Here is a 72,089-nt window from a genome sequence, read left to right as displayed (position 1 = left end):
TTGACCAGAGCTGAAAAAGGTCCTTGGTTGGACAAAAAAAAAACAACCTCAATAAAAATGTAGCTAAAAGAAAACTGAAAATCACCATGTTACAACAACAACAACAAAGATAGAACACATCGCAATTTGAGGTTGTCGAATGGACCACACAAAAAAGGACGAAGTAGCAGGAGGAGAAAAAATCAAAATGAAAGCACAATAAAAATAAGAGGAAAATAAAAACTCATACTCATGCAGATACCAACGCTACCACATGGCATATATAAATTTATTGTTTGTTATAAAAATAAGGTAGACCGGCGATAGTTACAGAAACTGTAGAAGATAAAACGTACAAAGCAACAAAATATCTAGAGATTTATATAAGGAAGCAAAGGGAACAGATAAAGCAAAAAACACTCACACTACTTACATCTCAATTGGTAGTGCAAAAAATTAACAACAACAAATGCTCAAAGTGCTCACGAGCTGGGGAAAAAAGGAAAATGAAATTAAATCAAATATTTTTATAACCAATAATGCATAGTGGTTTTTAGGAAATATTCGAAAGTAAAAAAAGTTGAGTTGTCCAGCCAAAAAAGAAAAAACTAGTAAGAGCGTGCTAATTTCGGCCGGGCCGAATCTTATATACCCTCCACCATGGATCGCATCTGTCGAGTTCTTTGCGCAGTATCTTTTTTTAGGCAAACAAAGAATAATGAATATAGACGCAGAAGGAGGAGGAGGAGCTATATCAAGTTCTAGTCCGATTCGGGGCTTAAGAAGCAAAATCGGGAGATCGGTTTATATCGGAGCTGTGTCAAGCTATAGATCGATTCAGACCATATTGCACACGTATGTTGAAGGCCATGGAAGAATCCTTTCTACAAAATTTGGACCATGCTTCGCAAAGTTGTTGGAAGTGATATCAAAACACTATGTGCAAAATTTCAATTAAATCGGATAAGAATTCCGCCTTCTAAAAGCTCAAGAAGTCAAAAGCCAAGATCGGTTTCTATGGCAGCTGTATCAGGTTATGGACCGATTTGAACCATACTTCGCACAATTGTTGGAAGTGATATCAAAACACTATGTGCAAAATTTCAAATTTTCGATAAACAAATTATTTTGTGATATTTAGTCTGCCTTTTTCATTGAAAGTCACAACTTGCCCATTGTATGCAAAATTGGATAGAAATTGTGCTCATTAAGATATTCAATCCGATATATTTCATTTTTTACAATTCTAATCATTAAGGTCTTGTGAACAAAATACCTTCTCTAAGGCGTCTTTTCGAAATCTGTACCATCGTCAATGTAACACAATGTTACTTTGTCATTATTCACATAGCACCAGTCGAACACAATTGGATCTAGGGTGCGTATGAATAACGTCGTCGAGGCAAGGGAGTAACCATACGCACCACTGTACTGAATTTGTTGTAGCTGCAACTTAATGGCTGGTCCTATGTTCAATTTCGCTGTTGAAAATCCACGTTTTTCGCGATTACTTTGTGAAACACTACACAAATAACAATGATGAAATAACAATTTTATTAAAATTTTAACATAAGTAATGAGGGAATCTCCTAATGAATGAAATTAGAAAGTTTATTTCCTTTAAAATATTTTGTCTAAAAAATGTAATCGGCGAAAAATATAGAGTAAAGCGAATTTTAAATGGGAATCATAATTCCTTTTCGGATAATGATTACTTCTACGGGACAACGGCGGTTCATATGGTTGAGAACATACATCCTTTAAGTTTTGTTCTCATTCTGGAAAAATTTAAGTGTCTGATTAATGTAATGATACCGAAAGGAAGTTAGCCTGGGCGGTAAATTCGGAACCGCATGGCTTTGCTGCAAAGCCCATGACTCTATACCACATGACCCCATGAAAGGTTAACTGAATGGTTATGGTGATAGTGGCGGATGGTGATTATGACTGAATCAGACTCACTTAGTCATTTTAGCCCAATGTGATACAACAGGCACAGAAGAAGGAAAATGCCATATATTCCCATCGTTGAAATAGCCTGATCGCTTTAAAAACCTTGCGAATTGCGAATTGCGAAAACTTGCGAATGTCCATATCTGCTAATTATGGCAAGTCCTCAACGAAATAAGAACCTCAAGTGGGACTTCATCTTTTTCCAAGTGCAGTACAAGCGCACAACAAATGTCTTCTTGTTTCCTCTTGCTCGTCGTCCATGTAGTTCTGAAGAAACCGCTACATGCACCCTTTAGTTTATTTGCATGTTTTCAAATCAGATAATGAGTTGTTAAGACGCGGTGAGTAGCACTTCTGTTCTAGCCAACGACAGCAAAGCTGTAGACCTCTTCATGTTTTGATTGGTTTACATAATCGTGGAGCGTTCAAATGCAAATGCAAATTTTGCGCATGAACATTCCACTAATGAACATGGGCAAACTTCTCACGTATCAATGAGAGCAGTCCGATTCAAGTTTAAGCTCAATGATAAGGCGTGCTGCAGTGCGACACCTCTTTGGAGAGGAGTTTTACATGGCTTAGTACCTCACAAATGTTGCCAGCATTGGGAGGGGAAAACCACCGCTGAAAAATTTTCTGATGGTTTCGCCAGGATTCGAACCCAGCGTTCGTTCAGCGTCATAGGCGGACATGCTAACCTCTCCGTTAGGGTGGCCTCGTGGAGCGTCCACAACTTCCAATTCGTAGGCAACTGGCATTCGTTGCCCTTTGGGCCCTATCTCGATGAATTCGTCTTGGACATAGAAAGAGCTTTTAAAGTGAACATGGAGTCCATAGATAGTCATATCTGGTTAATATGTAGATCCCGCTCTCTCACGATGTTCTCGCAGAGAGATTAGGAAGATTGAAATTATCGAAACTATGCAATGAGGAGTTCTATGTTCTCATTTGTGGCTTTGGGTTACCAGTAGGACTCTCAAATTCTTCGAGGAAGAGGTGTTGAAAGTCGCTACATAAGCGGATAATGCTGCCATCTAGCATATACTCCGAAAGCATGGTAGGAAGTCAGGCTAGTATTTTTACATAAGCGGATCGTGCCGTCATCTAGCATATACTCCGAAAGCATGGTAGGAAGTCAGGCTAGTATTTTTACCCAAGCCCGACAAGACAAGTAATGCGACACCAAAGGCCTACATACCTATAAGCCTTACGTGCTTTCTACTCAAAGCCATGGAACGTATTGTGGATACCATGAAAAGAGTAGGACATCCAACGAACTGCTCAAATGCAAATAGCATGTATATGTCAAGAGAAGATCGGTGGAGACTGCCCTGCACGAGGTCGTACATAAAATACAAGAGTCCTTCTATGCCAGGACGTACATATTGGCAGTATGCATTGACATCGAGGAGGCTTTTAAAAAGTGCGGACCTACACTGATTCAATCCTTAGACCAGTACCGGGTGGACCGAAACAATTTGCAAAGGTGGTGGATATATTGTGGATCCCGTGACATAAATATTAGGGAGAAAGTGACACAGAGTACATCACAGGGTGCATTTTATTCTCACTCCTATGAGGTGCTACCATAAATAATCTATTACAGATGCTGACTGAGGAGGGATTTAAACCCGTCAGCTACGCAAACGATGTTTTAATACTTCTTAGGATAGGATACAAGTCAGCCAAGTAGAAGTGCGCGAAAGGGTCTTGAATATGGTATACGACAGGCCTAGACCTAGGGGTCTCAATATTATCTCAGATAACACTGAAATCTGCCTAAAAGACGAATGTGGGCCAATTCGAAGCAACAGGTTTCTTTAATAGAACGATTTCTATATCTGACAAGATCAAATACCTAGGAGTGATCCTGGACAGGAAACTGAATTGGAAATGTCACATTCAGGAGCGTGCTGATAGGGCTCACAGATGTTGGGCACTGTGTAGATGGGTCGTAAGCTCGAAATGGGGCTTGCATCCGAGGATAATCCACAGACCGATACTTTCTTACGCCTCAGTTGTTTGGTGGACTGCTATGGAGAAAAATGGCAACGTAAGTATAATATAATCGATTCAGAGAACATATGGTCTAGGCCTAGGCGGGGCGATTAAGACCACGCGCACGAGGGCAATGAAGAATATTCTAGATATCCGAACTGTAGACATACAGATTTAGTATGAGGCAGCCACTGCGGCTATGGTTAGAGCATAGGAGCAGGTCATACCATCGCGGTATAATCGAGGCAACGATAGGAAACCTGGAAGGAATGAATGAGGTTTCCGATCGGATACCTGAGACGATACTTGATTAACGGAACCCTAGTATTACCATCTGAAATATCATGTTACACGGATGGATCAAAGCTGGAGGACAGAGTGGACCTGGAGGTCTACATTGAGAATCCAGGGATCTCAGTCTGCCTGTCCATAATACGGTCCTGCTGGCGGAGATCCGGGTTATCACGGAATTCGTGATGTCTTGTGGTAATAACGCGAGGACGTCGATTGTGAACAACTTTACGGACGGTAAACTGGCCACAGAGCAATAACAACCAGTATAGGAAGGTCACGAACAGTTTTAGAGTGTAAAAAAGAGTTTAACACCTTCTCTAAGGATGACACAGAGAGTCTTAAGGTCTTGATATGGAAAACAACTATGGATTTTGTAAGTACCAAGGAATATCTGACTTAGATTTTCTTTTTAGATTTTACTTTATAGTACCTAAGGCGCACAACAAGCCGATTACTGGATACCCTCTTTTTAACACAAAATTAACCTAACCTACCCCGATAGGTTCATAAATAGAAATAGGCCCCTTTAAACCAATACCCCGATATGACTACTTGAGACTATAGAAGCCTCAGTCAATACCCAAATTTGCCCATGAACATTCCATTAAGGAACAGGAGCAAACTTCTCACATATCAATGACTGCTGTCCGATTTATGTTTTAAGCTCACTGATAAGGGGCCTCATGCCGCAGTGCGAAATCTATTTTTGGAGAAGTTTTTACATGGCTGCCATACCAAATGGTGGATGCCACCGTAGCGCAGAGGTTAGCATGTCCGTCTATTACGCTGAACGCCTGGTTTCGAATCCAGGCGAGACCATCACAACGAAATTTTCAGCGGTGGTTTTCCCCTCCTAATGCTGGCAACATTTGTGAGGTACTATGACATGTAAATCTTCTCTCCAAAGAGGTGTCGCACTGCGGCACGCCGTGCGGACTCGGCTATAAATAGGAGGCCCCTTATCATTGAGCTTAGACCTGAATCGGACTGCACTCATTGATATGTGAGAAGTTTGCCCCTGTTCCTTAGTGGAATGTTCATGGGCAAAAAATTTGCATTTTGCATAAATGCATTAGTATTTCATTAAGGAACAGGGGTACTTCTCTCATATCAATGAGTGCAATCCGATTAAATTTTTAGCTCAATAATAATGTTCCCCTATTTTATGCCGAGTGCGAACGGCGTGCCACATCAGCGACATCACTTGTTAGAGCAATTTTAACATGACAAGACATATCTCAAATGTAGTCATCGTAAGTAAGGGGATAACCACCACTGAAAAAATTCAGATGTTCTCGCTGTGATTTTAACACACCCGTTCGACGAACATGTTAACCTCTGTGCCTCGATGGCCTCCCTAAGTTATAAACTCTATATAAAATTCCACTCAACCCGAAGTTAGGATTATCATTCACTAAACACCACTGTTTGGGGTGGAACATATTTTTCCCTCCATATTTTTCTCAGACAAAACAGACAGACAGTAAGAAAACAAAATGGCTTTTCACCCATTGATAAAGAATACCTGTGGCTGAAGTCAAAGCAATGAAGATAAATGACAGGTAAAAACGTATTGTGGAGGGATATGTATATTTTATATAACTACAAAAAATAACTCTTATATATACCTTTTACATATATACAGCTACATAAATCCTCAGGAGAGAGAGAGCAGACAATCAAAATGAAAAAGGCAGAACAAAAATAAAATATAAAAAAAAAACGAAAATCGTCATGAGCAAATATGAAACGTATGGAGGATGGCAAAGGACAAATTACATTTGTGCATGTTTTTGTGCCAGCTTAAGTATATGTGTGTACGTGTGATTTTTATATGTATATAAAAATGAAAGAATATCATAAAATGAAGGAGGAAAAAAATCCCTAAATATATATGAACACACGTATGTATCCACAATATATACAAAACAAAGTTTGTTTTTATGAAATAAATCATGATAAATGGCCAAACACCCCAAGAGGTGGCGTAGCAAAAGGATAAGGTGTATATGCTGCAACTACTATAACATCCAACTCTAGAGGTATTGCATATCATATCCTCCATACATAGCACATCTATAAAATGTCCGTATGTGTGTATGTTGCAAGGCAGTCGAATACGTTGAATATACGGTTATAAAAATGGTTATAAAAAATACAATGTGTTCTCGTCCTTTTCAAAAGGAATTTTATAGATTGTATACCCCCCCCCCCCACCTCTCCGGAGGGCAAATGGGACACACGTGCGTAACAATAATATCTTAAGTCGAAAAAAAAATATTCCTCGTAAACACTAAGGGAGAACCAATAAGAAATGTTTATGAACAACAAATGAAACAAAAAAAATCAAAATATTTTTATAACGAAACTCAAAAACAAGAGCAAAATGTTGCCTTTTCTTTCTAAGCATGTTAACCAAGTTATTTGGTTAGGTTTTCTTCTTACAACCTTTATCTCTATCACCTTCTCCCTCATGTTGTGTAAATTTCCTACTTGTCATCTTTTAACAATGAAATCATCTAGATTTTATGCATTTATATCATACCTTATTTTGTTCTCTTCCTTATATGCTTCCATTCGTTGATTGCTCTGTATGGGTGATGTGACCATTTGAGGTCACCTCATATCTACACTCCTACCACAAAAGTTAGACAACGGTCATAGTTGCCGCTGACCGCAATGCAATCTCGCCGAATCAATTCTTTTCAAGATTTCCTTTTTTTTTGTCTCTCCACCATTAATGCTCTGAACCAATAGCAGTTTACCTTGGCCGTTGCCACCTGGTGTGGCCTTTGGTTATTGGTTCACGTCAATATCATCTTTTGAAAATTGCAGCGACAGCCCCAGCAGTTGCTGCAAAAACAAAAAAACATACTTTTGCTCTTAAGAAAAAAAATATGTAAACCAAATTATATGATATTTCACTCAGCATTTTGTGGCATACACACGTTTGTGGCAGAGGTGCCATTTTAAAACAATCTTGTTACTGGAATGACATGTAGAATTAAAATATAAAAACGATGACAATCATGCTCAGCTGAAAAGCAAAAACAAAAGTAGCTAAAATTTTATAATTTTTTTAAGTTATTAAAAATTCAAATTTCATTCCATTTTTTTTTTTTTTTGATTCGATGTGCAATACGATGAACAACGATAGCACAATGAGAATAATATAATTCATATATTGGGTTGCCCAAAAAGTAATTGCGGATTTTTCATATAGTCGGCGTTGACAAATTTTTTCACAGCTTGTGACTCTGTAATTGCATTCTTTCTTCTGTCAGTTATCAGCTGTTACTTTTAGCTTGCTTTAGAAAAAAAGTGTAAAAAAAGTATATTCGATTAAAGTTCATTCTAAGTTTTATTAAAAATGCATTTACTTTCTTTTAAAAAATCCGCAATTACTTTTTGGGCAACCCAATAGTTTAGCCCTAGTGGATTATGGAATGTAATTCAAAGTACATATAAAGAATTAAACAACAAGTAAAAGCGTGCTAAGTTCGGCCGGGCCGAATCTTGGGAACCCACCCAAATATTGGGTTGCCCAAAAAGTAATTGCGGATTTTTTAAAAGAAAGTAAATGCATTTTTAATAAAACTTAGAATGAACTTTAATCAAATATATAATTGCCATTTTGTTCGATAACCTTTTGCCATCTTCCTGGCAAATTTAGTATTCCACGCTCATAGAACTTCTGCCCTTTATCTGCAAAAAACTGAACCAAGTGCGATTTTATAGCCTCATCATTGCCGAAAGTTTTACCATTTAAGGAGTTCTGCAAAGATCGAAAGAAATGGTAGTCTGATGGTGCAAGGTCAGGGCTATATGGTGGATGCATCAAAAGTTCCCAGCCAAGCTTACTCAGTTTTTGGCGAGTGACCAAAAATGTGTGCGGTCTAGCGTTGTCCTGGTGGAATATGACACCTTTACGATTGACCAATTCTGGTCGCTTCTCCTTGATGGCTGTATTCAATTTGTCCAATTGTTGACAGTACACATCCGAATTAATCATTTGGTTCCTTGGAAGCAGCTCAAAATATTTATATACTTTATGGGGTCTTAGACAAATATTTCAATGTGTTACAAACAGAATAACTAGATTAGTACACCCCCATCCTGTGGTGGGGGATATAAAAAGGATAAAAAAAAATCACAAAATAAAGAACATATGATTAAAACTTATGCTAAACAGACAGACTGAACTTTTCAACAGGTTTTAGACCTATCGCCTCAAAATGGATCTTAATTAAAAGGTAAAGGGTGATTTTTTAGCTTTTATCTTTTTGGCAACACTGAACAACTCTTGCAAATTAATGAATTTTATTATCAAAATACGTACTCTGTTAAGGTTCATCATGCGTTTCTTTCATGAGCGACGAAGCTCATTTTTAGCTCAATGGGTACGTAAATAAGCAGAATTGCGATTTTGGAGTGAAGATCAGCCAGAAGCATTGCAAGAGCTTCCAATGCATCCAGAAACAAGTAAAAAGGTGTTAAGTTCGGCCGGGCCGAACTTTGGATACCCATCACCTCGCGTACAAAAATAAACTACCTTTCTTCAGAATCCGGTGAAAATTGCAAAATGTATGCCCCCATAGCAGCTTTTTCGAAATATCGTCCGATTTGGACCAAATTCGACAAGGATATTGAGTGGTCTAATAAGTACAAATCATTGCTCAATTTTGCAGAACGAAATATGGTCTTTTTGGTAACCATATCCAAATATAGACCGATTTGAACCATATACGACGGGGATGTCAAAAAGCCATTGTGTAAAATTTGAGCGAAATCGGAATATAAATGTGCCTTTTATGGGGCCAAGACCTTAAATCGAGAGATCGGTCTTGGGCCGATCTCAGCCAAATTGAAGAAAGATGTGGAAGGGCCTAACACAGCTGACTGTCCCAAATTTCATCAAAATCCGATAATAAATGTGGCTTTTATGGGCCTTAGATCCTAAATCGGCGAATCGGTCTATATGGGGCTATATCAAGATATAGTCTGTTAAAGCCCATATGTGAACTTAACCTGCTTAAGGACAAAAAAGCAATCTGCGCAAAGTTTTAGATCCCAAATCGGCGGATCGGTCTATATGGGGGCTATATCAAGATATAATCCGATAAAGCCCATATGCGAACTTAACCTGCTTATGGACAAAAAAGGAATCTGTGCAAAGTTTTAACTCAATATCTCTATTTTTAAAGACTGTAGCGTGATTTCAACAGACAGACGAACAAACATTGCTAAATGGTCTTAGATTTTTACGCTGATCAAGAATATATATACTTTATAGGGTCGGAAATGGATATTTCAATATGTTGCAAACGGAATGACAAAAGAAATATACCCCCATCCTTTGGTGGTGTGTATAAAAATCATAGTTTGGTGCGGTTTATGGGCTGGGGGCATCATTAGACCGTACTTCTTCAAAGATGATGCAATTCGTAAAGTAACTGTGAATGGTGAGTGCTCTCGTGAGATGATATCCAATTTTTTTTCCAAAACGAAAGAGCTTGACTTGCATGACATGTGGTTTCAACAAGAAGGTGCCACATGCTACACAGCACGCTTAAAAATTTACTTATTGAGAGGCGGGTTTGGTGAACATTTTATTTCACATTCGGAACCGGTCAATTGGCCGCCTAGATCTATACATTAAGGCGCAGCCACGGTCAACATTTGCATGAAATAGTGTTCAAACATTAAATTATAAATAAAATTTTTCTGAATTTAATTTTTTTTTTACTTTCCTATAGCTCTTAAAAAATTAACCTTTATATAACAATAGAGCACGCAACTGCTAACTTGTTTAGTTGAATCTAATTAGGTACCCCAAAAATCCTAACTGAAAGATATACGGGAGTATAGTATGAAAAAACTTGTCATGCCAATAGGAACAATTAGGTTAGGTTGAAAAGAGTGTGCAGCTAATAATCCGTCCCATGCCACTATGGTCATATGCCTAGACCAGTCAATCCCATAGCAGTCGGTTATACGCACCGGATTGACCCGATGGAATCCTTCATAGGCAAGGGCTGCCGCCTCAGTGTACGTGTTCGTCCTTTTTTTCGTCATGGGAGAGGCACATCCCGGAGTCCCATCTCCCCGGGGTTTAAAAAGAATCCCGGGCCCTGGTTCTGTTCGATTTGCCAGAACCGACTTCATCTTCGGTCGGTGTTGGTGAGGTGTAACCGATGCATGGACCGGGGGCATTTCCGATCTTGCTCAGCCCTTACGTCACTACAGGAGTATAGTCGCACTGAATATGTTGCAAATATCTGTTCGAACATAGAAAGCAATGGGTTACAAGCGTCGCCGTCGTCGAATTTTGGGTCCTCGTCGTCAGACGATGTGGTCTAATGTTAAGTCACTCTCAAACCCCGGTAGACGGGCGACAGGATCTCAGTCTCTTTTGGAGACGTAACTATTACTGTTCAATCGTCAATTTATTGTGCATTCCGAGAGTGACAAGGCTAGGGGCAGAGCCATTCGTAGTACTTGTGGTCTCGAAGTGGTCTCGGTTGACGAAGTTACGAATGCCATCCATGGCCCAACAGAATCTCTACACTGATGTATAAGAATCTGAAGCTTCCTGGTGTCAAGTGCCTTACAACTGTCTGAACCTGTCATTGAACATTCTTAAGTACCCGATGTCTGGAAGATGGGCAGAGTTATTCTGCAACTGAAGCCTAGAAAGGACCCGAGTAAGGCCATGTGATAGGACGGTCCTCGTGGCACTGGACCTATCGAAGGCATTTGACACGGTCAGCCGTTCCTCCAGCCCAGCCTGAAACGCTGGGTCGCGAATTATCTGTGTGGTCGCCAGTCATTTGTGGAATTTAGGGATAAGAAATCGAAACACAGTAGAGTGAAACAGGGAGTTCCTCAAAGCGGGATGATATCACCGACACTGTTTTACCTCTACCAATCCTCCATACCACCTAGACGGCATAGAGATCGTATCATATGCGGACGATTATACAATCATGGCATCAGGCCTCCCGCCCATTGATAACATCTGCAATAGGTTAAACGTCTAACCTCAACGAACTTGCCTAATATTTCGCTGCAAGAAATCTGAAGATGAACGGCATCGAGATCGTATCATATGCGGACGATTGTACAATCATTGATGACATCTGCGACAGATTGAACGTCTACCTCAACGAACTTGCCTCATATTTCGCTGCAAGAAATCTGAAGACATCTGCCACCAAATCTTCAGAGGCGCTAACAAAGCAATTGGCCGGTAAGTTTTGTGATTAAGTGGGATGTTATGCAGCGCCAGGATGGTCTCGCCAGCTCTGTAACACGCAGTGGCCGCTCTTACAACTGCGCCGAGCTGTCTCCTCAGCTTTCACGTAGACCACCTCCACAAGGATCCTGCCCGTGCGATGACATAACTACAGGCTGTCCAAGCAATACCTTATGGGCTGTTATCGCAAGGACCATCCATATCATAATCTTGTGGATAGGTATCCACCACCCAGAAGCCTTAAGATGCATCCGGAGCGAAAGGTTCAGAAACAGGAAAGAACCTCTAGAACAAGCGGGTCTAGACAACATTCATGCAGACACTGTGAATAGCTACCAGGTCAATGTGGTCGTTGGAGAACAACCGCGACCTACTGCACCGGCAAACTAGAGTTCTGGCTCAATTACGATCCCGCAGAAGCAGCCGCTTTGATTCCTATAGAGCAAAAGAATTGATGCCAACGTGCAGAATGTGTCCCGATTGTAAACTGTGACCACAGAACACACGTCAACTGTTTAACTGCCCAGCCAGACCCACTATACTCAGACCCAGCTACCTCTAGTCGCAAAGTCCCTGGACCTTGATCAACAGAATCAAGCCGACGAAAGATAGAACACAACACAATGCTACATCAACAACATTGCCTTAGTCATGTTTTGAGAGCGAAAGAAAGAGTTCTAGCCAGAAAGCGATTTTAAAATACAACAAAAACATCAAAAGAAAGATATAAAGGAAGAAGCATCTGGAACTAGTGTTAGAAATCGGAGAAGAATTATGCTTTACTCAATCAGACTTTTTTATACAGTTTAGTATGTTGTGGCGAAAACATCAGAAAAGATTGTGGGCGGTGGTTATCCCCTCCTAATGCTGGTAATATTTGTGAGGACCTTTGCCTTTTGAAAAATGGTGTGGCAGCCATGTAGAAACTTCTCGCCAAAGAGGTGTCGCACTGCGGCATGTAGCTCAGACTTCGGAGCTCGGACAGCACTCAGCGGTGAGAAGTTTGCCCCCGTTCCTTAATGGAATATTTATGGGCAAATTGCCATTTGCAGTGTGTTTTGGTATCACAAGAACGCCACCTAATGGTCAACCAACTAGGTCACTATTGAAGGCCGAAGTTGAAGAGTATTGTATTAATCAACGTAACTGTGTTTTATGACAACGAAGACGCAGATTTCAGCGGTGGTTATCCCCTGGCTTAATTTTTGAGGTATCCTGCCATGTTAAAACTTTTCTACCAAGTAGTGTCACTATGCGGCACGCTGTGCGGAGTAGGTATAAACAAATAAAAGTGTTCTAAGTTCGGCCAGGCCAAATCTTGGGAACCCACCACCATGGATTCTCCTAAAAATTTATACAAAATAAATTTAGTTGTAGGGCATAATTTTATTCTATATAACAAACCATCAAAAATTAAAGCTTCTAGGAACCGAACAAGGATGGTCGAGAGATTGGTTTAAATGGGAGCTATATTAGGTTATGGAACGTATTTGGCACAGTTGTTGGAAGTCGTAACAGAACACCGCATGCAAGATCGGGGCAAGATCGGGAGATCGGGGTATATGGGAGCTATATCAGGTTATAGATCGATTTGAACCGTACTTGGCAGAGTGGTTACAAGTCATAACAGAACATGCAAAAATTCAACTAAATCGTACAAAAAGTCAAATCGGGAGATCCATTTATATGGAAAGTTTATCTAAATCTGAACCAACATGGTCCATTTGCAATAACCAACGATTAGATTAAGTATCTTTGCAAAATTTTAAGCGGCTAGCTTTACGCGTTCGAAGGGCGGGTTGACGGACGGACATGGCTATATCAACTCAGAACGTCGAGACGATCTAGAATATATATACTTTATAAGGTCTTGGATGAATATATCGAGGTGTTACAAACGGAATGACTATATAAGTATACCCCCATCCTATGGTGGTGGTTACAAAAATGAGGGCCTTATCATTGAGCTTAAACTTAAACGTATAAAATCTGTGCTTTAAGAACTTCGTTATATGGAAAAGTCTTCTCAATCTTTAATCTACCAGTGTGCTTGTCCTACTTGCCCCCATACTCCCTTTTCGCTTATTTCAGTTTGACCCCCACAATGTTGGTATGCAAAATTGCTGCCGCAAGTTGAAGTGTGAGTACTTCTTTTCTTCTTGCGCCTAAAAATAGGAAATAAAGTCAAATTCTGATATGAAACGCCCCATAATGAAAAATGGAAAGCAAACTTGCTAAAAAAATGATGCTATTCAGTGAATTGGTTAACATTAAAATCGAGGTACGAAGTAAAATTTTTTGAAACATCATACCTCAAGGTTGAGATGTCCAAATAAAGACAAATCTAACAATCCCTTGTAAAACCTTGAACAAAAACCCTATAAACCATATAAACCATATAACTATCGGGGTTTTCAAAATTTCCAAAATTTTTTTTTAATAATAAAAAAGAAAAACGGTGGTGGATATCAATGAAATTCTTTATTTCTGTGAAAGTACGTTCGATGCGATTATGTATGGAACCCGATTTCTTTTGCATAGCCACCATGGACACGCTTGCAGAAGTCCAGACTCTGAACCCAATTTTCGACGGTTTTCAAGCATAAATCGCCCGATACTGCTGCAATTTCGCGTTCAATATTCGTACGAAGTTCATCAATCATCGCTGGCTTGTTGGCATAGACCATAGACTTGACGTAGCCCCACAGGATATAGTCTAACGGCGTCAACTCAAATTGGCCACGGCGACCAATCGACTGGACAATTTCGTGAGATAACGCATTCTCCAAACTTGGTTTCCAAACTTCTGATTGGCTTGTGGTGCCGTCCTGTTAGAACCACATGTTCTCCCAGGCCATATCATCCAATTGGGGACAAAAATTTTCTGTTATCATAAAACGGTAGCGATTGACATTCCCAGTAACGTGCCGGTCTGGATCATCACGGAAGAAGTACGGCCCAATGACGTGAGCGGCCCATAAACCGCACCAAACCGCACGAGAGGTTAGTAAGTCCGCCTATGACGCTGAACACCTGGGTTCGAATCCTGACGAGACCATCAGAAAAATTTTCAGCTGTGGTTTTCCCCTCCTAAGCGGTGGTTTTCCCCTCCTAATGCTGGCGACATTTGTGAGGTACTATGCCATATAAAACTTCTTACCAAAGAGGTGTCGCACTGCGGCTCCCCGTTCGGACTCGGCAATAAAAAGGAGGCCCCTTATCATTGAGCTCAAACTTAAACCGGACTGCTCTCATTAATATGTGAGAAGTTTGCCCCTTTTCCTTAGTGGAATGTTCATGGGCAAAATTTGCAATTTGATTACTCATTACACACATACTCCATGCACGCATATTTTGCTTATTGACGAAGCCATTCAGCCAGAAATGAGCCTCGTTACTGAAGATGATTTTTCGCTCTTAACGTTGAGGCCACTGACTCCGAATTTCGGCAATAAATTTTAATAATTTCGACTCGTTGGCTCTTTCCATCATGAAATGGCAAACCTTATTGAAGAGAAATGTCAAAAGTGCAGCAAAAAATAAGTCGTTGTTCGCTGTCCCTATCGGTCTACTTTTGTAGCGCCCCTGTTCAGAAACCCTTTATATGCTTAGACCTAATTGTAATAACCTCCCTCGGTTCTTGTAAGTTTAACAGGTACCAAAGATATACTTATCTTGTGACGATACATTGTGCTTTCTTTCCTTCCGTTGGCAAATTTAATATTCATGCATTCAATATATAAGAGCAGATACCGTGCGTGCTATGAAAAGTTTCCCAAGAATGTGCTGCAGGGATTTCATTCATTGTTATCCATTATATTATCTTCCTCAAGTTTGTTCTCATGCTTTCCCTGGGTTTTTTTTATTCAATCACCGGCACAAGACATTCAAAATATAACATAAGTAATGCTCATTTCATATGGGAAACCCGCACAAGGACGAGTATGAATATGTAAATTGACACAAACAAATCACTTTGGCATTTTACTTCGGCATTTCTTTTTTTGGTTCTTTTCCCAAATCAATATCGTATGTGAGAATTATCCTTGGGGGAGTTTAAATAGAATTTGGGTGTGCCATCGAAAGGATAAAGTTTGAGAACATTTTGAATTTAGCTATTACTTTGCAGCTACTCGTGCACACTTTTTTATTTAGCTTATAGCCCAAAGCGATTTGTTTGTATATTTGCATATATATTCCCCCCTCCTCTATCTCTTTATGGGAAAAAGTCATTGATACATTAGAAATATTTTGAAAATAGAAAGAAATTTGACATCAAGTAAAGGGAGGCGAAAAATAAATCTTCAAAGTAATTTCATTACTGTATAGCACAGTGATTAGGACACTGCTTTCAAGGCATGCAGAAATAGGTTCGAGGAATATGAACTGCTCCAAGGAAACGCTTTATTTTAGCACAAATTGTTATACAATAGGTTAAGTTAAAACAAGTAAAAGCGTGCTAAGTTCGGCCGGGCCGAATCTTATATACCCTCCACCATGGATCGCATTTGTCGAGTTCTTTTCCCGGCATCTCCTCTTAGGCAAAAAAGGATATAAGAAAAGAGTTGCTCTGCTATTAAAAAGATATCAAGATATGGTCCGGTTCGGACCACAATTTAAATTATATGTTGGAGACCTGTGTAAATTTTCAGCCAATTCATATAAGAATTGCGCCCATTGGGGCTCATGAAGTAAAATAGAGAGAACGATTTATATGGGATCTGTATCGGGCTATAGACCGATTCAGACCATAATAAACACGTTTGTTGATGGTCATGAGAGGATCCGTCGTACAAAATTTCAGGCAAATCGGATAATAATTGCGACCTCTAGGGGTCAAAAAGTCAAGATCCCAGATCGGTTTATATGGCAGCTATATCAGGTTATGAACCGATTTAAACCTTATTTGACACAGTTGTTGAAAGTAAAAATAAAATACGTCATGCAAAATTTCAACCAAATCGGATAGGAATTGCGCCCTCTAGAAGCTCAAGAAGTCAAATCCCCAGATCTGTTTATATGACAGCTATATCAGGTTATAGACCGATTTCAACCATACTTGGCACAGTTGTTGAATATCATAACGAAATACCTCGTGCAAAAATTCATTCAAATCGGATAAGAATTGTGCACTCTAGAGGCTCAAGAAGTCAAGACCCATGATCGGTTTATATGGCAGCTATATCAGGTTATGGACCGATTTAAACCATACTTGGCATAGTTGTTGGGTATCATAACAAAACACGTCGTGCGAAATTCCATTCCATTCGGATAAGAATTGCGCCCTCTAGAGGCTCAAGAAGTCAAGACCCAAGATCAATTTATATGGCAGCTATATCAGGTTATGGACCGATTTGAACCATACTTGGCACAGTTGTTGGATATAATAACAAAACACGTCGTGCAAAATTTCATTTCAATCGGATAAGAATTGCGCACTCTAGACGCTCAAGAAGTCAAGACCCAATATTGGTTTATATGGCAGCTATATCAGGTTACAAACCGATTTAAACTATACTTGGCATAGTTGTTGGATATCATAGCAAAACACGTCGTGCAAAATTTCATTCGAATCGGATAAGAATTGCGCACTCTAGAGGCTCAAGAAGTCAAGACCCAAGATCGGTTTATATGGCAACTATATCAAAACTTGGACCGATATGGCCCATTTACAATACCAACCCACCTACACTATTAAGAAGTATTTGTGCAAAATTTCAAGCGGCTAGCTTTACTCCTTCGGAAGTTAGCGTGCTTTCGACAGACAGACGGACGGACAGACGGACGGACATGGCTAGATCGACATAAAATGTCACGACGATCAAGAATATATATACTTTATGGGGTCTCAGACGAATATTTCGAGTAGTTACAAACAGAATGACGAAATTAGTATACCCCCATCTTATGGTGGAGGGTATAAAAAGAGGGTGCGGATATTAATCCGCCCCATGCCACTATGGACTAACTCCTAAGCCAGTAATCGGCTTATTGAGTGCTCTAAATTCCAAAAAGTAACCTCGAACAAGCTATAGATCGATTCTGACCATATTGCACACGTATGTTGAAGGCCATGGGAGGAGCCGTTGAACAAAAATTGTGCCAAATCGGATGAGAATTGCGCTCTCTAGAGGCTCAAGATGTCAAGACCCAAGATCGGTTTATATGGCAGCTATATCAGGTTATGGACCGATTTGGCCCATTTACAATCCCAGCCGACCTACACTAATAAGAAGTATTTGTATAAAATTTCAAGCGGTTAGCTCTACTCCTTCAGAAGTTAGCGTGCTTTCGACAGACAGACGGACGTCACTTTCTTTCAGTACCAACCTCGTCTTCTCACGATCGGTACCTCCCTATAGGATTTTCATCGTCCTACCACAGTGTTAAATGCGCTTTCGTCCCCCACGCCATTAACTCGGACTGCGACGACCCGAAAGGCTTCGGGTAAACTAAGTTTATTGACGGCAGTCCTCTGGCCTTCACTGCCGAATCGTATGCCTTTCCATTATCCATACTCCGCTATGGCCCGGCATCCATATGATATGGGTCATGCCTTCCTCAGAGAAGGCTTTAATCTCTTTCTTACACTCCAAGACTGTTCGTAACCTTATCGTCCTGCTTGTTATTGCTCTGATTATCAATTTACTATCCGTAAAGAAATTCACACTCGACGTCCTCGCACCACCTAGGCAGTCCGTGATCGCTCGGATCTCCGCCCGCAGAACCGTATTTTTTTGAGTTTACTTTTTAGAATTCAGAGATCACAACACAAATACAAGTAAAAAGGCATTAAGTTCGGCCGGGCCGAACTTTGAATACCCACCATCTAGAGAGTATATGTAAGCCAGCATTCTTCATACTCCGGTTAAAAATGCATAATTTATGCACCCATAGCAGCTATATCGAAATATGGTCCGAATTGAACCAAATTCGGCACGGACATTTATAAATATTCGGTCTAATAAATAGAAGATTATGCACAATTTTGTAAAACAAAATATCGGTCCATTTGGCAGCTATATACAAATATAGACCGATCTGAATCATATAGGAGACGGATGTCCAAATTGCCTAACATAAGTCACTGTGTCAAATTTCAGCGAAATCGGACAATAAATGCGACTTTTATGAGCCAAAGACTTTAAAAAGGATGTCGAGTGGCCTAACAAAACTCAATGTCCCAAATTTCGGAGAAATCGGATTAAATGCACTATTTATGGGCCCAAGACTTTAAATAGTGAGATCGGTCTCTATGGCAGCTATATCCAAATCTGAACCGAACTGGGCCAAATTGAAGAAGGATGTCGAGGGGCTTAACTTAACTCACTATCCCGAATTTCGGCGACTTCGGACAATAATTACGCCTTTTATAGGCCCAAAACCTTAAATCGGCTGATCGGTCTATATGGCAGCTATATCAAAATCTGAACCGATCTGGACCAAATTGAAAAATTATGTCAAAGGGCCTAACTTAACACACTGTTCCGAATTTCGGCGACATCGGGCAATAAATGCGCCTTTTAAGGGCCCAAAACCTTAAATCGAAAGATCGGTCTATATGGCAGCTATGTCTAAATCTGGACCAATCTGAGCCAAATTTAAGAAGGATGTCGACTAGCCTAACACCACTCACTGCCCTAAATTTCTGCTAAATCGGAAAATAAATGTGGCTTTTATGGACCTAAGGCCTTAAATCGGCGGACCGGTCCATATAGGGGGTATACCAAGATATAGTCCGATGTAGCCCATCTTCGAATACAACCTGCCTATAGATAAAAAACAGAATCTGTGCAAAGTTTGAGCTCAATATCTATATTTTTAGAAACTGTAGCGTGATTTCAACAGACAGACGGACGGACATGGCAATATCAAGAATATATACACTTCATAGGATCGGAAAAGGACATTTCGATGCGTTGCCAACGGAATGACAACATAAATATACCCTCATACTTCCTGTACCACCATAGTGGTACAGGGTATTATAACTGAAGGAGAAGAGCTAGACCCATCGATAAGTATACCTATCGGCTTAGAATCGCTTCCTGATTCGATAAAGCTTTATCCGTCTGCCCATCTGTCTACCTGTCAGTCCAAGTATTCTTGTGATCAAGGTACAGGTCGCATTTACTGTCTAATTTTCACATGTCATCCCTTTGGTCCAAGGACGAACGATATTGAATTTGAACAAAAAAGGTTTAGATTTAGATATAGCTCCCATATATATCTTTCATCCGATAGGTCTAATTTTGTGAGTTGTGTTAGCCTTTTCGACATTTTTTTTCAATTTGGCCCAGATCCGTTCAGATGTGAATATAGCTGTCATATAGACCGATCTCTCGATTTTAGGTTTTGAGCCCATAAAAGGTGCATTTATTATCCCATGTCGCAGAAATTTCGGACAGTGAGTTACGTTAAGCCCCTCGACATATTTCTGTAATATAGCACAGATCGGTCCAGATTTGAATATAGCTGCCATATGGACCGATCTCTCGATTTAAGGTTTTGGGCCCATAAAAGGTGCATCTATTGTCCGATGCCGCCGAATTTCGGACAGTGAGTTGTGTTAGGCCCTTCGACATCGTTCTTCAATTTGGTCCAGATAAATCCTGATTTTAATATAGCTGTCATATAGACCGATCTAACGATTTAAGGTTTTGTTATACACAAACAATGACTTGTACTTATTATTGAACAAAGACTTATACTTATTAGTATTTGGTCTAAAACGGAACATATTTCGATATGCATTTTTCACCGAATTTTGATGAAAGGTAGTTTATATAAATATCCGAAGTGGTGGGTATCCAAAGTTCGTCGGTCAGTTTGTTTTTGAGAGATAATAAGTAAAAACGTGCTAAGTTCAGCCGGGCCGAATCTTGGGAACCTACCACCATGGATTCTGCTAAAATATGGGAGCTATATTTAGTTATAGACCGAATAGGACCGTACTTGACGCAGTTGTTGAGGGTCATAACAGAAAAATAGACAAAACAAAAGAGAACACCGCATGCAAAATTTCATCCAAATCGGACAAAAATTGTGGCTTCCGGTGGCTTAGGAAGTTAAACCGGGAGATCGATTTATATGAGAGCTATATCAGGTTATTGGCCGATTTGGACCGTACTTGGCACAGTTGTTGGAAGTTATTACAGAACACGATAAGCGAAATTTCAGCCAAATCGGAGAAAAATTGTGGCTTCCATTAGCTCAAGAAGTCAAATCGGGAGATCGGTTTATATGGGAGCTATATCAGGTTCTTGACCGATTTGGACCGTACTTGGCACAGTTGTTGGAAGTCATTACAGAACACAATTTACAAAATTGCAGCCAAATCGGACAAAAGTTGTGGCTTCAAGGGGCTCAAGAAATCAAATCGCCGGATCGGTATATATGGGAGCTATATCAGGTTCTTGACCAATTTGGACCGTACTTGGCACAGTTGTTGGAAATCATTACAGAAAATTTAAAAAAAAATTGCCAAATTTCAGCCAAATCGTTCAAAAATTGTGGCTTCCATGGGCTTAAGAAGTTAAATCGGGAGATCGGTTTCTATAGGATCTATATCAGGTTCTTGACCGATTTGGACCGTACTTGGCACAGTTATTTGAAATCATTACAGAACACAATATACAAAATTTCAGCTAAATCAGACAAAAATGTTGGCTTTCAGGAGCTCAAGAAGTCAAATCGGGAAATCGGTTTATATGGGATCTTCTTCCAAATCTGAACCGATATGGCCCATTTGCAATCCCTACAAGACCTACATCACTCTTAAGTATCTATACAAAATTTCAAGCGGCTAACTCTACGCGTTCCACCGCTATCGTGATTTCGACAGACGGACGGACGGACATGGCTAGTTCGAATCAGAATTTCAAGACGATAACGAAGATATATACTTTATGGGATCCTAGATCATGTTTCGAAGTGTTATAAACAGAATGACTAGATTAGTGTACCCCCATCCTATGGTGGTGGGTAAAAAAACATTAGTTGTGTTTTGGTGTGCTCTTCGATTTTTTACTATTCGAAAAAATGGATCAAAGAAAGAGTAGTAAGTTTTGTGTCACCAAAAAGCGCGGCTCAGAAGTGTTTCGAGGATTGGAAAAAACGGAAAAAATTGGAATAAATATCTGAGGGGGACTACTTTCAAAGGGAAAAGATTGTAATTGATAAATAAATACTTTTTGAAAAATTAATAATAACGGTTTTTTTTTTTTTTTGATCATACCTCATATACTTTGTTGGGTCTCAGAACATCACTTCGATGAGTTACAAACGGAAGGACTATGTTAGTATTACTTTGAAGGCGACAAGATAGTTAGTTTTTGATCAGACCTAGTATGTCTATAGTGGCATGTGCACATTAATAACAACGCACACTCTTTTCAGCCTAGCCTATTACCCCGAATATCCAGGTAAAATATAATCTGAATTGGTCTGTAACCCGAACTTCTTCATATTCGGAATGTTTCTGTGGGTTACATACATCAACATAACCCACTTTTATATATTTCTACCATTATACTTTTTATAAATCTAAACCGCATTGTTTACTTACTAAATTTCCCATGAACATTCCATTAGGGAACAGGGGATACTTTACTCACATCCATTAGCGCAGTCCGATTAAAGTTTAAGGGCAATGATAAGGGGCCTCCCTTTTTTGTGCCGAGTCCGAACGGCATGCAGTATAGCGACACCACTCGATAGTGAAGTTTTATCATGGCAGGATACCTCACAAATGCAGCCAGCATTAGTAAGGTCATAACCACCGCTGAAAAATGTTCTAATGTTTACGCCGGGGTTTGAATCCAGGCGTTCGGAGTCATGTTAACCTCTGCACCACGGTGTCCTCCAAAAACACAGTGCAAAAGGCGAAATTTTATGATTTTAAACATATATTTTGAATAACACTATCACAAAAGCTTTATTCCTGCATGTCATATAATGGATTACGTTTTCTACTTTGCTTGTGCCATTTTTCGTTGAACGGAAGCAAAAACTTTTGAATGTCTTTCATTTTGAACATTATGCCATTATTGATAGACTTCGAAATTGCCCATAGAGACTAACTGTCGTAATTTGATTGTCATCTTTCTATTGAGGGTGGTATGCGTTAAATTGTTACGATGACGCCTTCAGGATATGACATGTGAACCACCCAATTTCCTTGTTCTTACTTTTCATACTTGAACATATCATTCAAAGGCCAAGGATATGCACTTGAGCTTAATGCTGGAGGAAATGCTTTTGGCAAATGATATCCTTATACATGATAATGTTGTGACTTTAAAGAGTCAATGAAGCGTTCATTTAGCGTTCTACTCTTGATAGCTCTTAGTGACTTTGGGAACAGTTGTTAAAGAACTTTGTTCAATTAAAGCCAAGAAGTAACACAAGCAAGGCGAATTCTTGTTCATGTAAAGTCACGAATTGGTGTTAAGTTCTAGGGCAACATCGGTTAAAGGTAAAAGAGCTTTGAGCTATAACAAGTAAAAGTGTGTAGAGTTCTGTTGAGCCGAATCTTATATGCCCTCCACCATGCATCTCAGAATCTAATAAAGGATAATGGGATGTCATAACAAGAAATCCACAATCCCTCCTCCCAATAAAAATAACGCCAAAAGTGTCATGTAGGATGACCGAGAATATATTGTACTCTACTGAAAGGATGTGTCAGAGGGCAATCCCCCTCCCTCTCCCCCTATCCTACTCACAAAAAAGGAATTAAAAATAATATATGAAGGCCGATCAGGATAGAATAGAACAGAAATAAAAGGTCTTTGGAATTGGAGTACACTTTTTGCCCTCAAATTGGGATAGATTCATGAGGACCCTAGGATGGTATCCCAAGTGGTAGCTTTGAAATATGATTTCTAATGTAGATAATCAATACAAAAAAAATCAAACTCAAATACAACAAGGACAAAAAAAATTAATTAGTGTGAATCTGAACAAGACCCATAGCCCTGAATATCTTGATAGCCACCTTCAAAATGCTTAACATTGTTGGGCTCAAACAAAATCGTGCATGATGCAGATATTATTTCAAGGTCTGCCCTCTAAATTTCCTTCGAACCCGTCATGATTTCCTTTCCAATTTTAAGGCCAAGTGTTTGGTGGTCGTCTCACCCCATAAACTCCCCCTTATTCAATGGCAATTGGAGCTCAAATAAATGAAATTTTAGAGTAGAGCTCGAGTGAATGGCCGACCCACCCTACATACCACTCAAACTGACATATTTCAGGGACGGCTCACATCATAAACTCCCCGTTAACCACACATATATATCGACTATAGTAATCTGGTATACACTTTCCTAGCAAAGAGTTTGTCTACTCCAATCTGCCACCAAACCAAGAGAATGAAGTAGATCTAACATCCAAACTTTAGTATGTGGACCCTCCCCTTACTCTATTTTCAAAAACGCCTGATCTCGGGGATAGGTGCGGCGATTTTTAGTTTGTTTCTAATAACTCAAAAACAGAAGTTTGGTATCCTTATTTAGGGTGAGATATTAAGAGGGCCACAACCCCTCCAAAACCAGCCAAATGGAATATAAATCAAGAATGACAATTTGGGCTTAAATCAATGGTATTTGAGACCAAAGCACAAATCTGATATATGGGGATCAGCCTCAGGCCCATAACCACCCCCATACCGGACATTTACCGACCATAGCAATATAAGACTAAAATGAAAGGTATTTGGGAGTAGAGCCCCAATATGATATACACATTGGAGCGAAAGGCCGTACAAACACCCCAAACAGGACTTAGGAGTAGAGTACGAATATTATATTAAATATGTGATGTTTACCTCTTTGCTGTCAATGGCTAGAACAGACATCTCAGTCACTGTGGCCGTTATGGTCACAGGTCACTGTCTGATCGGAAAACATGCTGACATACTAGAGGTTGTCAGTAACGACTTTTGCAGAAGCTGTGAGCATGTCGAAGAAGTAGAGACATCTGCTGTGTGTGTGTCCCGCACTGGCAGTCAGAAAGTATTCCACTTTTGGTTCTGATTTTTTTATGCCCACCACCAAAGGATGGGGGTATATTCATTTTGTCATTCCGTTTGCAACACCTCGAAATATCCATTTCCGACCCTATTAAGTATATATATTCTTGATCAGCGTAAAAATCTCTAGCCATGTCCGTCTGTCTGTTGAAATCACGCTACAGTCTTTAAAAATAGAGATATTCAGCTGAAATTTTGCACAGATTCTTTTTTTGTCCATAAGCAGGTTAAGTTCGAAGATGGGCTATATCGGACTATATAGCCCCCATATAGACCGATCCGCCAATTTAAGGTCTTAGGTCCATAAAAGCCACATTTATTATCCGATTTTGCTAAAATTGTGATAGGCCCTTCGACATTCTTCGTCAATTTGGCTCAGATCGGTTCAGATCCTCCGATTTATGGTGTTAGGCCCATAAAAGCCACATTTATTATCCGATTTTGCTGAAATTTGGAACAGTGAGTTGTGTTAGGCCCTTCGACATCATTCTTCAATTTGGCCCAGATCGGTTCAGATTTGAATATACCTGCCATATAGACCGATTTCTTGATTTAAGGTTTAAGGCCCATAAAATGCTCATTTATTGTCCGATGTCGCCGAAATTTGGGACAGTGAGTTAAGTTAAGCCCCTTGACATTCTTCTGCAATATCGCACAGAATGGTCCAGATTTGGATATAGCTGCCATATAGACCGATATCCAGGTTTTAGGTTTTGGGGCCATAAATGACGCATTTGTGAGTGAGTTTAGTAAATTTAGTAGTGAGTTTAGTAAGGCTCTTCGACGTCCTTCTTCAACTTTGCCCAGATCGGTCCAGATTTGAATATAACTGCCATGAAGACCGATCTCTCGATTTAAGGTTTTGGGCCCATAAAAGAGGCATTTATTGTCCGATTTCGCCGAAATTTGGGACAGTGCTTTGTGTTAGGCTCTTCGACATTTTTATGCTACTTGGCCCAAATCGGTCCAGATTTGGATATAGCTGCCATGTAGACCGATATCTCGATTTAAAGTCTTGGCCCCATAAAAGGCGCATTTATAATCCGATTTCACTGAAATTTGACACAGTGACTTATGTTAGGCTTTTCGACATGTGTGTCGTATATGGTTCAGTTCGGTTTATTTTTAGATATAGCTACTGTACTTATTAGTATTTGGTCCAAATCCGAACATATTGGGTTGCCCAAAAAGTAATTGCGGATTTTTTAAAAGAAAGTAAATGCATTTTTAATAAAACTTAGAATGAACTTTAATCAAATATACTTTTTTACACTTTTTTTCCAAAGCAAGCTAAAAGTAACAGCTGATAACTGACAGAAGAAAGAATGCAATTACAGAGTCACAAGCTGTGACAAAATTTGTCAACGCCGACTATATGAAAAATCCGCAATTACTTTTTGGGCAACCCAATATTTTGATATAACTGATATGGGGCATAAGGTATGAAATTTTCACCAAATTTTGATGAAAGGTGGTTTACATATATACCTGAGGTGGTAGGTATCCAAAGTTCGGCCCGGCCGAACTTAACGCCTTTTTGCTTGTTGAGATTTAGTCTGATTTAGCGGATGTAAACCTTGTTGGGTTTTTTAAGCGATCTTAATGGTTCAACGGTAGGAACTAAATAGAAGGCACTTACCTTCTCCTATCTATTCCTTTGGTATCGCAATGGACGAAAACGTTTAAATGAGTCTAATGGCAGACTGCCACTTAAACCTAACCTAATCATGTACAGATTTAAGCGTAACTCATATTGTATAGCTCTCATATACCGAAATGTATTGTTGGACAACAAATACATTTTCCCAATCAAAAGAGTAGAACCATTTACATTAGCCAATAAGTTGTAATCGATATTTAAGTATGAGTGTCACAGATGATGTAGGCATACATTTGCTCTATCCTTACTTATTTTGGAATGATATTTAAAAAACCACCATTATTTATTCAATTAGAAAACTTAATGGACTTAATTGATTTCTGGAAACTAAAACAAAAAATCAAATGTTACTACAGATTTGTGACTAGCTGATTGATATCAAAAATTCATTGTCATCTACCCTCGATTCGTTCTCAGCCATTCGTCCAGAACCAATGAAAACAACTATTCACTGTGTATTCCAAATCAATTGATTTAAAACAAACAATGGAAGTGGTCCATTGGTAAACAACTATTGTATCAACTATGCGAGTTCACTAAATCTAATTTAAATTATAATGCGAGTTATAAGAAAATTCTAAATAATTAATATTTCAATTTACTTGGCTCCTATTATTTTTTTGCTCCTATTATTTTTTTGCTACGATTTTCTAATGTCCATGGCCAGTAACAACACAACATATGACCGTAATGGATACGGATGCAGCGTTCTGTTTTTACCCACACTAGCTGCACAATCCATTACTGAACTCTTTCACTTCCGTTGGCGTTTGGCCATTTGTTAACCGAGTTTCATCATCTGAAATCCGAAAGCAAAAGAGTTGCACATTTTTTTTTTTTCGTTTTCGGTTCTCCGTAGCTAGTCTTCTCAATGCGATACGGATTGCAGTGAATTGAAAATGGTTAAATAAACAAAATGGAGTGTACTTTTTGTTTTATTGTGTGTTCTGTGGTGCATTGTATACAAATACAATAAATGAATGCGTTTGTTATCCTAAATCCAAGTTATACCGGCTCTTTAGGGGTATTGATCTGTGGGGAGGTATGGGTAGCAAGAGGGTTGTAGTTTACATGAACTAAGCTGATATGAGAATGATGGTGTTGTAATGTCTATGAACCAACAACTGGTCTTCGTAGTCATCATCATTGTCAACAATCTAACACTATTTACTATTTACCATACAATAGAAGAACAACCCATAATGGAAAAGCTGTGCAAGCCTCCCAACCATGAGCCCCACAGCTATAAAAACCTAAATATACGAAAGGAATTTGATGGGCAAAGAACACACACACACAGAACACAGACTCATATAGGCTTTAGTGTTTTATATTCTATCGGTAAGGGTGATATGATGATTTTGGGAAACAACTGGATTAAGAACATTTGAAAATCTTAAAAAAAAGACATTGGATAGCAGACCAATGACTGATAGGGATATAATAAAGCTTTAAATAAACACCCATATTTCAGAGGACACGACGAGACCCATAGAGATACATGAACTAATAAACAGTGAGACTAATCAAGGCACAATGGCCTGAAAGGTGAACAAAACATCTCTCCTTTTCAGTTACCAGTTGAAATATTTCCAGCATTACTACAGAATGAGATGAGCTATATTTAATGCTCGAGCGAACTGACATATTTACAACACTCCCAAGACCAGTATTTACACCCAATCCCGGAAAGCCGAGTTATAGAATTTTCCAATTCAGAAAGTGCAAAATAACTTCGTATTTTACTGGACACAAAATTGGACTTCAAATCCAACATTATGGGAAAGGTAAAAAATAAACATTCCCCTTATACACCCGCAAGAAAGCTATTTGACTTCATGTCATTCAATAGTTGTGCTCGTATACTGCAGGGGTCACACCTACAATGCCATAAGGTACCGTAATTTGGTGGACGGCAACTCAAAGATCAATAGATTGCCTTATGTGTGTATCGCAATCGAACTGCAGATGATTCCTGTGGTGAACAAGGCTGGTATATATATTTGTATTTCATTTGGCATATTTTTGTGACCGATGACTGCCTATCGTTTACCCAGGTACCGAGAGTCACACTTTATGTTTGCTGGAACAGCACTGTTTCTAGTTTGGATTTGCACATACTTACAATTCCGATTGCAAATATTAATGGCCGTTGAGTATCTGTTACAGTGTAACAGATGATGGGTTAGAATTGCCGATAAAAATCCTCTGTGTTATCGACGTGGCATGGCCTAGAGAGAATGTGCTCGCTTTGCATATCAACTACCCAAGTTCGAATCACGTTTCGGGTATTGTGTTTTGAGTTGTTTTTATACCCTCCACCATAGGATGGGGGTATACTAATTTCGTCATTCTGCTGGTAACACCTCGAAAAGTATATATATTCTTTATCGTCGTGACATTTTAAGTCGAACTAGCCATGTTCGCCCGTCTGTCCGTCTATTCGTCCGTCCGTCCGTCTGTCTGTCGAAAGCACGCTAACTTTTGAAGGAGTAGAGCTAGCCGCTTGAAATTTTGCACAAATACTTCTTATTGGTGTAGGTCGGTTGGGATTGTAAATGGGTCAAATCGGTCCATAACCTGATATAGCTGCCATATAAACCGATCTTGGGTCTTGACTTCTTGAGCCTCTAGAAGGCGCAATTCTCGTCCGATTTGACTGCACATAGTGTTTTGATATCACTTCTAACAACTGTGCTAAGTATGGTTCAAATCGATCAATAACCTGGTATAGCTGCCACATAAACCGATCTTGGGTCTTGACTTCTTGAGCTTTTAGATGGCGGAATTCTTATCCGATTTGGCCAAAATTGTGTACATAGTCTTTTAATATCACTTCTAACAATTGTGCTAAGTATTGTTTAAGTCGGTCCATAACCTGGTATAGCTGCCATATAAACCGATCTTGGGTCTTGATTTCTCGAGCTTTTAGATGACTGAATTCTTATCCGATTTTGCACATAGTGTTTTGATATCACTTCAAACAACTGTGCGAAGTATGGTTCAAATCCGTCCATAACCTGATATAGCTGCTATATAAACCGATTTTGGGGCTTGAATCGCAATTCCTATCCGATTTGGCCGTAACTTTGCACGTGGTATTTTGGTATCACTTCCAACATTTATTTGCTTCTTGAGCCCCGAATCGGACTATAACTTGATAGAGCTCCTCCTCCGTTCATACTCGTTATTCTTTGTTTGCCTAAAAATACGAGATACTGCGCAAAGAACTCGACAGATGCGATCCATGTTGGAGGGTATATAAGATTCGGCCCGGCCGAAATTAGTACGTTCTTACTTGTTTATATTTTTTTATACCCACCACCAAAGGATGGGGGTTTACTAATCTGGTCATTCAATTTGTAACACTTCGTAATATTCATCTAAGACCCCATAAAGTATATATATTCATAATCATCTCGATGTCCGTCCCTCCGTAGACATTACGATAGCGGTCGAACGCGTAAAGCTAGCCTCATGAAATTTTGCACAGATTCTTAACTTTGGTGTAGATTGTTAGAGATGGCAAATGGTTTATAACGTAATATAGCTCGCATAAAAACCGATCTCCCGATTTGACATCTTGATCCCCTGGAAACCGCAATTTTTGGTGTAGGTCATTGGAGATTGGCAATGGGCCATATCGGTTCAGGTTTAGATATAGCTTGCATAAAAAACGATCTCCCGGTTCGACTTCTTGAGCCACTGGAAGCCGCAATATTTGTCCGATTTGGCTAAAATTTTGCACATAGTGCTCTGGTATGACTCAATAACTGTGTCAAGTACGGTCCAAATCGGTCTTAAACCCGATATATCTCCCATATATCGCGATCTCCCAATTTTACTTCTTGAGCCCCTGGAAGCCTTAATATTTGTCCGATTTGATTGAAATTTTGCACGTGGTGTTCTGTTATGACTTCCAACAGCTGTGCCAATAATGGTCCGAATCGGTCCATAACCTGATATAGCTCCCATATTAACCGATCTCTCGATTTGACTTCTTTAGCCCCCGGAAGCTACAATTTTTGTCTGATTTGGCTGAAATTTTGTATGTGGTGATACCTTAGGACTTCCAACAACTGTTCCTAGTACACTCCAAATTGGTCCATAACCTGACATAGCTCCCATGCAAACCGATCGCCTGATTTGACTTCTTGAGCCCTTACAAGCCGCAATTTCTATCCGATTTGGCTAAAATTTTGCAAGGTCTAAATCGGTCTATAACCTGATATAGCTCCCATCCAAACCGATCTCCCGATTTAGTTTCTTGAGTCCTTACAAGCCGCAATTTTTGTCCGATTTGGCTGAAATTTTCCATGCGGTGTTCTATTACAACTTTTAACAACTGTGACAAATACGGCCCAAATCAGTCTATAACCTGATATAACAGCCATATAAACCGATCTCCCGATTTGACACCTTTATCCCCTGAAAGCGGCAATTTTCGTCCGATTCATTGGTTGCCCAAAAAAGTAATTGCGGATTTTTTAAAAGAAAGTAAATGCATTTTTAATAAAACTTAGAATGAACTTTAATCAAATATACTTTTTTACACTTTTTGTCTAAAGCAAGCTAAAAGTAACAGCTGATAACTGACAGAAGAAAGAATGCAATTACAGAGTCACAAGCTGTGAAAAATTTGTCAACGCCGACTATATGAAAAATCCGCAATTACTTTTTGGGCAACCCAATAGAATGATCATGGACAAATTTGCAATTTGCACTTTTATGCCCCGATACGATCTAAGATTGCTTCTTTATCCATCAGGATATTCCAGAAAGACCACAACTCGGTTACATTTGCACATAAAGCTGATGCCTCGATGCGATCTAAAACTGCTTCATAGACCATCAGGCTATGCGGGTGAGATGTCAACCCGTCTATGCCAGGCGACCTAACATTCTAGAGCCGGCAGACACTATTTACTATCTCGTCTCTTTTAAAAATTGGAAAAGGCAGAATCATCTTCACACCGGCAGCCTGTTCATGCTCATCTACATTAGGAAAGACCATTCCCGCTAACAACATTAGTCACTCATTCTGAATGCATTGTCCCCCAATATAAAACCACCCAAGTCACCCTGGCTACTACGCAGTTGCCCACCACGTCAGCAAGCGAAGTGATTTATTTCTATTGTCTTCTGCGAATCTTCTGAAGTTATATTCCGTATCCCTAATCAAAAGACGCTTGATCCTTTGCAGATTGCTATGTTAGACATTTTGGTGTGAGAGAAGACCCTCCGTATTGCAAATTCCGTTTTTTGGTACTGTGACAAAAACATCGACTAGGGCGCGGAAGATGATTCAGAACGTTAGCTTCATATCCATATGACTTCAAAAATTGCAATTTTGCCTATTTACACTTCATTAAGGAACAAGAGCAAACTTCTCGCATATCAATGAGTGCTGTCCTATTCATGTTTAAGCTCAATGATAAGGGGCCTCTTTTTATAGCCGAGTTCTAAAAGCGTGCCGCAGTGCACAACAACAACAACACCTCTTTGGGAAGAAATTTTTACATGGCAAAGTACCACACAAATGTCGCCAGCAGTAGGAGAAGATAACCACCACTGAAAAAATTTTCTGATTTTCTCGACAGGACTCGAACCCGGGCGTTCAGCGTCACAGATGGACATTCTAACCTCTGCGCTGCGGTGGTTTCCTTCAGAATATGACTTCAGAAGATGGCTATTATACCATTGAAGGTGGGAGTATTTCATATTATAGTCGGATAATCGAGGTGATGATAGAGAGGGAAAGAACGGGAAGCAATGGGAAATGTTTCGCACCGGATACCTGAGATTGCGACCAGTGTTGCCACTCAAGAAAACTATTTCCTACCAAAATTTAGGAAAAATTCTACCAAACCCGACCGAAACCTACCAAATGTTCTACAAACCAAAAATACCCTATATGTTTTTAAAGTCACACCAAAAAATTTACATTTTTATACCCTACACCATAGGACGGGGGTATACTTATTTCGTCAATCTGTTTGTAACTCCTCGAAATATTCCTCTGAGACCCCATAAAGTATATATATTCTTGATCCTCATGTCATCCGTCCGGCCGTCGATCGAAAGCACGATAACTTTCGAAGGAGTAAAGCTAGCCGCTTGAAATTTTGGACGAATACTTCTTATTAGTGTAGGTCAATTGGGATTGTTGGGATTGGGATATAGCTGTCATATAAACCGATCTGGGGTCTTGACTTCCTCAGCCCTTAGAGGACGCAATTCTTATCCGATTTGGCTGAAATTTTGCATGAGGTGTTTTGTTATGACTTCCAACAACTATGCTAAGTATGGTTCAAATCGGTTCATAACCTAATATAGCTGTTGTATAAACCTATCTGGGGTCTTGACTTCCTCAGCCTCTAGAGGGCGCAATTCCTATCTGATTTAGCTGAAATTTTGCATGAGGTGTTTTGTTAGGACTACCAATTATGCCAAGTATAGCTTAAATCGATCCATAAGCTGATATGGCTGCCATATAAACCGATTTTGAATCTTGACTTCTTGAGCCACTAGAGAGCGTAATTCTTATCCTATTTGGCTGAAATTTTTCAAGAATTCTTTTGTTATGACTTCCAACAACTGTGTCAAATATGGGATATTGACTTTTTGAGCCTCAAGAGGTCGCAGTAATTATCCGATTTGGCTGAAGTTTTGTACAACTACTTCTCTAATAACCATCAACATACGTGTCAATTATGATCTGAATCGGTTTACAGCCAGATACAGCTCCCATATAAACCGATCTTCCTATTTTACTTATTGAGCTCCTAAAGAACGCAATTTTTATTCAAATTGGCTGAAATTGTACACAACGACTTCTACTAAAGTCTCCAACATTCAGTTCAATTATGGTCCGAATTGGACGATGGCTTGATATTATAGCTCCAATATCATAGCAATTATTTTCTTTTATCATATCTTTGCCTAAAAAGAGAAAAAGAACTCGACAAATGCGATCTATGGTGAAGGATATAAAGATTCGGCTCGGCCGAACTTAGCACGCTTTCACCTGTTTCATTCTATTTGCAACACATCAAATTATATATTTTCAACTCTAGATGGCAGTATACGTATATGTCCGTCTGTCTGTTTATTGGAATAATACTACAGCCTTAAGTTCAAAGTTGGCCTATATATTGATTGATCTCCCGCTAAGAAATCTTGACTTTATAAAAGTCGTGTTTTTGTCCCGATTGCAACGAACAACCGGGCCGAGTTTGCATGAGGCGATGTCCTGATAGAAGAAGATGAGGTCATAAATACGCTTTACTACCCACATTCGACATTTTAGTTAGTTACATGAACCCGGTAACATCTGAGTATGGACCAGATCTGACCATATTTGTAAACAGCTGCTATAATACCTGTTTTCCGATTAAAGGATCGCAAAAAAAACCACAATTCTTACCCAGCATTTGCGAAATTTGGAAGAGATCCCCTCTCAATACTCATACCAGTTACAATCAATTTCAATCCTTATTTAAATTCCCGATCCCATGGCGGCCGGTTGTACGTACCAGATTGACCCGATGAAGCCCTTTATCGGCAAGGGTTGCCGCCTCAGTTACAAAACACTGCTACAATAATTTCAGAACAATTTTAGAGAAGCAGTGAAACCCCTTGTAACAGTTTTTGTTGTTGTTGTTGTAACCACATTTTCATGTGTAGGTGCCGATCCTCGACAAGCTCCTATAGGTGAGCAAGCTCGTTCCGGTCCAAAGAACCGATTGCCGCGGGAACAATGTGGCTATTGGTTATTTAAAGGCGCCAATAGCTCGCCTTGTCATATCGAGCATCATAGGCACTCTGTATTTGTGCAAGAGGCGGAGCCACCCGACCTTTCAGTGAGACTCTCCAGTCGATACCGCTGATTGTCCGCGACAGCCACTGCATCTACTCCATATGGAGCATTTCACTATCCGCGAACCACTATCCGAACACCACACAGATCGGACCTCAAAGTTCCAGCTTGTGTGGTGCACGCAGCTTTCCCGTGCCCTCGTATCCATGGTTCATTTTGCACTCTTAATAGAAAAACCTACCAAAATTTGAGGTCAGCCAACCAAGAGAATAAAAAACTAACAATTTTGATAGGAACCTATCGAAAACGGCACCAATGATTACGAGTAATATCAAGCGTGTAAAACAAATACCGAGGATCACAGTCTTCCTTGACATTATCTCGGCCCGGCAGGATACTATCTGACTTCTACCTTGCAACGTATCTTTTAATAGAACTTGAAAACGAGGATACTATCTGGCTTCTAGGGAGGCCACCGTAGCGCAGAGGTTAGCATGTCCGCCTAAGACGATGAACGCCTGGGTTCGAATCCTGGCGAGAACATCAGAAAAAAATTTTACAGCGGTGGTTTTCCCCTCCTAATGCCGGCAACATTTGTGAGATACTATGCCATGTAAAACTTCTCTCCAAAGAGGTGTCGCACTTCAGTACGCCGTTCGGACTCGGCTATAAAAAGGAGGCCGCTTATCATTGAGCTTAAACTTGAATCGGACGCACTCATTGATATGTGGGAAGTTTGCCCCTGTTCCTTAGTGGAATGTTCATGGGCAAAATTTGCAAAAATCTGGCTTCTGCCTTGCAACGGAGAATTACTCGACCTTCTAATAAAACTTGAAAACAGGAAGTTCTGCTCTTACCATCTTCCCCAAAAGTCGTTCGATTATCAGGAGCATCCTGCACGTTCACAGATGGACCTACCGGTACACCTGCTTCAGTTTTCTTATGGCCAGGTAGCTTTTTCGGTTTTGTTGTGAGCTCAACAAACTTATAGCTCACTTCCGCTTTTATTCCGTTGATCTTCTCTTTCCATTAAGCTGTTATGATTCACATTGTCGTTGTCTAAATAGGAAACACCAGATGTATTTAAGGTTTAGCAGTTCAGAGCATTCACATGGTTTTTCCATCTCTTTCCAAAACCAACCATCCGGCGATTGGTTGTGCACTTGATAACATCACTCTCGACCACAGGAGCCAAGGAGCACACACATCTGCAGAAGTGAGACATTACATTGTAAATCTATCCAGTTACATCTGTCCATTATATCTTTCTCAGAATCAAGCCTTATGAATATCATTACATATTTCCTACATTTACCACACCTCACACATAACAGAAAGGTGAAAACATTCGTCTTTTTCTTTCAAATTTAAAGGTACGAGTATTTGCGTAAATCAGCTTTTGCGGGTTAACAAAATCAAATTTGTATCCAAATTAAACCTGTACGAATGGACATTCAAACAAAAAACCAAAAAGGACTCGTTTTGTCTATTGAAGAAATTCCTGCACCTACACATTGCCCAAAAAAAAATCATACGTTCATACAGAGGAACACAAGCACACACACACACACACACACATAGCAATGCCAATGAACAATCAATGCTTGCGTCAAATGAGTTCAGTGCAGTTCAGTTCAGTAGAGTCCAGTTTGTCAGGTCATTCTCTATGGCTAAGGTTTATAAATAAAACAGAAAATTTGTGTAGAGTAACAAAGAAAACTAAAACCCCAAAAAAACAGTAGCAACAACAACATCAATACCGGGCCTACTCTAAAAACTCAATCAATCAAACTAAAGGGAACCTCTATCTAAGCTCATGAACACACATTTACACCCACACACCATCACCATGCTCACCGCTTTAGTCCCGTTTATACTGAGGGAGATGAGGGGCTAGATCTGAAGCGAATGGATAAGCGCGTACGCAATGCAATTTTCAAAAGAAAGAACCAAAAAATAGTGCGAATTGCATTCAAAGTTCCGTCTATCACATGAATGTATGCAAGGAAAAGAGCGATCCTTTATGCCCATGCAATTTTCCCTGTGTACATAAAGCAATGTTTAGACATGAAGCCGAAACGAGGTATCAGTGAGAGGTTTTACCACCAAATCGACAACAATGATTAGTTCCAATGTGGTACCTAAATTAGCAAGCCCAGAAAAAAATCTCTGAATGCCAGGGTTAAAACACCGATTTTCGCGGTAGCCATTCCCTTACTACTCCTGCCAAAATTTTAAAGACAGAAAAATGGTAAACTAAATTAGGGGAAACGGTTATTTGTTTTCTTTCTCTTGTAGTAAAAATTGTTCAGAAGTTGAGCAAGCGCCTATCCCAAAACATTCCCTAGATAAACACCGATTCACCCCCCTAAATTTCTAATTGGTGCATTCCAGCCATTGTACCTAAGCATGATATATGACCGCGTGTAGCACGGCTTTCCCTGCCGTCCCATCTCATTCTTTAAACGGGTTTTAAAAATCTTCTCAAACATACAATTGCAAGATAACCTAGATCGGAGAAAAAACACTTCCCTGAGATGAAAGCATAAACACTGGTGTAGGGGAGTTTAGTATGGAAAAAAAATCTTAACGGGCGATTCGCGTTGCTGATTCTTGGGAGTGTACTAAGCACAAAAGTCCACTAGACCATACATCTAAGGTAAAATCGATCCAGATTTAGACTTGCTGTTTTTTCTTCGACTTTTGTTACTTTTTGTTTTCGTTGATATTTTGGCCTATAACAGACAAACCATTGACATTTTCGATCCAATGCTAAGACAAAGATTGAGATTGAGCTAAGAACTCCTTCCCACTTCGCAAAAGCATCTGAACACTCCCTCAAGCAGTTTTGGCATTGTTAAAGTGCAAATTTTTCGTGAAAATATTGATAAATTACCATTTTCAGTTATCCATAGCGCAAAATCTGGAAGCTGCATGTTCACCGCAGACGTTTGGTCTAGTGGACTTTTTTTGCTTAGTACAATCTAAAGAATCAGAAACGCGAAGTGATCCTTAAGATGTTCAAATCGCTCCACCCTAATGTACACCTTTAGTACCGGACATGAACAAAGCAAGTACTCACCGTCTACTTCTCATCCTCATTAATGCGAGTTCTACAGTTATTATTATGTGGTTGCCATCTACGCCGCCATACGGCCTATCACACAGTGTCCTGTTGTAGTGCTTATGAACTCGTAAGCCAGCAACTCCTCGGTCTTCCTTAGGTCAACGGTCCAAAATGTCACGGCCGTCCGGCATCCAACAGACATACCAAAAAAGGAGTCAGAAGCCGTACGGACGTGATGATTCAAGTGTGCCATAATGTATCAATTTTCATACTGAGTGTCCTTGTGCCTCCTGGCATTAAGCTATGTATGAGATTGTGCCTTCTTGCCACTCATATGCCACCACGCCCGAATCTTAGTATATGTCATCAGAGTCCCCTTTGCTTCCTCGTACTGTTATCGCAAGTAAACGAAAATAGTGCCCTGTATGGGGCTATGCCCTCCAGCCATCGTGCCCGAGTCTAAGTGCATGTCAAGGCAGTGCCCTCTCGCCTCGCCTCGTGCTGTCATCACGAGTGAACCCTTAAGCGTTGTGTATTAGAGTTTTCCTCTTGCCTCTTATTTTCAATGCAAATTTGCCCATAAACATTCTATTAAGAAAGAGAGGCATTAAGAAACTCCTTTATCAATGAGTACTGTCCGTTTCATGTTTAAACTTAATGATAAGGGACCTCCTTTTTATAGCCGAGTCCGAACGTCGTGCCGCAGTGCGACACCTCTTTTGGGAGAAGTTTTAACATGACTGCCATACCATACTCAGAAATGTCGCCGGGGATAACCACCGATGAAATATTTTTCTGGCGTTCTCGCCAGGATTCGAACCGGCGAAAACGGCGAGATGAGGAGGCCACCATCTCTTCACTATGGTGGCCTCCTCATTTTCTAACTCGAAAAGAAGGCGACATACATTGAGATGTCAGCGGAGTGCTCTGTCACTTTCTGGGACATCATCGGGAGTGAGCCGGAAAGGTGCGATTTCTTGGAGAATGTCTCCTAGATACTCATTTTCTACCGCCACCCCAAATTTTAGTGTATGTCGCCTCGTCGTGCTGTAATGGCGAGTGAACCGGAACAGGACTAGAATTAGGATGTCCCTCCTGCCTTAAATAAGGGTTTGCCTCCTTGTCGCCTACCCCTTCTTAAAGATCACATTTAATAGCGAAGTGGCACTAGCCTCTCAAATTTGCCGAATCCCTGCACGTAACTGCGGATTAGGGTGTGCCCTCTCGTCAATACGTCCAACTGTATCTCTCCGAATAACTTCCAGGGAAGCAGACATGTCCCTCGAACGATCGAATCGAAACACCAGTGTACCCGCCTAGTTTTAGATTCCTCCTAAATAAATACAAGATATATAAAGCAAACTCGTCACCGACTCCGCTCTGGTCATCTCCTTTACTACATTTGGTAGCTCGACAAATGGCATGTATGCTAGATCGGCGACTAGCTTACTTACCGCGGACGAGCCATTCTTGGCATATTCATGCGCCTTCTAATTTCTCACATTACCCCCATATCCATAATCAGGGATTCAAAATCGAATCTTCCTCGTATCGAATACCTTGAGCGCTACCTTTCATTTTTTGAGGGCGGCAAATCCCTAAGCAGGCTTTCACTTGCGACTATCGGAATGACACAAAGCTCTGCCTGAAAGACCGTACAATATGAGTAGACCCCAATCCGTCCATGACTCAATCTTGAAGCTATCAGGAAAACCGAGCTCTTATGGTTCTCAAACATAACATCCGTGTCCCAATCCTCTCCTTCATAAAACGAATCCTTAAAAGTTTATCCAGAATCAGTCTCAGCGCCAGGTTGTGGGCCACATCCATTGTGGCCGCACTAATCCTCCTTCAGTATGCCGAGCTCCAACAAGACGCAGTTCCGAATATATAACTAAATATAACATCCCTTCCAAACCTCCCGGCGATGCAGATCTTGGTGATTTCGTTCATCCGACGAAGGCCAGTCTTTATTCCCTCTCTTGTACCAGGGAGTACAATTCCTGCAATCCACATCCTTCCACCTTACCAGTACATCATATGACAGCACTGGTCTCGCGATGAACGTGTTCATACTGTAAATCATGTTCGGTTAAACTACCTACTTTCTACAGAAAATCTAACTGCGGGAGTAGAAAGCTTACAGTGCCATACGCCTCCAAGAAATGGAGTAGGTTCGGGTGTTTTCTCAAAGGAAGCGAGCATATCAAACTCTGCAAAGCTTCCTAAGTATTGCGGTGTTTCCCAGGCGGAGCTAATAGCCATAAAGAAAACTTGTATCACACTTCAGCAACGCACAGTGGGATAGAATCGAAAAAAACTAGTAAAAAATGTGCCATTTGAGAACGAATTGAGACAACTCTTTGAAAATTGTAAGGGCTGGAGTGTTACCGAGATCATGTGCAAAATTTCAAGGCCCTAGATGGTTCGGGAGGAGACCACCGTAGCGCAGAGGTCAGAATGACTTCCTATGACGCTGAATGCCTGGGTTCGAATCTTGGCGAGAATATCAGAAAACATCTTTTCAGCGCTGGTTATCCCCACGTAAAAACGTCTCCCCAAACAGGTGTCGTACTGCGACACGCCGTTCGGACTCGGCTATAAACAGAAGGCCCCTAATCATTGAACTTAAACATGAACCGGACAGAACTCATTGATATTTGTAAAGTTTACCTCTGTTTCATAATTGAATGTTCATGGGCAAATTTGCATTTGCAGGTGGTCCGGGCGGTCTTGGCAGGGCCCTAAAGTTGATCACCTCGGCAGTTCGAAAAATTGCTCGAGCTGCCAAGTCTTTAGTTGGGGTTCGATTTTCAAAATTCTTTCCGATTTTGCTGGATAGATCTCAAAAATCCCTACAAAACGTCCACTTAAGGTGCACAATATCGTCCCTGGTTTCGGGGATATTCGACTTTTAATTATTATTGTTTGAAATTTGGGCCGAGATTGGCTTCGTATTTTGCGATTAACGATAACATTAATGGTTTGATTTTGTTGCATAATTTGAATTGGTGAAATTTACAATAGCCTTGCCGCAGTACATATCAACATCTGATAATTCAGTTAAAAGTTATACAGTTTGAAAGTAAAACATGTAAAACGTACTAAGTTCCGCTGGGCCGTATCTTTTTGGGTTGCCCAAAAAGTAATTGCGGATTTTTCATATAGTCGGCCTTGACAATTTTTTTCACAGCTTGTGACTCTGTAATTGCATTCTTTCTTCTGTCAGTTATCAGCTTTTTCTTTTAGCTTGCTTTAGAAAAAAAGTGTAAAAAAAGTATATTTGATTAAAGCTCATTTTAAGTTTTATTAAAAATGCATTTACTTTCTTTTAAAAAATCCGCAATTACTTTTTGGGCAACCCAATATATACCCTCCACCATGGATGGCATTTGTCAAGTTATTTTCCGGAATTAAACAAATGATAAAGGATAACAACTAAAAAGGCATTAAGTTCGGCCGGTCCGAACTTTGGATACCTACCACCTGGGATATATATATTTCGTCATAACACGGTTAAAAATTCATCATTTCTGAACCCATAACAGCTATGTCCAAATAAAGTTCGATCTACACCATATTCAGGAAGGCTATGTAAGGGTCTAACATAAATTATTGTACTAAATTTATCGGTGTAAAGATGCACCTTTTATGGGCCTAAGGACAGCTATATCCAAATATAGACCGATCTGAATCAAATTAAACACCAATATCAAAAAGCCTAACAAAGCCCACTGTGTCAAATATCGGCGAAATCGAGTTATAAAGTGCTTTTATAAGTCCCATCGGTATATATGGCTGTTATATCCAAATATAGCCCCATCTTGACCTGGTAGAAATGTCGAAGGGTCTAACAGAATGCATTGTGCTAAGTTCTGGCGAAATCGGTTAATAAATTCACCTTTTTTGGGTCTAAAACTTTAAATCCAAATGTGCACAGATCTGTGCCGTATTGAACAGGAATGTTAAGGAGCCTAACGCAACACGTTATACCAAAATTCAGCGAAATCGGCCTATTATGGGCCCAACACCCTAAATTGAAAAATTGGTCTATATGGCAGCTATATCTAAATATAGTCCATTCTTGACCATTCCACGGTACGAATGCCAAAGGGTCTAATACAATTCATGCTAAGTTCCAGCGACATCAGTTAATAAATATAGCAGCTATATCCAAATCTGGACCAATCTGGGCCGTATTGAACTGTGAAATCGGACGATAAATGCGCCTATTATGGTTCTGAGACTATAAATCGAGAGATCGGTCTATATGAAAGCTATACCCAAACTTGGACCGATCTGAGCGAATTTAAAAACTAATATCGAGGGGCCTTACTTAACTAACTGTCCCAAATTTTAGTGAAATCTGACGCCTTTTATGGACTCAAGACCTTACATAGAGAGATCGTTCTATGGGTTGCCCAAAAAGTAATTGCGGATTTTTCATATAGTCGGCGTTGACAAATTTTGTCAACGGCTTGTGACTCTGTAATTGCATTCTTTCTTCTGTCAGTTATCAGCTGTTACTTTTAGCTTGCTTTAGAAAAAAAAGTGCGCGAAATTTTGTTTACATTTGTTTGTTTGGCGTCAATTTTAATATGGAGCCCACAAAGGAGCATTTTCGTCATATTTTACTTTATTATTTCCGTAAAGGAAAAAACGCGGAGCGTTAATGATAAAGCCTTAAAAGGAAGACAGTGTCAAAATTGGTTTCGCTAATTCCGTTCTGGAGATTTTTCACTTAAAGATGAGCCACGTTCAGGTCGGCCAAATGAAGTTGATGATGACCAAATCAAAGCATTAATCGAATTGGATCGTCATGTAACTGAGCGTGAGATAGGAGAGAAGTTAAATATACCAAAATCAACCGTTCATTATCACATAAAAAGTCTTGTACTGGTGAAAAAGCTTGATATTTGGGTACCACATGTATTGAAAGAAATTCATTTAACAAACCGAATCAACGCTTGTGCACCTTATGCACCTTAAACGCAATGAATTCGATCCGTTTTTAAACGAATCATAACTGGAGATGAAAAATGGATTGTTTACAACAACGTTAGTCGAAAACGATCATGGTCCAAGCATGGTGAATCAGCTCAAACCACTTCAAAGGCTGGTATTCACCAAAAGAAGGTTATGCTGTCTGTTTGGTGGGATTGGAAGGGTGTGGTATATTTTGAGCTGCTTCCAAGGAACCAAACGATAAATTCGGATGTTTACTGTCAACAATTGGACAAATTGAATACAGCCATCAAGGAGAAGCGACCAGAATTGGTCAATCGTAAAGGTGTCATATTCCACCAGGACAACGCTACACCGCACACATCTTTGGTCACTCGCCAAAAACTGACTGAGCTTGGCTGGGAACTTTTGATGCATCCACCATATAGCCCTGACCTTGCACCATCAGACTACCATTTCTTTCGATCTTTGCAGAACTCCTTAAATGGTAAAACTTTCGGCAATGATGAGGCTATAAAATCGCACTTGGTTCAGTTTTTTGCAGATAAAGGCCAGAAGTTCTATGAGCGTGGAATACTAAATTTGCCAGGAAGATGGCAAAAGGTTATCGAACAAAATGGCAATTATATATTTGATTAAAGTTCATTCTAAGTTTTATTAAAAATGCATTTACTTTCTTTTAAAAAATCCGCAATACCCAATATATCAGGTTATGCACCGATTCGGACCATACTTGACATAAGACTTCTTGCTAAATTTCTGCCAAATCGGCTAAGAATTGCGTCTAGAGGCTCAAGAAGTCAAGATCCAAGATCGGTGTAAATGGCAGCTATAACAAAACATGAACCGATATGGCCCATTAACAATCTCAACAGACCTACACTAATAGGAAGTATTTGTGAAAAATTTTCACTTTATTACTGCGAAAGTTTGCGTGCTTTCGACAAACGGACAGACGGACCGACATGACTAGGGTAAGTTAGGTTGAAAAAGAGGGTGCGGATGTTAATCCACCCCATGCCACTATGGACATACACCTAAGCCAGTAATCGGCTTGTTGTGCGCTCTAAAAACTATAAAGTAACCTCTAAAAAGAAAATTTTAAGTTAGGAATTCCGTGCTACTTACAAAATACTTAATTGTTTTCCATACCACTCCCCTAAGTTGGTTTATGTCTGGTATTGTGTCCCTAAGTGCCGGTATCTGTTAGACGCTAGAGCCGGGAAATTACAAAGGAAATGCATGACTAGGTTAGGTAAGGTTAAAAAAGAGGGTGCGGATATTAATCCGTCCCATGCCACCATGGACATACACCTAAGCCAACTATCGGTTTGTTGTGCGCTCTAAATACCAAAAAGTAACCTCGAAAAAGAAAATGAATGTTTGGAATTCCGTCTTACTTACAAAATCCTTAATGGTTTTCCATACCACTGCCCTAAGTTGGTTCATGATACCAGACATGAAGGTGTCACCACCTAAGTATCGGTGTCTGTTGGCCGCGAAAGCCGGGAAATGACATAGGAAATGCTCCAACGTTTCATAATCTTACCCACATGCCCTACACAAGCTCGTAGTCGTATGTGTCCCGTTATGACACCAAAAGCTGTACTGCCCTCCAAACCGATGGCTTTGGTGCAGGCACATCCTCCTGCAGAGACAAAGAAGGAAATCTGGTAACTGACACAGACAACATGCTGAGGATATGGAAAGAACATTTTACCAAACTGCAAACCTCCTAGTCAGAATGAGGTCCAAGTAGCAGTAACCCGACTAAAGAACAACAAGGGAGCAGGAGCCGACGGGTTACCCGCTGAACTATTTAAGACCGGAGGCGACACGCTGATAAGGCGTATGCATCAGCTTATCTGCGCAATCTGGCTAGAAGAACGCATACCCGATGATTGGACCTCAGCATACTATGTCCCGTACACAAGAAAGGAGACAAGACGGAATGTGCCAACTACAGAGGAATAAGTCTCCTCCCCATCGCATAGAAGATACTCTTGAGCGTACTGTGTGAAAGATTAAAACCTAAAGTCAATGAGATAATTGGGCGCTATCAATGCGGCTTTAGACCTGGTAAATCCACCCTAGACCAGATATTCACACTGCGCCATATCCTGGAAAAGACCCGAGAAGGACAAATCAACACCTACCACCTCTTTGTTGACTACAAAGCCGCCTTCGATACACCTTTACGTTCAAAGGTATTTCAAGCCTACAAAATTAATAAAACTCTGCAGGATGACACTTGCTGATACGCGTTCCTCAGTAAGAATAGGAAAGAATCTCTCCGAACCATTTAATACCAAACGAGGTTTCAGACAAGGAGACAGCCTCTCGTGTGATCTGTTTAATATCCTTCTGGAGAAGATTATACGAGATGGAGATGTGGATAGATATGGCACACTAATCACAAGAGAGCACATGCTACTTGGCAATGCCGACGATATCGAAAGAATCGAAAGAGAGTCAGTGAAAAAAAAAAATGGAGATAAGACGAAATGGATGGTCTCCACTCCCAAAAAGCCTTGTACAACCGAGCAGATAAAGAACATGGAGAAAGATGGGAACCACAACTTTGAGATAGTCAGTAACTTTATCTACCTCGGCACCGCCGTAACCGAAACGAATGACACCAGTTTTGAGATAAAGCGAAGAATAATACTGGCAAACAGATGCTACTTTGGACTAAGCAAGCAGTTTAGAAACAAGGCCATCTCTCGACAGACGAAGACTACACTTTACAAGACACTGATACTACACGTGGTGTTATATGGTTCTGAAGCATGGGTACTTGTGAAAGCAGATGAGGCAGTGCTTGGAGTATTTGAGAGAAAGATTGTTCGTAAAATATATGGACCAGTTTGCGTTAACGGAGAATATAGGCGACGTATGAACCACGAGCTGTATGAGCTGTATGACGACGATAGCATAGTTACACGCATCAAAATACAACGGCTGCGTTGGCTAGGTCATGTTTGTCAGAATGGATGAAAAAGCTCCGGCAAAGAAGTCTTTTGAAGGCAAACACGGTGGTACACGCAAACCGGGAAGACCAAAAGCCCGATGGAAAGATAAAGTTGTGGGAGACACCTCAAACTTGGTGTCAGAGATTTTAGAATGAGCGCAGAAGATCGAGGCGCTTGGAACGCTATTCTACATTCGGCTAGAGGAAGAAATATTCCGTCATAGCCAATTAAAGTAAAGTAAGTCCTCTAGCCGTCACTGCCGTTAGGCTCGGCACCCAAACGATGCGGATTGTGCCATTCTCAGAGAACGCGTTAATCTCCTTCTTACATTCCAAGATTGTTCGTGATCTTACCGTCCCGGTTGTTATTGCCTTAATGGCCAATTTACTGTCCGTAAATTGGGGCGATCACGAAATCCGGGCGAAGATCCGGGCGATCACGAAATTCGTGATGCTAACGCATTTCGTGATCGCCCGGATCTTCGCCTGCAGGTCAGGCAGTCTAAAATAGATCTTAGTCCCGACATGACTAAGTCGTCACGTCTCAGACATATATTTCGATGTGTTAGAAACGGTATGACGAAATTAGTATATGTAGGAGGAGGAGGAGATAGTCGATCACCTTCTTTGTTTCTAAGAATGAGCTGTTCCTTCATGGCCATGGCGAGACAGCTGAGTTCGGTTTTGGTGTGCTGGTAAAATTTCTCGAACCTTCGGACTGGATATAACAGAAATTGGAGTAAGGCAGAATAGCAGCCATCACATGGTTAGTGTGTTTTCAAGACTGTATTTATATAGCCACTAAGTGAACCAATAATACACCTGCCTTCAACTGTATTCCTTTTGCAGGACATTTTGGATAGGACGTAGAAGCCCCATTTGGTATTGAAACAACAACTATTGAAATAAAATAACACCGGTATCAAGGAACAACCATACCGATTCCTTCCATACACTTCGGCTGGACTAAATCTTAAGCATACAACTTTTCACCAAACCCACCGATCAGCATACTTTTGCCTCAAAGACTCAAAATGGTAACAAATGCATACATTCTCGGCTACACAGCATACAATCAAGCGTTCCAAACCACAAAATCTATACGTTTCCATACATACTACATACTACTCGTTCGGCTGTCTGTCCGTACACAATCAAAATCCTAAATTCCATTTGAATTAAAGTTGAGTTAGTTTTGTAAACCCCATTCACTGAGTAACAGAGCATTTGTTTGTGCCAACATTCGTCCTGCCTGCGACCATCCGTCCGTCCGTCCGGCAAGCGGTGCAATTTCAAACGAGTGTATTGGAGAAAACCCCAACCCAAAAAAAAAAAAAAACAAATTCTAGATGGATGTATGGATTGGCAATTTTTTGTGTTGTTGCCCCAACCTGAGCCCTCTCCTACACAAAAAGAGGCCGATTTTGATTTTATGCGAAATTTTCAGTAAATATGTCGTTAGTTGCCATAAAAGCGGCTCGTATTCGACCAATAGCGGAACCATGGGCACCAAAGCGCCGACACAATGGCAAAATGTTTGCATGTCCTCCATCACATAGGGCTCACAGAGATTTTGGTGGTGGGGTGTTGCGTTTGTGCTCTTGCTGCCTTGCTGAGTGTGCACCATGGCATGCGGTGGCTTATGGATGTGGGTGTGCAACCCAAGGCAGGAGCAGTGTGCATTGGACTTAAATGCACCAAACAGTAGCTGGAACGAACTCAATCGTTATCGGGACTGATGGTACACCGACCGAGTGGGCTAGTTGGGTTCGTGTGTGTGTGTGTGTGTGCTGCAGGGTGGAATGAATCCATAGAGCCTATTGTAAATTCAGCTTGAGTGCTTTCGTTTGTATTTAGTGGTAGACTTAAAAGCATTCAAAATCCACCTACCAATTTGTAATATTATTTATAAAGGACTCGGGCTCCCTAGCCCCTACCCCCAATCACTCAACATTTGAAATGAAATTTGCAAGCGTGTGATGATAGAGTATATGTACCCTAAAAAAAAAAACCCCAATTTGAAGCTCCCTTTTAAATCATGCATTTTGTAACCGCAAAAGAAAAATAATGGAACTTGTGCCAGTTCGGGTCATGGGTTGGGACATTGGCTAGGCTACTTGCTATAGCCCGGGGGAAGGGGCTAAAGTGTTTTTCGCGCGAATTTTTCCGCTGTTAAAATGTACAAACATACGCACACACCCATTCGCTCACTATTTTTTGCGGTTGGCTCCCTTTGAATCTTAACAAAATGCGAGTTGGACGAATTGTATCTTCTGGTAACAAGACCTCAACGTCATGTGCAAATGTCGATATGCTGAACAGCGTAAACGTGAATTTGGAATGGGAGATTATTGTATTGTCAATCATTTGTAAATCCACAAAACCTCAAATTTCACACGTTTTTAAATGATTGAGCTGAACTGTGAAGTGAAAAGTTAAAATCATAGAGCGGAAATGCTTGCCGGTCCACATACAAAAGGTCTTACAAAAAAGGTCAAGTACACTTCAAAAGCACTTAATTCAAATTTGTACAGAAGTGTTTAAATTGCCTAACATTAATTGATGATTGCTATTAGTAGAGGGGTTTATCTTCTCAGCCAGACTAGAAGGATATGCACAATTTGAGATATGCCCATACCAGAACGGAGTGCGCCTATCAGATCTAACGCATAGGTTCAAATTTTGGCATGGCCTTTATCTGATTTGTGATGGCTATACTTTTGTGGATATTACTCTATGGCTAGGCCCGTATTAACGCGCTCTCTTTTTTTTTTTGAGAATTATGCCGAAAACGATAACGAGGGAGAATCCACCCATTCTTTTGTCCAGGAAACACACCTTTTTATACCCTCCACCATAGGATAGGGGTATACTAATTTCGTTATTCTGTTTGTAACACCTCGAAATATGCGTCTAAGACCCCATAAAGTATATATATTCTTGATCGTCATGGCATTTTAAGTCGATCTAGCCATGTCCGCCCGGCTGTCCATCCGTCCGCCTGTCTATCCATCCCTCCGCCTGTCTGTCGAAAGCACGCTTACTTTCGAAGGAGTAAAGCTAGGCACAATATTTTTAATTCGTGTAAGTCGGTTGAGATTGTAAATAAGCCAAATCGGTCCATGTTTTGCTATAGCTGCCATAAAAACCGTTCTTGGGTTTTGGCTTCTTGAGCCTCTAGAGGGCGCAATTCTCATCCAATTTGGCAGAAATTTTGTACAACGTCTTCTCCCATGACCTTCAATATACGTGTCCAATATTGCCTGAATCGATATTGATAATCGATAATCGATAGCTTGATACAGCTCCCATATAAACCGATCTATCGATTTTGCTTCTTGAGCCCCTACAAGGCGCAATTCTTATCCGAATGAACTGAAATATTACACAATGACTTCTACAATGTTCAGCATTCAATTCATTTATGGTCCGAATCAGACTATAAATTGATATAGCTCCAATAGCTTAACAGTTCGCATTCATTATTTTTTGTTTTCTCTAAAAAGAGATACCGCGCAAGGAACTCGACAAATATTATCCATGGTGGAGGGTATATAAGATTCGTCCCGGCCGAACTTAGCACGCCCTTACTTGTTATTATTTCCAATCCGGTTCAAACTCAAATTTTAGACTCCCAAAAAAATATCTTTGCTGATATCAGCACACACTGTTTGCTGATTTTAAACTAAAACTTTTTATACCCTCCACCATAGGATGGGGGTATACTAATTTCGTCATTCCGTTTGTAACACATCGAAATATGTGTCTAAATCCCATAAAGTATATATATTCTTGGTCGCCATGACAAGAAATATGCGTTTAAACCCCCATAAAGTATATATTGGGTTGCCCAAAAAGTAATTGCCCAAATTGGATTTTTTAAAAGAAAGTAAATGCATTTTTAATAAAACTTAGAATGAGCTTTAATCAAATATACTTTATTTACACTTTTTTTCTAAAGCAAGCTAAAAGTAACAGCTGATAACTGACAGAAGAAGGAATGGAATTGCAGAGTCACAAGCTGTGAAAAAATTTGTCAACGCCGACTATATGAAAAATCCGCAATTACTTTTTGGGCAACCCAATATATTCTTGGTCGCCATGACATTTTGAGTCGATCTAGCCATGTCCGTCCGTCTGTCTGTCGAAAGCAATGAAATTTTGCCAAAATACTTTTTATTAGTGTAGGCCAGTTGGGATTGTAAATGGGCCAAATCGGTCCATGTTGTGATATAGCTGCCATACAAACCGATCTTGGGCCTTGTTTTCTTGAGCTTCTAGAAGCCGCAATTTTTATCCGATCTGTGTGAAGTATGTCTTGGTCTATAACCTGATATCGGAGATAGGTTTATATGGCAGCTACATATAAACCGATCTTCCGTTTTGACTCATTGAGCCTCTAAAAAGAGCATTTACAGCCGGTTAATTGAAATTTAGCACAGTGACCTTTTCTCTGACCCTACACATAGTGCTAAATATGGTCTGAATTGGTTTAAAACCTCATATAGCTCGCATATAAACCAATTTTCTAATTTTACATCTTGCGCGTCTAGAGGGCGCAATTATAATCCGGTTTGGCTGAAATTATGTGCTATGTCTTCTGGTTTGAATCGGTTTATAAACTGAGTTAGCTTCCAAATAAACCGATCTACCGATTATACTTCTTGAGCCTTTAGAGGACCTAATTCTTACCCGATCTGACAGAAATTTCTAACAGTGACTTTTTCTTTTGACCTTAAACACATGTGCAAAGTATGGTCCTAATCGGTTAAAAATCTGATATAGCTCCCATATAAACCGCTCTCTCGATTATACTTCTTGACCCCCTAGAAGGCGTAAGTCTAATCGGATTAGTCTGAAATTTTGCACAGAGACTTTTTCTATTATCTTAAACATAGGTGCTAAAAGTCCGCTTGAGGTGCACAATATCTTCCCTGGTTTCGGAGATATGCGACAAGTAAAAGCGTAAGCTAAGTTCCGCTGGGTCGTATCTAATATACCCCCCTACCATGGACGGCATTTGGCAAGTTCTTTGCCCGGTATCTCTTTATAGGCAAACCAATGATAATGGATATTTAGGAAAAAGGCATCAAGTTCAGCCAGACCGAACTTTGGATAGCTACCACCTCGGGTATATATATTAACCACCTTTCGTCATAATACAAAACAAGTAAAAGCGTGCTAAGTTCGGCCGGGCCGAATCTTATATACCCTCCACCATGGATCGCATTTGTCGAGTTCTTTTCCCGGCATCTCTTTTTACGCAAACAAATGATATAAGAAAAGATTTGCTCTGCTATTTATAGGTTTGAGACCTGTGTAAAATGTCAGCCAATTCGAATAAGAATTGTGGCCTCAAGAAGTAATATAGAGAGATTGATTTATATAGGAGCTGTATCGGGCTATAGACCGATTCAGACCATAATAAAAACGTACGTTAATGGTCATGAGAGAATCCGTCGTACAAAGTTTCAGGCAAATCGGATAATAATTGCGACCTCTAGAGGCTCAAGAAGTCAAGATCCCAGATCGATTTATATGACAGCTATATCAGGTTATAAACCGACTTGTACCTTATTTGACATAGTTGTTGAAAGTAATAATAAAAAACGTCTTGCAAAATTTCAGCCAAATCGGATAGGAATTGTGCCCTCTAGAAGCTCAAGAAGTCAAGTCCCCAGATCTGTTTATATGACAGCTATATCAGGTTATGAACCGATTTAAACCATACTTGGCACAGTTGTTGGATATCATAACAAAACACGTCGTGCAAAATTTCATTCCAATCGGATAAGAATTGCGCACTCTAGAGGCTCAAGAAGTCAAGACCCAAGATCGGTTTATATGGCAGCTATATCAGTTTATGAACCGATTTGAACCGTACTTGGCACAGTTGTTGGATATCATAACAAAACACGTCGTTCAAAATTTCATTAAAATCGGATAATAATTGCGCACTCTAGAGGCTCAAGAAGTCAAGACCCAAGATCGGTTTATATGGCAGCTATATCAAAACATGGACCGATATGGCCCATTTACAATACCAACCGACCTACACTAATAAGAAGTATTTGTGCAAAATTTCAAGCGGCTAGCTTTACTCCTTCGGAAGTTAGCGTGCTTTCGACAGACAGACGGACGGACGGACGGACGGACCGACGGACAGACGGACGGACGGACGGACGGACCGACGGACAGACGGACGGACATGGCTAGATCGACATAAAATTTCACGACGATCAAGAATATATATACTTTATGGGGTCTCCGACAAATATTTCGAGTAGTTACAATGAGAATGACGAAATTAGTATACCCCCCATCTTATGGTGGAGGGTATAAAAAAATGCATCATTTTAGGACCCATAGCAACTATGTCTAAATATAGTCTGATCTTCATTATATTCAGGAAGGCTATGTAAGGGTCTAACAAAAATCATTGTTCCAAATTCATCAGTTAAAAATTAACCTTTTATGGGCCCAAATATAGATCGATCTAATTCATATTGAACACGTATATCGAGCCACCAAGTATGGTAGCTTGAATACTGCTGACATAGCAATTCTCATCCATTATCCTTTGTTTTCATAAATCGCTGCCTACGACAAATACTTCGAATTTTCTGGCGAAACCGTATTTCAAATGAAGAATTGCAAATAAGAACAAACATTTCCCCTGTCGATGAAGAAATACGGAAGAGAAAATGGACTTGGTTGGGTCATATCCAACGCCGATCTCGTGATGATATAGCAGAGATATGTCCTAGACTGGAACTTGCAAGGACAGCGAGGGAGAGAGGTCCGAAAAACTCATAGATCCGCTGTACAAAAAGAGAGATAGAATCTACCCATATTGCGCGGAATGAAGCCAAGGCTTTGGCCAACGATAGAGCTCGAAGGAGAGAACACCTATGTTCACACTGAACAGTTCACTAATGTAAATAAAGGACATGTATAAATATCCTTTGTTTGCCTTTAAAGAGATACCGGGCAGAACTTGGCACGCTTTATACTCACCACCATAGGATGGAGGTATACTAATTCCGTCATCCCGATTGTAACACATAAAAATATTCATCTGAGACCCAATAAAGTACATAAATATATATTTATTCTTGATCTTCTTGACATTCTAAGTCGATTTAGCCATGTCCGTCCGTCTGTCGAAAGCACGCTAAGTTTCGAAGGAATAAAACTAGGCGCTTGAAATGTTGCACAAATTCAAATGCAAAATTTGCCCATGAACATTCCACTTAAGAACAGGGGTAAACTTCTCACATATCAATGAGTGCAGTCCTATTCAAGTTGAAGCTCAATGATAAGGGGCCTCCTTTTTATAGCCGAGTCCGAACGGCGTGCCGCAGTGCGACACCGCTTTTGGAGAGAAGTTTTACATGGCATAGTACTTCACAAATGTTGCCAGCATTAAGAGGGGAAAACCACCGCTAAAAATTTTTTCTGATGGTTTCGCCATGATTCGAACCCAGGCGTTCAGAGTCATAGGCGTACATGCTAACCTCTGCGCTACGGTGGCCTACAATATTGCACAAATACTTTCTATTAATGTAGGTCGGTTGGGATTCATATCAGTCCATGTTTTGGTATTGTTGCCATATAAACCGATCTTGGATCTTGACTTCTTATTCGATTTGGTTGAAATTTTATATGACATGGTTTGTTATGACTTCCAACAACTGTCCTAAGTATGGTCCAAATCCGTTAATAATTTGATATAGCTGCCATATAAACCGATCTGGAATCTTGACTTCTTAAGCGCAATTATTATTCGATTTGGCTGATATTTTGCACGAAGTCTTTTGTTTTGACTTCCAACAACAACTTCCTCAAATATGATCCAAATCGGTTCATAACCTGTTATTGCTTCGGTATAAATCGATCTTCCTATTATACTTCTTGAGCCTATAATAGAGTGCGCAATTATTATCCGATTTGGTTGAATTTTTTTATGATATATCTTGTTTGTTGACATCCAACAATTATGCCAAGTATGGATAACGCAGTTCTTGTCTGATTAGGCTGACATTTTTTACACTTTTCCTATAACCTTCAACATGCGTACCAAATATAATCTTAATCGGACTATAACCTGATATAGCTCCCATATAAACCGATCGCCTGATATTACTTATTGACCTACATGGCGCAATTCTTATCCGATTAAACCAAGTATGGTCCGAATCGGTCAGTAACCTGATGTGGCTCCAATAGCATGGCGATTTTTGTATTATCCTTAGTTTGCCTATAAAGAGATACCGGGCAAAGAACTTAACAAATGCGATCCATTGTGGAGGGTATACAAGATTCGGCCCGACCGAACTTAGCACGCTTTTACTTGTTTTTGTCTGGGCTGAAACTTTGTTTACCGGTCTATGCTTCCTGGGCAACTTTAAAAATTATTTTAATTTTATCTAATCTTTAGGTGTCTATACTTTTGCATATGTTCTTTTTTCTTTTTAAAGTAATTACAAATTTAGAGGTGTATGTGTTTTCAAAGCATATACCACCATCTTCTTTCTACTCACCCTCAAAAAGATGAATACGGCTGGGGGTATATGGAAATTTTACAATCGTGAAAATTAATGGCATTGTTTTTGTCTTCTTATAATTAACGTATGATGTACAATGTATACGTATATTATATATATACATATGTAGCGAATACGTACGTTTGAAAACGTATTTTTGCTATTTTATACGAATACGAATAATATATGGCAATTTTTATCAACATATCCTTGCAATTACAGTGCCCCACCAACTAATGACAACTATTGAATGGAATATTGGAAGATTAAACCAAAAAAAAAATTTCCAGAAAAAAACACATAAAATTCAGAAAAATGCATGAAAACTTAATTTCAATCGATAGTACGGTCCACATGTTGTAATGTTTGAAGATTATTTCATGTAAATGTTAACCGTGACTGCTCCTCAAATGGGCCATCCGCTTAGTCCTGTTTTGGCATACTCTCACCAATAAATGTTTTAATGCTAACTTCCAATGCGTCATTTGAAGCGGGCTTGTTTTTATAGACATTAGCTTTAACATAGCCCCACAAAAAATAGTCTAAAGACATTATATGGCACGATCTAGGCGGCCTATTGACCGGTCCCGAACGTGAAATAAAATGTTCACCGTACTCGCCTCTCAGTAAGTCCATTGTTACGCGTGCTGTGTGATATGTGGCACCGTCTTGTTGCAACCACATGTCGTACAAGTCAAGGTCTTGCATTTTGGGAAAAAAAAATTGTATATCATCTCACGATAGCGCTCACCATTCACATTTATGTTACGGTTCGCATGGTCTTTGTAGAAGTACGGTCCAATGATGCCACCAGCCCATAAACTGCACCAAACTGTGACTTTTTCTAAATGCATTGGTAGCTCTTGCAATGCTTCCAAAAGTGAGCAAAAATTAGAGCGCGATGAACTTTCTTAGCAGAGCACGCATATTGATAATAAAAACAAGCCGAACTTTAGATACCCACCAACTCGGGTATATATGTGAACCACCTTTCTTCAAAATCCGGGGAAAAATGCATACCTTATGCCCCAAAGCAGCTATATCGAAATATGTTCCGATTTGGTTTTTGGAAATACTAATAAGTACAAGTCATTGTTCCATTGTGTATAACAAATATTGGTCCATTTAGTAGCTACATCCAAAAATAAACCGATCTGAACCATATTCGACACGGATATCGAACCATATTCGACACGGATATAGCCTAACATAAGTCACTGTGTCAAATTTGAGCGAAATCGGATTATAAGTGCACCTTTTATGGGGCCAAGTCTTTAAATCAAGATATCGGTCGATATGGCAGCTATATCCAAATCTGGACCGATATGGGTTAAGTTGAAGAAGAATGTTGAAGGATCTAACGCAACTCACTGTCCCAATTTTCGGCGACATCGGACACTAAATGCGCCTTTTATAGGCGCAAGACCTTAAATCGAGAGATCGGTCTATATGGCAACTATTTCCAAATCTGGACCGATCTGGGCCAAATTGAAGAATGATTTCGAGAGGCCTGACATAACTCACTCTCCTAAATTTCAGCAAAATCGGATAATAAATGTGGCTTTTATGGGCCTAGACCCTAAATCGGCGGATCGGTCTATATGAGGGCTATATCAATATAAAGTCCGATATAGCCCATCTTCGAACTCAACTTATGGACAAAAAAAGAATCTGTGCAAAATTTCAGCTCAATATCTCTATTTTTAAAGTCTGTAGCGTGATTTCGACAGACGGACGGACAAGGCTAGATCGTCTTAGATTTTGACGCTGACCCTTTATAGGGTCGGAAATGGATATTTCGATTTGTTGCAAACGAAATGACAAAATGGATATACCCCCATCCTTCGGTGGTGGGTATAATCAATAATTTGCAAGCATTGTTCGATTGTAAGACGATTCATAGTTAAATTGTAGACCAAACTGAAGATGTTTAACAGTGAACCAAAAGACGAAGCGTGCGTGAGCTGTTTAAACCAGTGTTGCCAAAAAGATAATGGCTAAAAAATCAAACTTTTTATTCGTGATCGTCTCGACATTCTGAGTCGATCTAGCTGTGTACGTCCATCCGTCCGTCCGTCTGTCGAAATCACGATAGCGGTCAAACGCTTGAAATTTTGCACAGATACTTACTATCGATGTAGGTCGACGGGGATTGCAAATGGGCCATATCGGTTCAGATTTGGATATAGCTCCCATATAAACCGATCTCCCGATTTGACTTCTTAAGCCCCTGGAAGCCCCAATTTTTGTCTCGTTTGGCTAAAATTTTGCAGAAAGTGTTCTGTTATGACTTTCAACAACTGTGCCAAGTATGGTCTAAATCGATCTATAAGCTGATATAGCTCCCATATTAACCGATCTCCCGATTTGATTTTTTAAGCCCCTGGAAGCCACAATTTTTGTCCGATTTGGCTGAAATTTTATATGATTTTGTATGAATTTTCTGTAATGATTTCCAACAACTGTGTCAAGTACGGTCCAAATCAGTTTATAATCTGATATAGCTCCCATATAAGCCGATCTCCCGATTTGACTTCTTGAGCGTTTACAAGCCGCAATTTTTGTCCGATTTGGATGAAATTTTGCATGCAGTGTTCTGTTACGGCTTCCAACAACTGTGTCAAGTACGGTCCAAATCAGTTTATAATCTGATATAGCTCCCATATAAGTCGATCTCCCGATTTGACTTCTTGAGCCCTTACAAGCCGCAATTTTTGTCCGATATGACTGACATTTTGCGTGTGGTGTTCTATTATGACTTTTAACAACTGCGCTGAGTATGGTCCAAATCGGTCGATAACCTGATATAGCTTCCATATAAACCGATATCCCGATTTGACTTCTTAAACCCCGGGAAGCAACCATTTTTGTCTGATTTGGCTAAAATTTTGGAGATAGTGTTCTGTTATGACTTCCAACTACTATACAGAGTAATGTCCAAATCAGACTATAACCTGGTATAGCTCCCATATAAACCGATCTCCCGATTTGACTTCTTGAGTCCTTACAAACCGCAATTTTTGTCATCATTGTTCGGTTCCTAGAAGCTCTAATTTTTCCTGCTTATGTTATGCCCTTCAACTAAATTTATTTAATAAAAATATTTTTTATCATTGAGATTTTTCTTTAGTGTTTCAAGAAATAAATTGACAATATTCTTTTGGAAAATTTTCTTCGAAATTTACATTTTGCCAACATTTAATATTCAACAACAATTTTGTTAATATTTTGACCGGCTACTGTATGTTTACATCTTGCAATATACTTATCGAAACATTATCTGATGTTTTTCCCCATTTCCTATTTTCCGCCATATATCGTCTGTCTATGACTGTCATTTTACAAAATTTACCGAACGTGTGGTGTTTTTATTTTCCTATCCCTTGGACATATTTTGATATCCTTTCGCAGCCCACTTCGGCCCATGCTCCGGCATACAACCACAAAAGGAGTAGTGTAATGTGAAACGAGAAAGCAGAAAGCAGAAATATGGGATAAGTACAATACCCAAAAGAAGAAGCTTTTCTGCTCATTTATTTAATTTTTGTGCCATTGTTCTTTTCGTTCATCTCGCTCTTAGCTGCTGCTAATTTATCGGTATAATTGCCAAATGACCAAATGGGGAGTTTTATTACACCAGCTGCAAAAATGATGACCAAAGCATTGGGAAATGTTCTCATCTGACGATGACCACTCCACTTTCAATGATATCAAAGACAAACACACACACATAGACAATTACTTTACCCATCCCTTTTCTTCCAGGACTTAATTTTGCTAGACAAGGGACAGAGACGACCGAATGGAAAATTATAGACCGTTCGATTTTGTTTGTTTTGTGGGTGTAGATTGGTCTTCTTGGATTCATGTGGCTAATTTTTCGTTTTTAATTGTAATTCATAAATTACATTATTTACTTTACTTAGCTACACTACTTTTTCATTCAATTTTTCTTTGCTTCTTTCACTGTCCTTTCTTCTCATTGTTGGTCATTGCCCAGCAACTACATACGAGTGTGTATAAGGAAAACATCTATTTTGATTTCTGAGGCTTTTTGCGAATGCGAATAGTAACATAACGTTAATCAGTGTCTTGAACTCATTGACGCCTGAAACCCCCTTTATCTAGTCCAGGAAGTCCATATTTCCTTATATCATTATCTTTAAAGCTGAGCTGGGTTTCCATGTCACATAATTTTAAACATTTTTGAGCAGAGAAAATCTCTACAAATGTGCAGAGTTTTGCTCAAGTCTGAAACTGGTGCTTGTACGCATAGTTCTGTTAACATGTCAACTATAGTGTCTGTTTCCAACTTGATTCCATATGTATAAAAATCACGCACTTGAAGGTAAATCTCTAAATATCACAAATGTTCCCAACGCGCTATGGGATAGAATCGAAAAAAACAAGTAAAAAGGCGTTAAGTTCGGCCGTGCCGAACTTTTAATACCCACCACCTCGGGTGTATATGTAAACCACCTTTCGTCAAAATCCGGTGAAAAATGCATACCTTATACCCTATAGCAGCTATATCGAAATATGTTCCAATTTGGACCAAATACTTATAAGTACAAGTCATTGTTCAATTGTGTATAACAAAATATTGGTCTTTTTAGTAACAATATCTAAAAATGTGGATGAGCTAACACCTCACTTAACAACTCACTGTCCAAAATTTCGGCGACATCGGACAATAAATGCACCTTTTATGGGCCCAAAACCTAAAGTCGAGAGATCGGTCTATATCGGTCCAAATCTGGACCGATCTGAGCCAAATTGAAGAAAGATGTCGAGGGGCCTAAAACAACTCACTGTCACAAATTTCAGCAAAGTCGGATAATTAATGTGGCTTTTATGGGCCTAAGACCCTAAATCGGCGGATCGGTCTATATGACAGCTATATCCAACTCTTGCCCGATCTGGGACAAATTGAAGAAGGATGTCGAAGGCCCTAACGTAACTCACTGTCCCAAATTTCAGCAAAATTGGATAATAAATGTAGCCTTTATGGGCCTAAGACCTTAAGTCGGCCGATCGGTCTATATGGCATCTATATCCAAATCTGGACCGATCTGGACCAAATTAACGAAGGATGTCGAAGGGCCTAACACAACTCACTGTCCCAAATTTCGGCGACATCGGATAATAAATGCGCCTTTTATGGGGCCAAAACCTTAAATCGAGAGATCGATCTATATGGCAGCTATATCCAAATCTGGATCGATCTGGGCCAAATTAACGAAGGATGCCGAAGGGCCTAACACAACTCACTGTCCCAAATTTTAGCAAAATCGGATAATAAATGTGGCTTTTATGGGCCGAAGACTCTAAATCGAGGATCGGTCTATATGGCAGCTATATCCAAATCTGGACCGATCTGGGCCAAATTTAAGAAGGATGTCGACTGAGCTAACACAACTCACTGTCCCAAATTTCAGCAAAATCGAATAATAAATGTGGCTTTTATGGGCCTAAAACCCTAAACCAGTGGATGGGTCTATATGGCAGCTATATCCAAATCTAGACCGATTTGGACCACGTTTCAGAAAAACTCAATTTCCTAAATTCCCTAAATTTCGGCGACATCGGACAATAAATGCGCCTTTTATGGGCCCAAAACCTAAAGTCGAGAGATAGGTCTATATGGCAGCTATATTCAAATCTGGACCGATCTGGGCCAAATTGAAGAAGGATGTCGAAGGGCCTAACACAACTCACTGTCTCAAATTTCAGCAAAATCGGACGATAAATGTGGCTTTTATGGGCCTGAGACCATAAATCGGCGGATCGGTCTATGTGGCAGCTACATCCAAATCTGGACCGATCTGGGCCAAATTGAAGAAGGATTTCGACTGAGCTAACACAACTCACTCTCCCAAATTTCAGCAAAATCGAATAATAAATGTGGCTTTTATGGGCCTAAAACCCTAAACCAGTGGATGGGTCTATATGGCAGCTATATCCAAATCTGGACCGATTTGGACCACGTTTCAGAAAAATGTCGAAGAGCCTCACACAACTCACTGTCCTAAATTTCGGCGACATCGGACAATAAATGCGCCTTTTAGGGCCCAAAACCTAAAGTTGAGAGATCGGTCTGTATGGCAGCTTTATCAAAATCTGTACAGATCTGGTCCAAATTGAAGAGGGCTGACGAAGGGCCTAACATAAATCACTGTCCCGAATTTCAGCAAAATCGGACAATAAATGCGTCTTTAACGGGTCCAAAACCTTAAATCCTGCTTATGATTCTGGATATGACAAGGCGAGATATTGGCGTCATTTAATAACCAATTGACATCAATCTCCATGGCAATCGGTCCTATGAACCGGAACGAGCTTGCGCACCTATAAGAGTTAGACGAGGATAGCCACTTCACGTGCAAATGTGGTTACAACAACTACAAGAAATTTTATTTTATCCCCGTTAAAATCCTCAGCGACACTACATTTCGTAGTCCAATGAAGAGAAGAGAATATTGGCTATACGAATAGATGAAACAAAAAAATTCCTTCAGCGCAATAGCCTCCATACTTTCTTCAAATATGCCAATTACATCGGAAAGAGAGTCCAGAATAGGGTCCAGGCCCTGTGGCCTTGCGGGTTCTTTTCGCACACGGGACGGGATAACTATGAGCACCACGTGGGCAGGAACTTTGAGCTCTGATCTGTGTGGTGTTCATTGTTATCACGAAGAAGAAGAAGCTAAGATGGAAGCTACCAGGTGAGTCCAAAGGTAGCGGATAGTGGAATGCTTCATTAGGAGTAAATTTAATTGCAGTCACGGTCCATCAGCGTTATCGATTGGAGAGTCTCAGTGAGAGGTCGGGTGGCACGGATAAAGCGAGAAATTGGCGCCTTTAAATAACCAATGGCAATCATGTTTCTGTGGCAATTTGTCCATTGGTGGGCGAGCATTGCCACCTCCACATGGAAATCTGGTTAAAACGAAGACGACAACGACGGTTGTTGTTGTTGTAGCAGTGTGTTGTACACCGAGACGGCAGCCCTTGCCGATAGAGGATTCCATCGGGTCAATCCGGTACGTACAACCGGCTGTCATGGGATATTTAAGTGATACCTATTGGTAGCGAATTCAGAAGAATACAAACAGGGACGACAGCTGTATTCAGATTACGGATGCGGGCCATATACAAATGGAATAAAACATACTTACCTACTGTATCAGACCAGATAACGTCTTCTTGATAAAACTGTTCTTGATAGCATTGGACTGAAATATTCTTTGAAGGCATTTCAATAGGCTTGTTGCTGTTTGATAAATTTTCGGTGATTAGAGGAACTAGAGGTCAATGGAAAGGCTATTCAATACACTATTTGACTGAATAGAGACATCTGGTGATCTGCTACAAACATCCATAATTCTAGTGCGAGCTTCCACATTGACACTACAAAACGTTGAACCAAAAAACTGTTCTGCAAAATCTTCTCCGCTCTGATTATTAAACAGGAGAGGGATTATAACCAAACAACAGGCGACTAATAACGTGGTTTATCTGGGTTATAACTACCAACTGGCGGTATATAAATGCTGTATAGTTCTATCTTGAGATTTTCAACAGTTTTTATTATCCCTTATGGATTCCAAGTTTGGGACACCAGCGTTAAGCGTAGGACGCGATATATTCATACTGCATGGAATGTTGTATCACGACAGCTTTTTGTGCGATCCTTACGTGGCACATTGTAGACATGATGATTGTGCAGGCTCCCATGTCATTCAACTTTGTTTCCTTGGTTGCTAAGACCTTAATTTTCTTCCAAATCTTTATGTCTATGAGTGTAACGATCTTGCAATTGAATTGAAACCCCGATGTTTTTTTCGGCATTGTGAAGGGTTAGATGCTACTGCAGGATATGGTGGCCACCGTAGCGCAGAATTTAGCATCGACGCATATGACGCTGAACGCCCAGGTTGGAATCCTCGCGAGTGCATCAGAAAAAAACTTTTCAACGGCGGTTATCCCCTCCTAATTCCGGCGACACTTGGGAGGTATTATGCCATGTAAAAACTTCTGTCCAAAGGGGTGTTGCACTGCGACATGCCTTAGAGACTCGTTATATAAAACAGAGGTCCCTTATCATTGAGCATAAATTTGACTTGACAAACAGCACTCATTGGTATGTGAGAAGTTTACCCTTGTTTCTGGATGGAATGTTCATGGGCAAATTTGCAAAATTTTGCAGGATGTGGGGTTTGCATTATAACACCAACCAATAGCTCATGGAACATGAATTCTGGGATGCGACTCTCTCAGGACGAAAAAATGAACGAACAAATAGCACATAATACTGGCCAATAAAGAATTCCATTGGATTAATCTGGCATGTGCCTCCTAAACCGATCTTCCGATTTAACATTTTGAGATCCTTGAACCCCAATGTCCTTATGTTTAGTTATAATCTGGCATGTGCCTCCTAAACCGATCTTCCGATTCAACATTTTGAGATCCTTGAACCCCAATGTCCTTATGTTTAGTTCTAATCTGGCATGGGCCTCCTAAACCGATCTTCCGATTCAACATTTTGAGATCCTTGAACCCCAATGTCCTTATGTTTAGTTCTACACATATAACATTTTATATGTAGATCATCCAATGCACCAAATACCTGTATTTAGAAGAAGCACCGATATTAATCTATAATAACTAGAGACCGGATTTTTATGCAAAATCGAGATTTTGCCATCAATTTTTTAGGATATACGGTGATATTTTGCATACATACGTGCAGTGTCGAAGTTCTGGAGTACTTTGATGTTTACAAAATAAATTTTATTACAAAATACCACGACATTTGAAAATTAATGAAAATTTAAATTTCGATTTTGCATAAAAATCCGGACTCTAATAATAACTTTTTGAAATTCTTATGAATAACTTTACTATGTATGAAGTTTACCTTTCAGAAACCAAAAACGGCTCAGATACCGAACTTCAGTAACTTTTTTTATGGAATCCAAAAGTTCAGCTCATATTGTTTGTTTGCAAGTTGAATGTTGATTGGACGATTGAATATTGATAAAGTCACTTTGCCAAAAATGTGTATAGTAAGCGAATAAGAACACTAATGTTATCCATACAGCACTTAATAAGGTTCATTTTACTGCGAAATGTTGATAAATTTCATATTAACCTTGGTCTCTTATATTTGAGTAGCGATAATAAACTTAGTTTAAAACAAATCTAGATAATACACATGTCCTACATATCTTAATGTTCTGTACATGGAACATGAAGAACATCTCCCCCAGACTATGCTATAGAGAGGAGTTATAACTTCATTATCCTTCGGCTGCAACGGGAACATTGACTTCTTCAACTTTTACAGCCGCCTCTGGCTTTAGTGTTGCCTCCATTTTATTGGGCACCAGGTGTTTCAAAGGTTCCAAAATATCCTTCTGTTGTAAATATGTAATGCCCATATTTTCGAGAGCATTCAAATTGACACCCAAATGACTGCACAATGTCATTGGAGGAAATATGGCATGAATACAACGTTGTAAATAGGGTATCATTTCATGGGCAAAACAATAGCACAGCTTTGTAAAAGTCTCTCGTTCATTGGCGGTAAAAGCCTGCTGTTCTTGCCTGTAGAAAGCCAAAACTCTTTTAGCCACCATTTCCAAAGATTGCTGCAGTGCCAGACTAACATCGTTAGCCAATGCTGTGGGGGCACACAAGCGCAGATCATTTAAGGCATTCAGATAGCCATTACACAAAGCAGCCAAGGGGTGAAAATCCAATAGACTTTCCGGTGGAGCATATGATTCTAGCTCGTTCGTTTCACTTGTTGCCGTTGTGGTTGCATTGCGTGTGTGCACTGTTATCTTATTGATCAGTGTATACTTTTCCAACTCCATTTCGAAATTTTCATTGACAGTGGAAATACTTTTCAAGAATTTCTCTTTTATAACTCTGACAAAGATGGGAGCCATCAAAGCCCTGAAGTCAGCGCCCACACGACTGAAGGACAAACCAAAATACATACACTGTCCAAGAACAGTGTCAAATGAGGTTATGCCACGTTGTAAATCCATTTCTAGGGTTCTCAAAAAGTCCGTGATCTGTGGAAAATGGAAAATGTTTAGGGAAGCTGCAGTAAAATATAGAACATCCACTGCTTACCTTTTCATGAAGCCAACTCTGAAAAAGACGTTCGCCATTACAGCTGACTCCCTGCAGTGGTCTATCACTTGAACCTTCTGTATTATCTTCTTCGGGAAAGATAGCTCGATATTGTGTTATAATGTTAAAGAGATTAACTCGGGTAACCTCAATCGTTTTAGTCAAATGCTGTTGGGCTAAAAATAGAATTGGATAAAAATGGGCGATTATTTATAGATGCTTGAAAGTTAGTATATCAATTTTTTAAGTATTCATCAGTTCCTGATGACAATTTTATTAATCTAGAAGAACTGACTCTAAAATGGGGAAACTGAATCTTAATACATATACATAGAGCATCCAATAAGCAAAAGAAAGCGTGGTCACCCGGTCCGGGATAACTATGAGTAATGCTCAGATTGGAATTTTGAGCTTCGATTGGTTTGGTGTTTATCGGGGGAATCTCAGGTGAGAGCTACCGGACGCTTCCACAGGTAACGTATAGTGGAAGGCTCCGTATGCGAAGAATCTGCAACTTCAGTCGCGGATAATCAGCGGTTTCATGCGGAGAGTCTCAGTGAGAGACCCGGCTCTGGAGACCGGATATTGCGTATACTGAGTGGTAATGATAATCGATTGGACAAGACGAGTTATAAGCATCTTTAAAAAGCCTATGACCATGACGGTCCCACAGAGATCACTCTTATGGCCTGAAACCACTTTGCTTGAGCACAACAACATGGGAACTAGACGAGGATCTTCAATCCCTTGGCAGCCGGTTGTACGTACCGGATTAACCCGATGGAGTTCTTCATCGACAAGGGCTGCCGCCTTAGTGTATAACACACTGCTACAACAACAACAACGATGAGCGCTACCTCAATAAGCATACATATCGTCTATGCCGCTCTCTCCAGACGGCATTAAAATCGTATCATATGCGGACAGTTGTATGATTATGGCTTCAGAAGCTCTCGTTAGAGATTTTTGTGATAGGTCAAATGTCTCTCGCACCTTTGCTGCCGCTTATTTCGTTGCAAGAAAATGTAAGATTTCTACCACCAAATCTTCAGCCATAGTGTTTAGTAAATGGACAGCGAAAGTACGTCGGAAGTTGGATGCGATGGCATAATGACTCCAATCAAAACACCTCGTGCGAAATTTCAACCAAATCTAATAAGAATTGCGCCCTCTAGAGACGCACAAATTCAAGATCCGAGATCGGTTTATATGGCAGCTATATGAGGTTATGAATTGATTTGGAAGATTATTGGCACAGTTATTGAAAGTCCAAACAAAACGCCTCTTGCGAAATTTCAGCCAAATCGAGTAAGAATTGCGCCCTCTAGAGGCTCAAGAAAGCAAAATCCGAGGTTGAGTTGTATAGCAGCTTTATCAAAACATGGACCGATATGGCCCATTTACTCCCTCGAAAACAAGCGTGCTTTCGACAAGCTGAGAGTCGGGCAGATATGGTCAAAACGATTTGGAATGTCAAGAAGATCAAAAGGTAAAGGCGTACTAAGTTCGACCGGGCCGAATCATACATACCCTTCACCATGAATCGCATTTGTCGAGTTCTTTTCCCGGTATCTCTTTTTAGGCAAACAAAGGATACAAGAAAAGAATTGCTATGCTATTGGAGCTATATCAAGATACGGTCGGTTTCGGACAATAATTGAATTGAATGTTGGTTTCTAGGGGAGCTGTATCGGTTAATAATTGCGCCCTCTAGAGGCTGAAAAAGTCAGTTTATATGACAGCTTATCAGGTTATGAACCATACGTAGCACGTTTGTTGGAAATCATAACAAAACAAAATTTCAGCCAAATCGGATAAGAATTGCGACCTCTAGTGGCTCAAGAAGTCAAGATCCAAATAAAAAATTGCAAATTTTGCCCATGAACATTCCCCTAAGGAACAGGGCAAGCTTCTCACCTATCAATGAGTGCAGTCCGATTCAAGTTTAAGCTATAAATATCAAATTTTAGGAAAATCTCTAAAAAAACGACAACGACACCAATTGACCACTACTTGTCAATTTTTACTTATGACATCTGGCATTTATATTGAAAATACTGTATTTTTACTTGTCTTTGATAAGTACGAATATTTATATGAAAATGTATCCCCTTTGATGAAACAACAACAATATATCTAACTAAACACATCCTCGCGTTTTAATGTTGCAATTCATCATATCACAATATTTCTGGCATTATAAAAATGAGATTACAAAAATTAAATCACTTGTAGATGGCGCCCACTATTGTTCTAAACTAATGTACTGTACATAAAGTATGTACTGTATAAATTTGTTTGCGTTTAGCACATACTATGGAGAACAAAAGACGAAGAAAAATGGGCAGGTAACAAATTTATGCGTGTTTTGTAAACTTTATTTAATATATTTAACACTTTATATTTTTAACATATTTAATAAAAATAAACCATTTTTATATCGTACATGTAAACACATCCCACAGCAGTGTTGTCAGATTAGGGGGAAATTTCCCCAAACAGGGGATTTGTTATTGTGATAGGGGAAAATTTTTTCTCATTTGGGTTAGGGGGATTTTGATGGGAAAACGTAAATATAAGGAATTTTCTAGGGAATTTCCATCACCATAGCTTTAAATTTAATATTCTTGAGTACACAAATTTTCCTTATGTTTAGGGCTTGCCAATACCCCTTGGTTTGATGTGATTTAGTAGTAAACATATTCACCTACCCTGGTGTTTACGGCAGACGCATCTCCCGAGATAAGGAATTGTACATGAATATGATAGACATGCCCCTTAGTCCGTCACGAGTCATAGTCATAGAGACCATCGTACTAAAGTTGAAATGTTTTCAACAATGAAAGGTCGTGACACCTGAAATACTATGATCGGGGTTTTACTAACCTGGTCAATTAGTCTGTAACACATCGAATTATTGATCTGCCCCCATAAAGTAAATATATTCTTTATACGTCCCTCCGTCCGTCTGTCGAAACCACGATAGCGATCGAACGAAAAAGTTTGGCCTATTAATCGTTTCAGATTTCGATATAACTCCCATATAAAGTGGTTTTTCGACTTGACTTCTAAGCCCCCAGTAGCTGAAATTTTTATCTAATGGTCTGTTACGACTTCTAACAAACGTGCCAAGTATGATTCAAATCGGTCTATAACCTGAAATAGCTTCCATATAAAGCGATCTACCGATTTGACATTTTGAGGCCCTGAAAGTCGTAATTGTTTTCCGCATGGGTACACAGGGTTTTTTCGCGGGCAATCAGTGGTATCGTGCGGAGAGTCTTAGTGAGAGGTCGGGTGGTACCGGCTCTTGCACAAATACTGAGTACTCATAGCAAGGCGAGTTATTGGCGCCTTTAAATAACCAATGGCCACCCTGTTCCCGCGGCGACCGAGGATCGTGCGGTAACAACAATAACAACCATTGCCGCATCCGGCACTGGATAACTATGAGCACCATAGGAGTTGGAACTCTGAGCTCCGATTTGTGTGGTGTTCATGGGTAAATTTGCTTTGTTTTGGCTGCCTGGCTACAGATATATCTCAGAAATTGTAAATCACACAAGCTTGGAACTACCATATATATTCCATGGAACTAGAATTGGAGCTACTTCTTCGAGATAAGGCCTGAAGGGCAACGGATAACAGATAAGTACAGATTGGGAGCTATGAACTCCTCAAGCTAATGTGGCCCAATCTGTGGTCAGCTGAAGTCTCGGTTCGGTCGACTAACTAATCAATTACAACCTGGTGTGAGTTTCTAACAAGTCTTGTTGTTGTTGTTGTTGTAGCAGTGTGCTATACTCGTAGGTGGCAGCCCTTGCCGATGAAGAACTCCATCGGGTCAATCCGGTACCTACAACCGGCTGCCATGGGATTGGTTGTTGTTGTAGCAGTGTGTTGTACACTGAGGCGGCAGCCCTTGCCGATGAAGGAATCATCGGGTCAATCCGGTACGTACAACCGGCTGCCATGGGATTGCGACAAGTCTTGTATTCCTGGTGAGCATCCTAACATCAGAATTAAGAAGGCTGATATACTCGACACACATGCCACGAAAGCAACTATAGAGAGGTACAACGCTACCCACATTTCGACGATGTTGTTGAAGCCATATTTGTAGGTGGCGATCTTCGTCAATCTTCGCCAAGCAAGCTAATTCCGGTCCAAAGGACCGATCGCCGCTGGAACATGTTGGCCATTGGTTATTAAGAGGCGCAAATAACTCGCCTTTTCATATCGACCTTCATTGTATTTATGCAAGAGCCGGTGCCGCCCAGCTTCTCACTGAGACTCTCTGCTCGATAACGCTGATTGTCCGAGACTGCCGTTGCAGCTACTCCGTATGGAGCATGTGAACATCCGCAACCTGTGGACAGCAATGAATACCACACAGTATGGATCTCAATGTTCCAGCCTGTGAGGTGCTTACAGCTGGATACTATACTATCCCCAATCAACACCATCACTCTGCGCTGAACCCGGTCAAATATGACAGTGGCTTCTGTCTATATATGAGAGTTTACTCTATCTTCGACCTGATGCAGGTAGAATAGATATAAAAAAGATCAGAAGTGAAATACTTTTTTCACCTCTTAAGACATCCTAAATACTTGAATACTTCTTTCGACATTTCGAATACATGTGACGATTAACTGACATCTCACTTTATCATCAACACCAGAACATCAACAGCATCTGTTTACGCTATTTCGATACCGTTGATTGATATTGACGATCGCATTTATCGACTATGAGACAAGAAACATCACTGCGTCTAATCTGTTGATTCTACCCCAATCGGCCGGGGCCAGCAATTCTGGGGAAAGCGTATCATTCATACGCACCTCTTGTCCACAATTTCTTGTGGACTTTTTTAAGACGATGCACCACATAGTTCATTGGCCAGTCCACCAATTTGCACTTGATATACATATAGGTCAAGATAGCGTAGTGGTTAGCGTGTCCGCCTATGACGATGAACGCCTGGGTTCGAATCCTGCCGAAATCATTTGAACAATTTTTCAGCGGTGGTTATTCACTCTAAATGCTGGCGACATTTGTGAGGTACTGTACCATTGGTTATGGCTGCCATCTCAAAACTTCTCTACAAAGAGGTGTCGCACAGCGGCACGCCGTTCAGACTCGGATACAAAGGATGCCCTCATTATTGAGCTTTAACTTGAATCGGACAGCACTCATAAATATGTGAAAGTTTGCCCCTTTTCTTAATGGAATGCTCATAAGCAAATTTGCGTTTGCATACATTTTGGCAATCAGAGAAATAAGTCACTGCTGATATGAAATTTTAAAATTCTATTCAGTGTCTTAGCAAGGAAGAAAGAAATTTTTTGGTATGAAGGCGGCACTGTATTGCAGATTCTTAGTTTCGGTATAAAAACTTCTCCACAAGTTAGGAACATTGGAAACTCCCTGACTGCTTATCTCAAACATTTCTATAAAAAGTCTTGTTGTAATCAACAGATATGATAGCGTAGCCTAGTTTTAGGAAACAAAAACAGATCTATATCTTTTTATAAAAAGTCCTATTTGAATTGAATTTAGATTTGCATGGTATCACTTACCATCATCCGTAGGTATAGCCTTTAGAGAAGCGTTCAGCCAAGTGTCTCTTGCTTGCAAAAATTTAAGTTTCAATTCATTAGTACCAAATGCTTGCATGCGACGCAAATATCCAACAATTTGCAAACATTTTGGTAATTGCAAATCGGTACGCAGTTGAGCAACAAGTTGAACTAACATGGTATGCCACAATGATTCCACCGAGTTGACAATACTCTAAAATAGCAAAAAATTAGTTCTCAGTCGCAAATATAACTTCCCAGTAAACGCTTACCTTTACCACAAGTATGTGACCCTGATTCTCGCCCATTTTTTGCACATAGGCCGCCAACTCAAGAGCTTCCTCATAACGACCTTCTCGAATACATCGTTCCATTAATTGTGGCAATTCCAGTATTTCCAATAGCTGGGCATTTTTCTTTAGCGTTATGGAATTTAAACGCCTTTGTTCATTTATTTCCACCGATTGTTCTAAGAAGGCTTCACATTTATCGCTGAGTTCTGGTAGCTTTTCTACAACAGTGCTAACTTGCGACTCGGCATTTTGGAATTCCTTATATATGGAACGAGAATTTTCGGCAGTCTTTATGAAGGTTTTGTAATTAGATATAGCCAAATCTTGTGTTTGTTCCACAATGTGTTTGGTTTCTTCCGTTAGACGTGTTTGTTCCTTCTTCAGTTGATCCACTTTGTAGGTACCCAATTTATTGAGATAATTAAAGAGCTCCGGATTGTCAACAAGATTTTCTGTGAGGGAAGACCATGAATATTACAATTAATTTGCGCGCTGCTATATTTGAATAGACTCACCAGGCAGACCGTCGGGGAATATTAGTTTAAGTATTCTTTCACTTTCCAAATCCATTTTTATAAGTCCTCAATGGCTGTATATAAAAACAAATTTTGGAACAATTGAAAGCAATCTAGCAATTCGATGCCACGAAATTGTAAATAAAAACAGCTGCTATGCAACATGGTTGCCAAGTCCTCAGAGAGTAGAGATGCAAAGCAACCCTACTTAAAAGCGTTTTGTAAATGCCAGAGATGGGACAATAGAAAATATGAGATGCATCAAATAATGATTTTTGTGTAATTCAAATGTATATCAAGGACTTGTTTTCTTTTATTGCATGTATTTTCACCCTCCTGCTATATCGAAATAGATTAGATAGACTTAAGATAGATTTAGATTAGATTTAGGCTGATTTTACACGACAAGAAGTGTCACCTTCTGTATTCATAAAACCAGTCTTATGTACGTCAAATACGAAAAGAGAGCGCTCTATTTTGCAGGAGAGTAAGAATAGCTTTTATTCTGGTTTTCATAAAACAACTGTTCGATGCTGTAAATTCCTGCTGGGATAAAACCTCCAGAAGAAACAAAGTGGATTAATAAAGGTAGCCCCACGCGAACAGCTGAAAACAGCCAACCGGTTTGACGGATTGAGATGTCATTTCTGTATTTACACTCAAAGCAAACCACACCATTTTTATACCCTCCACCATTGGAAGGGGGTATACTAGCTTCGTCATTCTGTTTATAATGCCTCAAAATATGCGTCTAAGACCCCATAAAGAATATGTATTCTTGATCGTCATGTAATTTTAAGTCGATCTAGCCATGTCTGTCCGGCTGTCTGCCGAAAGCACGCTAACTTTCGAAGAAGTTAAGCTAGCCGCTTGAAATTTTGCACAAATACTTTCTATTAATGTAGGTCGGTTGGGATTGTAAATGGGCGAAATCGGTCCATGTTTTGATATAGATGCCATATAAACCGATCTTGGGTCCTGACTTCTTGAGCTTTTAGAGAGAGCAATTCTTATCCGATTTGTCTGTAATTTTAAACTTGCTGTTTTGGTATCACTTCCAACAACTGTGCGAAGTATGGCTCAAATCGGTCTACAACCTGGTATAGCTGGAGTATAAACCGATCTTGCTATTTTGGTATCACTTCCAACAACTGTGCGAAGTATGGCTCAAATCGGTCTACAACCTGGTATAGCTGCAGTATAAACCGATCTTGAGTCTTGACTTCTTGAACCGCTAGAGGGCGCAATTATCGTCCGATTTGACTGAATATTTGCACGTGGTGTTTTGGTATCACTTTAAACAACTGTGCAAAGTATGGCTCAAATCGGTCTACAACCTGGTATAGCTGCAGTATAAACCGATCTTGGATCTTGACTTCTTGAACCGCTAAAGGGCGCAATTCTTACCCGATTTAGCTGAAATTTTCCACGAGGTGTTTTTTTATGACTTCCAACCACTGTGCTCAGTATAGCGCAAATCGTACATATGTAGAGGGTGCATTTCTCATCCGACTTGGAAAAATTTTGTACCACGGCTTCTCCCATGATCTTTATACGTGTCCAATATGGTCTGAATCGATCTTTAGCTTGATGCAACACCCATCTAAACCAATCTCCCAATTTTGGTTCTTGAGCCCCTACAAGGCGCAATTCTTTTCCAAATGTACTGAAATATTACACAATGACTTCTACAATGTTCAGTATTCTATTAATTTATGGTCCGAATCGGACTACGACTTGTTTGCACGTTTACTTTATTTGTGTTTCTCCCATTTTACGCGCACACGAGCGCTAGTTTTTTTTTTGCTTGTGTTGACAACAGTGTCATTTTTGAAATGACATCTTGATGACGAGATAGCGGTTTGCACCATATGATTTATGATTGTACAAATGAGCCCACATTTAATTGATTCGCCTTGCAGTATAAATTTGCAAGCTTGCTCTCACGCTCCCTTCTGATGGCAAATAAAGTACGCGAACGATTTCCAGAAACATTTTGTGCAAATT

At 40.0% G+C, this 72,089-nt stretch overlaps 1 protein-coding gene across 1 annotated transcript; it reads right to left on the bottom strand.

The window, feature by feature from the left end:
- Nucleotides 1-62,685: 62,685 nt before the first annotated feature.
- Nucleotides 62,686-70,225, bottom strand: LOC106088819 (conserved oligomeric Golgi complex subunit 8). The gene is made up of 5 exons (XM_013254511.2): nt 70,083-70,225; nt 69,547-70,019; nt 69,275-69,488; nt 63,690-63,865; nt 62,686-63,628 (listed from the first exon to the last, which is right to left on the bottom strand). The coding sequence occupies exons 1-5, from the start codon at nt 70,135-70,137 to the stop codon at nt 62,846-62,848; spliced, it is 1,701 nt and encodes a 566-aa protein (XP_013109965.2). The 5' UTR covers nt 70,138-70,225; the 3' UTR covers nt 62,686-62,845.
- Between the last annotated feature and the right edge of the window lie 1,864 nt (nt 70,226-72,089).

This window comes from Stomoxys calcitrans, chromosome 3 (assembly GCF_963082655.1).
Source record: "Stomoxys calcitrans chromosome 3, idStoCalc2.1, whole genome shotgun sequence".
Lineage (NCBI taxonomy): Eukaryota > Metazoa > Arthropoda > Insecta > Diptera > Muscidae > Stomoxys > Stomoxys calcitrans.
The sequence above is the reverse complement of the archived record's forward strand: the minus strand, read 5'-3'. Positions and strand labels throughout refer to the sequence as shown.

Coding starts and splice junctions, on each gene's coding strand:
- LOC106088819 (XM_013254511.2), bottom strand. CDS start 70,137: ATGGATTTGGAAAGTGAAAGAATACTTAAACTAATATTCCCCGACGGT. Junction 69,489..69,546: donor GTCACATACTTGTGGTAAAG/GTAAGCGTTTAC, acceptor TTGCTATTTTAG/AGTATTGTCAACTCGGTGGA. Junction 63,866..69,274: donor GGCTATACCTACGGATGATG/GTAAGTGATACC, acceptor TTCTATTTTTAG/CCCAACAGCATTTGACTAAA.